Here is a 72,089-nt window from a genome sequence, read left to right on the forward strand (position 1 = left end):
TCCTTATCTCTATTACACAATTGTGTTGTTGAGTACTAGGAATAGTCAATTTTCTAAGTACCCATCTCTCTTCACAGAGTTTTCTAAAAAATAACTCAAATAGATACTCGCCACCTTGGTCAAAACCAAAAGCATGAAAGCTGTTATCTAATTGATCTCAACCTCAGATGTGCAATGTCAAAAATCATCTCAAAACTTTTGACTTATGGGAGATCAAATAGTCTTGACTCAGATGCGTATTGTAATCTATAAATGTGTCGAGATTGAGGCTTAGCTATCATACCCTCACACATATCTAGTCACAAATATCATAGTGGACTAAATGCGCCAATACAAATGACCTTCTATGGCTTTCCTACTTACTTGTGCGCACCCATTGCAAACAAAGTTACACATTCACATGAGAGCAGGATGTCATAAGCGAGTGGGCCCGAGAAGGCCTTCTCAAACCATCGTGTCATCATCTCATTAATGTGATTAAGTATAATAAGCCACTGGTTCATGACCAATGTCATAAACTAATTCCAATCATCTTAATGTGTGAGTTCTCGAAGACAAGTTTTAAAGGTTTAGGCCCAACTAGGTAATGACTCATGACTAAGTCATATTCACTAGATCATAAAAAGGCTGTCATGGAGATATCAACTGCGCCTAAGTCGCAAATTTAACTAGTAAGTGCTAATCCCCTGCACCTTCAAGTCAATTTTATTCTCCATACACTTTAATACATCTAGTTAAAAGATGACGATACTCCTCTTGCCATCTCTATTTCTCGCTTCATAGTTACTTGCAATTAATTCTACTATCCACAAGAAGGAGAGAATAAGCTATCGACTATGACAGCTCCTGAAGTAACTTAAGCGCGAATTAGGCTAAAGAGTCTAATTCAACACAATGCTCTTACAAGCGATGCGTTAAATTCTTAGAGTCATAACAACCTTGTCAGCCTTAACCTTTTCATTACTATGCTGCAACGTTTGCGCTTAGTGGTAAATGTTATTAAAAAAACGTTGGCCTAGCTAAGGAATTATACAAAGAAGCCTCTCCTCATGTCTCACACTCAAGTGTGGAAACAGTAAGTGTCCAGACTTAGACAAGTTGGCAATGCTAATAGATTTTGCAGCTACTAAGCGCTAATCTTTTCACTTCACGTGATATTTCAACGCACACTATTATAGTGCATGAAATTTTGCTCCATCCAACTCCCAATAATTGGGTAGAGAGCAAAACACTGCTCATACTGGCTACTCGTCTTATACTTAATGACTAATTTATTTAAGCTCGCATTTCTAGGATGACGTGACTCTTGAATGTTACTTCATCCAATGATGTAACATTATTTACAAATCAAATTACAAAGTCAATCCGCGCAGCTCATTAGTCAAGATCATATACTGATCTATTGAGGGCTTACTAATTTCATAACTCCAAAACTCGCCAACAAAACTACGTAGTATGCCGCTAACCATAGCGCACACATTAGTTTTTATTGTGCCAAACAAGGCACCAAAACCACGGCGACTTTGAGTCATGTTTCCTTACTTTGGCTCAATTAAGGTTTGACCTAAAGTCTCCAAGACTTTTGCTCATCTAAAGAATGGGATTAGTTTGTTCACTTTTGAACATCTCTACTAAGTCTAGGTCAACCAAACTAACTTCCATAAGCTAAATCAATTTAGAGAGAAATTCGCATTGGGATTAATTTGATTAGCATAATATAATTTTGCCGCAAAAATCTAAATTAAATAGTGACAATATTACACAAGTCGCAAGATCGAAAATCCGCTATGCTCGTAATCATCTCTTGCGCCACAGGTGACAATTATCCAAAATTTAATTTAATTTATGCGCAAAATATTAGTTTTCGGGAGTTAATCTACAAAAATTTCTCTCAACCGAATAACCTCCCACTGACTATGGCATATACAAAGCATGATAAATTCCATACAATAGCATCTTAATGTAAATCTACAAATAACTCATGCTATATCATTTAATAATGGAATTCTAATAAATAAATAAATAAATAATCATGCTCCTCTAATTACAACATATTACAAACCTAAAAAAAATGCTGTATTCAATATTCAGATTATGCCATAATTAAAGTACATCATCCTGAAATTTTCTGGAATTTTTCTGAAATATTCTGGAATTTTAAATAACTAATAAACACACATAAAATTAGAAATAAAAAATTCAGAAACTGATAAACTGAGACAATATTACCAGTAGATAGTAAAACATTTCAGAAGTCCACAATAAAAATTTCAACCCCAGAAAATTAATCATGCAACACCAGATGCATTTTAAAGCAAAAAAAATGCATTATTAACACAGGAAAAATATTACATATTTTCGTAAAATTTTCAAAATTTTACAGAATGTAGAAAAATTGATTCTGAGTCTAAGGGTACCAACCATGATTAAAACAAAGCTATAACGAATAAATTATGGCCAATTAACGCAATTCAGAATTAAAAAACAAACAAACAGAACCTTAGAGCCAAGCCAGGCGGGAAAAACGGCTCGGCGCCGCTCAGCGCAACTCGGCGCGAGTCGGCTTAAAGAGCGGCTCGGCGCGCGGCTCAGCCGCGGCTCGGCGCTCGGCTCCAGCCCTCGGCTCGGTGCTCGGCTCCAGCACGGGGCGCGCGTGCGGGCGAGGACGGCGCGCGTGCGTGGACAGCGCCGCCGACGCGCGCGTGATGGCGCGTGCAGACGCGTCAGCAGGGCATCCGGCGCGTGGTGGCGCGTGGCTGCGCGTGGTGGCGCGTGGCACCGCTGGGAGGCGTCATACAGCGCGTGTATCACACGCGCCGCCTTCCTGGGTGTTTTCTGGTCCGGTTTTTATACTGCCGGACTCCTTTTTTCAAAATAAAACCGTTTATGGTCTTAACAAAGACATTAATGAACATAAAAAAATATTTATGCTCTTAATCTAATCAAAGTAGATTATTTTTTTTTTTTACAAACATTCATGTATATATTGTAAACATACACATGTAAAAATAAACACATGATTAAAGGAAACACGAAAATATCCATCAATGGCTCTGATGCCAATGTAAATCATAGATCACAAAACTTGCAGCGGAATAAAATGTTTAGATCATACCTGATTCGATCTAAAACCTCATGGATAAATCACGTGCTTCCAGAATCTAATCAATCAATCCCAGCAGTGGGGTGATATTACAATGGTGAATATCACCCACACAAACCACAGTGCAAATGACTTGATCGTTGTTTCTTGGGAGAGAGTAAGTTTATGGGTTGAAACAAAACCTACGTTGTTTCTCTTTTTGTTTACCCATAACCATATATCAGATATATATTATATTATTATTATTTATCCATATCAGTTAAAACTGATAATATCTATATCCTGAGTGGTTATCCTAAATAGGTTTGAATTTAATTCAAAACCTATTTGGATAAGATCCAAATTATGTTCAAATGGTCATGCACATGGGCGCCCATTACTAACATCAAAGATTAGTATTGGGCCGGACAAGCCCAATCCAACCTCACACCACGCACCCGTGCCTAGGCCCAACCCGCCCGGACGGCAAGGCGTGCGCGTGTGGTGATTTTTGGGTCCAATGGGTCTAGTCCATTTTGCCCATAACCTCTCCCTCTAAAACACTTGGGTAGGGGCACCTTTTGCTTTTCCACGTTTGAACTGAGAAGTCCTACGTGAACTTGACTCAACCACCATAGCAGAACCATCAGACTTAGCCGCCTCAAGGCGCTCAGCCTCTAGCTCCAAATGACGCGATATGTCTTCGAATGTTTTCACACTCTCATTATGCATCATGTTCTGCTTCATCTGCTCCCAAGAATTTGGCGGAGAGCGTATCACAGCCTGTACTTGCTGCTCTTGAGTCAAATTATGCCCAGCAGCCGCAAGCTCACATATCATAGCTGACATGACTCTCAAATGCTGCTTCATTGAGTGATGCGCCCTTTTCTGATATGAGTCAAACTTCATAGTCAGCCCACGTAGCTTTGCCAAAGAGGTAATACCAAACTTTTGCTTGAGAGCTTCCCACATCTCAAATGCAGTCGGGCAATGCTCAAACTCACTAATCAAGTCGTTGTGCATGCTGCTTAACATAGTAAAGCGCGCACACCGATCTTTGTTACGCCAAGTCTGAAAGGCTTCAAGATCACGACGATGTTGAGCTGTATTGCCCTGCTCTGGCTCAACCATCACTTGTTCAAGTGTGGTCAACACTTCTTGCTCATTGAGGAGGTATTGGATCTTACGGCGCCATATGTGATAATTGTTGCCATCCAATTTCTCTCCCTTAGTTAAGTTTGCCACCATTGTCTTAGCAGCCATTTCTACATACAGAGTAAATAAATGCGCAGGGGATATTAATGATAGCAACACAAAACAAAATATTTTGCAGCAAAAAAGAATCTAAATTAAATAATGATAATTTTACACATGTCTCAAGATCGAAAATTTGCTATGCTCGTAATCATCTCTTGCGCCTCTAGTGATAATTATCAAAATTTAATTTCATTCCATGCGCAAAAAAATAATCAAACAATCTCCCACTATTTATGGCATATACAAAGCATGATAAATTCCATACAATAGCATCTCAATATAAATTTACAAACAACTCATGCTATATTTATTTAATGATGGAATTCAAATAAATAATTAATCATGCTTCTTTAATTGCAACATATTAAAAAACCAAAAAAAATTGTATTTAATATGCAGATTATGCCATAATTAAAGTGTACATCATTTTTGAAATTTTTTGGAATTTTCTGAAATTTTCTGGAATTTTAAATAACTAATTAAACACACATAAAATTAGAAATAAAAAATCTAGAAACTAGTAAACAGAAACAATATTCAGATTATGCCATAATTAAAATGTACATTGTTCTCTACATTTGAAATGAAGGACATGGGTGAGGCGAGCTATGTGCTCGGTGTTAAGATCCTCAGGGATCGCTCTAGGAGACTTCTTGGTTTGTCTCAAGAGGCTTACATTAAGACTATTCTAGAGCGGTTCCAGATGCAGAGCTGCAAACCCATTGACACTCCTGTTGCAAAAGGCGAGAGCCTAAGCCTTGATATGGGTCCTAAGACTCAAGAAGAAAATGAAAAGATGGCCCGTGTTCCCTATGCAAATGCTGTTGGAAGCTTGATGTATGCTATGATGTGTACACGTCCTGACATTTGTTATGCAGTCGGATTGGTGAGTCGTTACCAATCCAACCCAGGACCAGCTCATTGGAAAGCAGTTAAGAGGATATTACGATATCTTAGAGGAACTGCAGATTACACACTTTGCTACCAGAGTTCAGATCTACATCTAGTTGGCTATTGTGATGCTGACTGGGGAGGAGACCTAGATGAGCGTAAGTCTACTTCAGGATATGCTTTCATACTTAGCGATGGTGCTATTTCTTGGAGCAGTAAGAAGCAATCCTGCATCGCCTTATCGACCATGGAGGCTGAGTTTGTGGCTTGTTCATCTGCCGTTCAGGAAGCCGTGTGGTTGAGGAGATTCCTTCAGCATTTGGATGTTGTCACACACACTTCAGACCCTGTGACTATCCATTGTGACAGGATGGCTGCACTCGCTTACGCTAAGGATCCTAAATACCATGGCAGAACCAAACACATTGATGTGAGGTTCAATTTTATCAGAGATATTTTGGCGCAGAAAGAAGTGATCCTGGAGCACATCCCTACGAGTCGCATGGTTGCGGACCCTTTGACTAAGCCCATTGCTAGAGATGTTTATCTTACTCATGTTAGGGCTTTAGGACTACATAGGTGGTGATATTTTTTTATGTGTATTCAGTTGAACTCATTTTTTGGGGATATTTATGCCATTAGTATTCATACTTGTTTCTATCACACATTTATGTTTACTACTTTTAGTAATGGTTTGTGAATTAGCATACACAAAACAATTAAATTGATGTTAGCAGGCAAGATTGGCTCACTCACACGAGCAATCGCCCTTAGCGCTGGGTAGCGAGTAAGGATGAGACTAGAAGCTAAAATTATCCACTAGCTATGTCGCCTTGGTTGGAGCCAAGATGAGGTCTTGTTAGAGACCGACCATGGATATGAGAGTACCCACTTTTCCATGATATGTCTGTTATGGATAGCCAGATGCGAGATCTCATTTGATGCCTGAGAGGCGAGCAAATAGAGAATTCGAGTTAGACGCTAGGAAGCGACTCGTGCGCTTAAGAGCGACTAGACTAAGATCTGTATGGTGTGTGAGTTTAACATCACTCTTTGGAAGAGTAACTCCACTATAACATGCATTGATACTGCATGTGCTTATCGACCCGTTAGCGAGGTGAAAGAATGGATCCCTGCTTCTTCACCGTGTGAGTCCTAAAAGTCATTTTTTCCTAAATGACTTTACTTTGTGCCTTTTGTGACCTTTGACTATGTCATAAGATGAGGAGTTGATGTTCAGCTACTTTGGTATGTTGCCTGCGGTCATGTATGATTCGGCTTTAAGGGACATTACTGGGAAAGCGGTCAATTTCAAATTGAATGATATGAGGGTGAAGGGAAGATCATCTAGTTCTACATCTCTGCTCTATATTCACTGTCGACAACTCACATCTCTCTTTATAGGATGCTGATTGGGTGTGAATATAATGCGGGACCTAGGAGAGTCAAACATGCTCTTTGAGGGATTAGAGATGTTTTTTGGACTGATGTAGCTAGATGGGTCTGGGTACATGAGACAATATTTCTGTTCTTTTTGGGTTGATGTCTCTATGCTGACTCATATTGAGTTTCTAGTATAGAGCTCCCACTTGCAGGTGTTCTCAGCGGTCGCACGGTGCATTGGCTAGTATGAGAGCGTTCTTTTTGGGGAGATTGAGATAGAGATGTGGCAGTGTCATGCCAACTCATGTGCGAGTGGGAGATGTTAGTAATGGGCGCCCATGTGGCATGACCATTTAAATTTAAATTTGATCATTATCCAAATAGGTTTTGAATTTGAATTCAAACCTATTTAGGATAACCACTCAAGATACAGATGTTATCAGTTTTAACTGATATGGATAGATATTATAATATATTATATATCTGATATATGGTTATGGGTAATCCAAGTGAGAAACAACGTATAGTCTGTTTCTACCCATATACTGACTCTCTCCCAAAAACACAACGATCAAGTCTTTGACACTGTGGTTTGTGTGGGTGATATTCAATCTGTGATATCACTCCACTGCTGGGTTGGTTCATCAAGAAGTTTCCTGGAAGCACGTGATTTATCCAAGAAGGTTCTATCATCAAGAAGGTATGATCTGATTATTTTATCCGCTACACATTCTGTGTTTTTTAGTTTACACAAACTGTTAGTAATGGGCGCCCATGTGGCATGACCATTTGAACATAATTTGGATCTTATCCAAATAGGTTTTGAATTAAATTCAAACCTATTTAGGATAACCACTCAGGATATAGATATTATCAGTTTTAACTGATATGGATAAATAATAATAATATAATATATATCTGATATATGGTTATGGGTAAACAAAAAGAGAAATAACGTAGGTTTTGTTTCAACCCATAAACTTACTCTCTCCTAAGAAACAACGATCAAGTCATTTGCACTGTGGTTTGTGTGGGTGATATTCACCATTGTAATATCACCCCACTGCTGGGATTGATTGATTAGATTCTGGAAGCACGTGATTTATCCATGAGGTTTTAGATCGAATCAGGTATGATCTAAACATTTTATTCCGCTGCAAGTTTTGTGATCTATGATTTACATTGGTATCAGAGCCATTGATGGATATTTTTGTGCTTTCTTTTATCATGTGTATATTTATAAAAGATGTGGAGATCCAAAATATTTCATTTTTATGATCATTAATGTCATTTTTAAGAGCATAAATGATTTTATTTTGGAAAATGGAGTCTGGCAGTACAAAAATGGGACCAGAAAACACCCTGGAAGGCGGCGCGTGGTATGCACGCGCCACCTGACGCCGTGAGCTGCAGCCACGCGCTCCCACGCGCTGTCACGTGCCCGCACGCGCTGTCACGAGCCCGCATGCGCCTGCACGCGCCATCACGCGCGCGTCGGCGGCGCTGTCCACGCACGCGCGCCGTCCTCGCCCGCACGCGCGCCGCGTGCTGGAGCCGAGCGCCGAGCCGCGCGCCGAGCTGCTCCTTGAGCCGACTCGCGCCGAGTTCCGCTGAGCGGAGCCGAGCCGAGCAGAGCCGAGCCGTTTTTCCCGCCTGGCTTGGCTCTAAGGCTCTGTTTGTTTGTTTTTTAATTCTGAATTGCGTTAATTGGCCATAATTTATTCGTTATAGCTTTGTTTTAAGCATGGTTGGTACCCTTAGACTCAGAATTAATTTTTCTACATTCTGTAAAATTTTGAAAATTTTACAAAAATATGTAATATTTTTCCTGTGTTAATAATGCATTTTTTTTTGCTTTAAAATGCATCTGGTGTTGCATGATTAATTTTCTGGGGTTGAAATTTTTATTGTGGACTTCTGAAATGTTTTACTATCTACTGGTAATATTGTCTCAGTTTATCAGTTTCTGAATTTTTTATTTCTAATTTTATGTGTGTTTATTAGTTATTTAAAATTCCAGAATATTTCAGAAAAATTCCAGAAAATTTCAGGATGATGTACTTTAATTATGGCATAATCTGAATATTGAATACAACATTTTTTTTTAGGTTTGTAATATATTGTAATTAGAGGAGCATGATTATTTATTTATTTATTTATTAGAATTCTATTATTAAATGATATAGCATGAGTTATTTGTAAATTTACATTAAGATGCTATTGTATGGAATTTATCATGCTTTGTATATGCCATAGTCAGTGGGAGGTTATTCGGTTGAGAGAAATCTTTGTAGATTAGCTCCCGAAAAACAATATTTTGCGCATAAATTAAACTAAATTTTGGATAATTGTCACTTGTGGCGCAAGAGATGATTACGAGCATAGCGGATTTTCGATCTTGCGACTTGTGTAATATTGTCACTATTTAATTTAGATTTTTGCGGCAAAATTATATTATGCTAATCAAATTAATCCCAATGCGAATTTCTCTCTAAATTGATTTAGCTTATGGAAGTTAATTTGGTTGACCTAGACTTAGTAGAGATGTTCAAATGTGAACAAACTAATCCCATTCTTTAGATGAGCAAAAGTCTTGGAGACTTTAGGTCAAACCTTAATTGAGCCAAAGTAAGGAAACATGACTCAAAGTCGCCGTGGTTTTGTTGCCTTGTTTGGCACAATAAAAACTAATGTGTGCGCTATAGTTAGCGGCACGCTACATAGTTTTGGTTGGCGAGTTTTGGAGTTATGAAATTAGTAAGCCCTCAATAGATCTGTATATGATCTTGACTAATGAGCTGCGCGGATTGACTTTGTAATTTGACTTGTAAATAATGTTACATCATTGGATGAAGTAACATTCAAGAGTCACGTCATCCAAGAAATGCGAGCTTAAATAAATTAGTCATTAAGTGTAAGACGAGTAGCCAGTACGAGCAGTGTTTTGCTCTCTACCCAATTATTGGGAGTGGATTGAGCGAAATTTCATGCACTATAATAGTGTGCGTTGAAATATCACGTAAAGTTAAAAGATTAGTGCTTAGAAGCTGCAAAATCTATTAACACTGAGTGAAAAGATTAGCGCTTAGTGGCTGCAAAATCTATTAACATTGCTAACTTGTATAAGTGTGGACACTTACTGTTTCCACACTTGAGTGTGAAACATGGATGAGGTGCTTCTTTGTGTGATTCCTTTACTAGGCTAACGTTTTGAATAACATTTACCACTAAGCGCAAACGTTGCAGCAAAGTAATGAAAAGGTTAAGGCTGACAAGGTTGTTATGACTCTAAGAATTTAACGCATCACTTGTAAGAGCATTGTGTTGAATTAGACTCTTTAGCCTAATTCGCGCTTAAGTTACTTCAGGAGCTATCATAGTTGATAGCTTATTCTCTCCTTCTTGTGGATAGTAGAATTAATTGCAAGTAACTATGAAGCGAGAAATAGAGATGGCAACAGGAGTATCGTCATCTTTCAACTAGATGTATTAAAGTGTATGGAGAATAAAATTGACTTGAAGGTGCAGGGGATTAGCACTTACTAGTTAAATTTGCGACTTAGGCGCAGTTGATATCTCCATGACATCCTTTTTATGATCTAGTGAATATGACTTAGTCGTGAGTCATTACCTAGTTTGGCCTAAACCTTTAAAACTTGTCTTCGAGAACTCACACATTAAGATGATTGGAATTAGTTTATGACATTGGTCATGAACCAGTGGCTTATTATACTTAATTACATTAATGAGATGATGACACAATGGTTTGAGTAGGCCTTCTCGGGCCCACTCGCTTATGACATCCTGCTCTCATGTGAATGTGTAACTTTGTTCGCAATGGGTGCGCACAAGTAAGTAGGAAAGCCGCAGAAGGTCATTTGTTTTGGCGCATTTAGTCCACTATGATATTTTGTGACTAGATATGTGTGAGGGTAAGATAGCTAAGCCTCAATCTCGACACATTTATAGATTACGATACGCATCTGAGTCAAGACTATTTGATCTCCCATAAGTCAAAAGTTTTGAGATGATTTTTGACATTGCACATATGAGGTCGAAATCAATTAGATAAGAGTTTTTTGTGCTTTTAGTTTTGACCAAGGTGGCGAGTATCTATTTGAGTTATTTTTCAGAAAAACTCTATGAAGAGAGATGGATGCTTAGAAAATTGATTATTCCTAGTACTCAACAACACACTGGTGTAGTAGAGATAAGGAATTAAATATTGTTAATGTTAGGTGGATAATGGCACAAAATGTTTCCCAATTGGGAATTGCACTAGTTTGTTGCCTATATCCCTAACTAAGTGCCCTCCATATCAGATTTTACACTCCATTTCGAGTAATGGGTTAGCGGAGAGCCATCTATGGGCGATCTGTAACCATTAAGCAGCTTATCTTTATTCTACTTCTCATAAGATTGCGAAGTTAAGACCTAGGGTTCTATAGCGCATTATTGTATGCTGTCTTGTAAACACAAAGGGTCGTGTGGCGCATTATTGTATGCGGTCATTGTGAAAACCCATCTTTTAATTATTCTTTAAAGAAAATTTATTAATTAATTTTGTCTACAGTCTATCTGAATTATACATTAGTGTAAAAGTTAGTTTTAAATTGACTCAAATCAATCACTAACAAGACATTATTAAGAATAATAATTTTGTGGGTGTTCAATATTTGTTGTTTATAAATTATTTTAATTATAATTCAATATAATAACTATTCTTACTAAATACCTTAGTTAAAAATCTTAGTGCGTCAATTTTCAGAAACCCACACAAAAAAAAAAAAAAAAAAATACAAACAAACAAACCATGGGCAAACAACCCATAGTTCCTACCAAACCCACCATCCTTTATAAAATTTAGGGAAGAACTTATAAAAATTAGAGAAAGTTTGCTCTTAGAAATTGGAGAAAGGGAATGGAATGTTTTTGAGGAAATAAAATAATGGAAAGAATGAGAGGGAGAGAGAGATGTCTTCAATATTTATATGCATGCAAGCCTTCCTTGTGCATGCAAGCATCCGGTGAGAAAGAAAAAGAAAAAAAAAAAAAAAAAAAAAAGAAGAGAGAAATCCCCAAAGCCACCAAGCTTGGTGTTAGGAGAGGAAGAAGAGTAGGAGATTAAAGAAGCCAAAATTCTCAACCATTTTGTCACTCTATTACTAAGTAAGAAAACCCTCTCAACCCTCTCATTTTGTTTTTATATAATTGAAATTTTTCAGATTACGTACATTTGATATATTATCTGAAACTGTGTTGAGAATAATCTGTCTTGAATCTGCCAGCATGTTACCCGAATTTTTAGACAATTTTATGCTCAGAATTTCGAGATGATTTCTTCTATAAAGTTGTTGATAATGATGTCTAGTTTATCTAGAAATTTTTGGAAACAATTTTTGAGCTTTCTACGAATTTATACAAAATTTTAACTAAATCTGAAACTGTGTTGAGAATAATCTGTCTTGAATCTGCCAGCATGTTACCCGAATTTTTAGACAATTTTATACTCAGAATTTCGAGATGATTTCTTCTATAAAGTTGTTTATAATGATGTCTAGTTTATCTAGAAATTTTTGGAAATACTTTTTGAGCTTTCTACGAATTTATACAAATTTTTAACTAAATCTGAAACTGTGTTGAGAATAATCTGTCTTGAATCTGCCAGCATGTTACCCGAATTTTTAGACAATTTTATACTCAGAATTTCGAGATGATTTCTTCTACAAAGTCGTTTATAATGATGTCTAGTTTATTCAGAAATTTTTGGAAACAATTTTTGAGCTTTCTACAAATTTATACAAATTTCTAACTGAATTTGAAACTGTGAGACAGATTTTACCATGTATTTGAAAATTTATTTAAAATTCTATACTAAGCCAAATCTGGTAATTTCTGACTAGAAGATGAAATTTGAGAAGTCTAGTTTCATAATAAATCCTTAGATTATGGGTTTGATCTATAAATTTAAGCATGGAATTAAAATAAGGAAATGTGACAAATCTGTGTCATAAACACCCTTGGAATTTGTTTAGAATTATTTATAAGTTATTTTTGGGAAAAGCTTTCTGAAAAATAACCATAACATGTTTATTGAGTATCCTGTAGATTGATATGAATTTTAGAGTTGTATAAGTAATGTATTTATAATTTTATTTGCAAGATATATACTCTGAAAATTTTCTAGACAGAATAAAATCACCACTTTAATATTATGCTAGTCTAATTTTGTAAATCAAAAATTTGTGCATGTGTGTGTTTAGGGTTTAATTCTTGTATCTAAGTTATTATTTCATACCATGGTTTAAATAAATTGTTTATTTAAATTCTGTACTTTTATTTAGTATTGTGTGACACATGCAATATTTTATGATTGGGAATTTTAATGAGTTGTATAACATTACTTGTGATTAAAAATTTGGAGTTATTTGTGATTAATATCAAAATTAACTGAAATGATTAACGACATATACAAAGTTAACAATTGACGGTTAATACCAGTTGTTCGGGGTGAGTCTTGGTTTAAAGACTGTACGGAATTAAGAGTTGACGGTTAACACCGGTTGTTCAGGGTGAGCCCTGGTTTTGAGAATTCTCACGTAAATTGTGTTGCGAAACTCTAAGATGGCACGGGACTTATTTGAACCATTTTCGGTATTCGGTTTTGGAATAAGGGTGGATGTGCAGGTGGCACACAGGGAGGTTGCTTACCCCTGGCAGACCGTTTCCTTGGGGCAGACCACGGATGCCACTACTTGGGTATATAACTCCGGACGTGGGCATCCCTGGTAGTTACGATTGGTAACACTTAAATATTTGACCAAGGGAGGGTTTCAAATTAACCGTTGCCATGCTTAGTGGTTGGTGAGTTAAATCTCTTTGGTGAGATTTCGAGTGTCACCTAAATTATTAAAATTATTGAAACTATTCTAATGGTTGTAATTTCTGTGTATAATTATATTGTTATCTCATGTTTAGAATATTATTATTTGTCTCTTAAAAGGAATGGTAGGTTGGTTACGTTTTCTTACTGTGTTGCAAAACTCATGGCATATATTTTGTTACCCTGGCGTTTCATGCCAGATTATGTTGAAGAAGGGACTGAGGCTGAAATTGGAGCTGCTGCCAATATCGAACCTTGGCTGACTTAGAGTTAATATTTTGTCAGAATAAAATCCTGTTATCCCTTGTATTAGGATTTAACTATGTTGTGACGTTGTGTGTGAACTTGTAGTTTTATTTTGTCGTTGAACTTTGGCTTTGTAAGAACTTAAAAGTTCCTAATTAGTAGTTAAAACTTTATCTAGCAAGTTATTGTTATTTAAATCTTATGATGTAAAAAAAAAAAAAAAAAAATTTGGGGCGTCACAGTCATGCAAACCCTCCGGGTCATGTGTATATAGGTAAGCAGCTTTGTGGTAGTGTAACTAAGTCACATAAAGTTTTATTTGTAAAGGTGACGTTAATAGAGTTTTTGGAACTCTATAAGATGGAGAATTCCAAGCATAGCGCTCTATGTAGCCTAGTTACTAGTTAAATTTGCGACTTAGGCGCACTTGATATCTCCATGACATCCTTTTTATGATCTAGTGAATATGACTTAGTCGTGAGTCATTACCTAGTTGGGCCTAAGCCTTTAAAACTTGTCTTCGAGAACTCACACATTAAGATGATTGGAATTAGTTTATGACATTGGTCATGAACCAGTGGCTTATTATACTTAATCACATTAATGAGATGATGACACGATGGTTTGAGTAGGCCTTCTCGGGCCCATTCGCTTATGACATCCTGCTCTCATGTAATGTGTAACTTTGTTCGTAATGGGTGCGCATAAGTAAGTAGGAAAGCCGTAGAAGGTCATTTGTATTTGCGCGTTTAGTCCGCTATGTTATTTGTGACTAGATATGTGTGAGGGTATGATAGCTAAGCCTCAATCTCGACACATTTATAGATTACGATACGCATCTGAGTCAAGACTATTTGATCTCCCATAAGTCAAAAATTTTGAGACGATTTTTGACATTGCACATATGAGGTCGAGATCAATTAGATAACAGCTTTCATGTTTTTAGTTTTGACCAAGGTGGCGAGTATCTATTTGAGTTATTTTTTTTTTAGAAAACTCTGTGAAGAGAGATGGATGCTTAGAAAATTGATTATTCCTAGTACTCAACAACACAATTGTGTAGTAGAGATAAGGAATTAAATATTGTTAATGTTAGGTGGATAATGGCGCAAAATATTTCCCAATTGAAAATTGCACTAGTTTGTTGCCTATATCCCTAACTAAGAGCCCTCCATATCAGATTTTACACTCCATTTTTGAGTAATAGGTTAGTGGAGAGCCATCTATGGGCGATCTATAACTGTTAAGCAGCTTATCTTTATGTTATTTCTCATAAGATTGTGAAGTTAAGACCTAGGGTTCTATAGCGCATTATTGTATGCTGTCTTGTAAACACAAAGGGTCGTGTGGCGCATTATTGTATGCGGTCATGCAAACTCTCCGGGTCATGTGCATATAGGTAAGCAGCTTTGTGGTAGTGTAACTAAGTCACATAAAGTTTTATTAGTAAAGGTGACGTGAATAGAGTTTTTGGAACTCTATAAGATGGAGAATTCCAAGCATAGCGCTCTATGTAGCCTAGTTGAGAATGGAAAGAAATTTCTAATATCCTAGGGACAGTGAGAGCGATGTGCCTACTAATGGATTACTCCATTAGAGCAGAATACTCTACATTCTTAGTTGCGTGGTAACAAATGTGAAAATTTTCCCCGTCATCACTGGGTGATTGAGAGGGAAACATTCATGATTGCTCCGCAAGATGATAAAGAGCCTAGGATAATGCCAAAGGCTCTAGTCCCCTGTTTTTAGAAAGTGGATCAATGTTGCGCAGTTTAAGACAAAGTCTTTGAGGATTAACCATTTTTATAATTTGGTTGACTTTCCATTATGACGCAAAACTGTTATAAAGTTATGCGTAATTTGGATAGTATTTGTTGAGGCATAAGGCTCGCTAGATACCGAATGGTCGCACCATTGAGGAAAGTGTAGACCATGAGAAGACTTCCTCCTGGGGAGTGAGGTTATTTTGACTTAGGCTATAATTGACATAAGTTCGGAACATTGATTTGTGGACATTGTGACCTGATTTCTCATTAGAGAATTGGATAAGTAGATCCGTAGGGATTTACCTTCTGCTTTTATGGTGAAAAGTTATGAGCGCAAAAAGGTTGCTGGTTCCAATAAATCTTTTACAACTTAAAGCAGTTATCCAAACAGTGGTTCTTAGATTTCGTCAAGCCATGATAGGCCAACGATGATCAATGAAGACCACTGAGGCATGATCAATGGTCAAAAAGAAGTTTTTCCTTACTTAGTCATTATGAGCCAGGAATTTATAAGGTTGTCGCCACCTAGGGTGGGCAGTCCTCTATTTTAGATATGATGGACATGGGTGATGTAATTTATATGCTCGGATGTACGATCCTTAGGGATTGTTTTAGGAAAATTCTCGGTCTGTCTTCGATGACTTACATAGAGAATATCTTAGAATGATTCTAGATGCAAAATTGCAAATCCATTGACTTACCTATCGGTAAAAGCCAGAGCCTTAGCTATTGAGTGAATCCTCAGATTGTCTTTGGGAGAAACAGATGACCTATATTCCTTGATCTTTTCTTTGTTGTGGGAGCCTAAAGTACGCTATGTGGGCGTATTCGGCATGATAAGTGTTATCTTTGATAAATGGTTAACTGAGTTGTTCAGACTTTGACCTTGCTCATTAGACTGTGGATAAAATGCTTTATTAGAAGCATATTAATTTGCTCCTTGTAAAATTTAATGCGCTGGTTGGGCGCATCTGCGCTAGTTGGGCGCATTAAGAATGAACGCAAATTGGTCACCAAAAATATCTTTAGAGAGGATATTGCGCAAGAGGTAGTGATCTTAAATCATTTCATGTGAGGCGCACATGGTGGATTCCGTTGTATATACTTATCGCAAGAGGTGCTGATAAGGCTTATGTTTGGAATCTATAATTGCGCAAGTTGTGGTCAATTTTTTTTAAAATCGATCACTTATTTTGAGATGATGGGATGTTGACACTATTACGGTTTGTGTCATAATGATTAACAAATGATGATGTCAGCAGGCAAGATTGGCTCACTCACACGAGCAATCGCCCTTGACGCTTGGGAGCGAGCAAGGATGAGACTGGTGGTTTATTTTATTTGGAGCCAAGAGAGGCTTAAATCATCCACTATGTATGTCGCCTTGGTTATAACCAAGATGAGGTCGTGTTAAGGACCAAACATGGATGTTAGTACCCACTTTCCATGTTGTGCCTGTTATGATTAGCCAGATACGAGATCTCATTTGGCGCCTAGAAGGCGAGCAAATAGAGAATTCGGGTTAGGCGCTAGAAAGCGACTAGACTAATATCTGTACGGTATATCGAGTATGACATCACTCTTTATGGAAGAGTTACTCCACCGTAACATGTATTCATACTATATGTGCTTGGCGACCGAGTAATAAGGTGAGAGAATGGATCCCTGCTTCCTCACCGTGTGAGTCTTACGTGTCATTATTGATATGACTTTCATTTATGTACCCTTTTGTGACTTTTGACTATGTCATAAGGTAAGGGGTTGATGTTCTGCTACTTTGGTATGTTGCCTGCGGTCATGCATGATTCGGCCTTAAGGGACATCACTGGGAAAGCGGTCAATCCTAAACTAAATGGCATGAGTGCAAAGGGAAGATCATCTAGTATTACACTACTGTTGTATATTCACTGCCGGCAACTCACATCGCTCTGTATGAGAGGCGAATTGAGTGTGAATATATTGCAAGAATTGAGAGGGTCAAACATGCTCTTTTTTGAGGGATTAGAGATGTTTTTTGGACCGGTGTAATTAGATGGGTCTGGGGTATATGAGACACTATTTCTGTTCTTTTTGGGTTGATGTCTCTATGCTGGCTCATTTTGAGTTTCTAGTATAGAGCTCCCACATGCAGGTGTTCTCACCAGTCGCACGGTGCAGTGGCTAGTATGAGATTGTTTATTTTTGGGAGATTGAGACAGAGATGTGGCAGTGTCATGCCAACTCATGTGCGAGTGGGAGATGTTAGTAATGGGCGCCCATGTGGCATGACCATTTGAACATAATTTGGATCTTATCCAAATAGGTTTTGAATTAAATTCAAACCTATTTAGGATAACCACTCAGGATATAGATATTATCAGTTTTAACTGATATGGATAAATAATAATAATATAATATATATCTGATATATGGTTATGGGTAACCAAGAGAGAAACAACGTAGGTTTTGTTTCAACCCATAAACTTACTCTCTCCCAAGAAACAACGATCAAGTCATTTGCACTGTGGTTTGTGTGGGTAATATTCACCATTGTAATATCACCCCACTGCTGGGATTGATTGATTAGATTCTGGAAGCACGTGATTTATCCATGAGGTTTTAGATCGAATCAGGTATGATCTAAACATTTTATTCCGCTGCAAGTTTTGTGATCTATGATTTACATATATATATAGCCTTGCACTTTGAATAAAATGAGCAATCAGTCCCCAATGACTTCAATGGTTGCCAAGTCTGGTAGATGCGCTTGGCTCCTAACTAGGGTTGTTCAATTATTTAGGCCTCAATATCGTCAATCAAACTTCATCAATCTTTAACTTATAGAAGACAGAAAGAAACTAAATATAGAAAGGAATACAAAATAAACATAAATGAATTAGATTTTACAAAATTTGTCAAATCTTGTCCATCTGCATACATTTTGTGTTCGATTCCATGATCGGTTTCTGTGTTTGTACCTGTCACTTTAATTGTTCAATTTTCTCCTTCTCCACCACCATGAACAGGAGTAGGAGTAGGAGGAACAGAACCAGGAGAGTTAGAAGAGAGTGAAAGTCTTTCCAAGCGGCGAAGAGCAACTTCCAAGATTAAGGCGGTGACAGTGAGGATGAGGCGAAAAACTACATTGTCATCGGTGCACATAGAGGAAGAGGAGTTAACCTCTTCAAGAAATGATCCAAGTTTATTTCTCAGTGCTTCAGCAATTTTCAATAGCATTGGTCTTATGCTTATGCTTATGTTTATCCCACACCCACAGGTTGGAGTTCTTCCTGTATTCCTCCTCATTATTTCTCTTCTTGGAGATGTCCTCCGGCAGCTCCCTTTGTTTAAAATAAATAAATAAATAATGAGATAAGTATAATTATATATATATTTTTGGTTCTCGTGATTTTAATTTAAACAATTTAAATCCTATGCTTTTAATCTTGTTATAATGTAGTTTTACCATCATGCGCTATTGATATTTTGAATGAAAAAGTATCACTTATAAAAAACTAAATAGATCAAAGTAAAATTTAAAAGATCTTATAGGAGTCACAAGTGTAATTTATTTGATTTAAATTCTACTTGAGTCCTTTGAGTGAGGGGAGAATCACATTGTAATAAAATTAAGAGTGTAAAAGTCAAATTATTCATACCGAAACTATTTACCCATAAAAAATTAAGAAATCGAAAATAAATAATAAAAAAACCTGGGTTGAACTCCTGCAGAAAATTCTGTACTTCTTTCATCCTCAGTACTTCACGCCACACAGCTTCGTTACTTGCTATTGCACTGACCACGCTCTACAAAAATATATATATATATATATATTAGTGATAAACTTTATATAAAAAAAATTAATTAAAATTTTAATTTTTTTATTATAAATATGTAATTATTTTTTGAAAATTTCATTGGGGCCTAATTTGTCCCTTAAAAGAAGGCTAAATTACATTTTATACTTCTACATTTTTACTAAAATCTCACTTTGCTCTTTTCATTTTCAATTGTAAGTCAACTTTCTACATTTTCCGTAGTTGCAATATCTAGGGTGAGCATGGTTAGGTTTTGAAGTAAATTAAGACCAAATTACTACTTATGATTTCATGAAATTTGAAATCAAATCAAATCATGAAAATCTTAAATACGAACCAAATTGAGCCATGAAAATGCGATTCGGTTCGGTTTGGAACCACGGCTGCTATAAACTTTGTTATCATTCACAATATGATCATAACATGCTCAAATATTAAATAATATGCCATTATTTTACAAAAGATAAATTAAGCTATTAGTTTCTATAATTTAAGTGAAATGTCATTTTAATTGCCTTAGTTTCAATTTAAACAATTTAACTCTTACACTTTTAATTTTGTTGTAATGTGATTTGTTCAAAATGTTAATCACATATAATGGATAAATCACATTATAACAAAATTCAAAATATAAAGTTCAAATTGAAATTACGGAACCAAACAAATGGAATGTTATCAAAAAGTGGGAAATGAACCTTTGACCGAGTAAAAACCATAATAAAATTTTCAATAAGTTCTTCTACATGTAAAAATAGAATTGGACATAAAAAATAAAGGGTAAATTTTACCAATGGTCTCTCTATATTTTGCTTAATGTATCATTTTGATATTTATAGTTTCAATTGGTTCAATTTTGACTTTAAGTTTATGATTTTGTCTTAATTTGATCTAATTAATTACAATTATAAGTAATTTTTTTTAATGAAAATGTGCATATGACGTCATGTGTTATATTTTTATAGGAAAAATTATGAATATGTTCAATTGAATGAGTTAATGCCAATTAATTCAGCGATCATTTTTCTTCAAAAACTCTAATTGGCATTATCAATCAAACAAAATTGACTAAAACTTAAAATTCAGGATTAAAATTTGAACTTAGGTATCAAAATAAAATAAGGGGGAAAATACAGAGACTATTGATGTAATTTGCCAAAAAATAACTAGGTGTTACTAAGGCTATGTTTGGCGCATAGATTTGGGGAAAGATTTCAAAAGAGAAATGGAAAATGTGAGTGAAACGTAATTATATTTTATTCATATTTCACTTACTTTTTCAAATTCTTTCTAAATTTTTACTTAATAGATTTTGTCAAATCTTGTCTATTTATATGAATTATGTCTGGAATTTGTATTTAATTTATGTGTGCATAGCATTTTTGTAAATTTAAAAAAAAAAGGAAAAAAAAAGAAAGTAGGTTAAATGAAGAGAGAAAGGGACCTTAAAGGCTTCGTTAGTGGACCTTCTTGGCCAATGAAAGGTTTCTTCATTGGCACTTGTTTGCCTACTAAGTTGCAGAGACGACACACTTGTTTGCCTACTAAGTTGCAGATTTCCTCCACTTTCAAATGTCATAAATCTGTGTATATATGAAATGCCAGACCCAAAATCATAAGAAAAAAACATTAATATGATTTGGAAACTCAATCACATCACATAATATTTGCTAGACAAATTTTACATAGAGCTCTCTAGGTGCAATATTTTGCAAGTTAAAAGTTAAAAATACTATTTCTCTTGCTTTTTAATAATTTTTTTTTAAAATTATTTTTATTTCATAAATTGTTAATAAAAAAGTTGATAATTAGAAAACAAAAGCCAAAAATAGCTATCTCTTAGTTTCCTAATAGGGCCTATTCAATTGAACATTTCTGAAATTAAAATATAATAATCAGAAGTATAAGCTAAAGCCATTCGCCACAAACTTCTTGATGATAATTATTTTAAAATTTATTTAAGCTATTTATAGCTCAGGCTCGCATAGACTTCCAAAAAATGAGCTTTTTATTTATTAATTTATTTATTATTTATAAGCAACCCTATTTTTTTTTTTTTTGATCGGCAAAAAATCTTTATTAATAGAAACATACAAGATATGATAACGAACATCAATAAAGAGGAGATCGGAGCTAAGACAAGCTCGAAGTTCCAGTTGATGAGCAACCAACGAGAAAGAAAAAGAACAGAAAAATAGACTAAAAAAGAACAGACCAGAAGACAGATCATCACCAGATCAGCCACAAAACTCTGAACCAGCAAGCTAAACTACTCTGCCTTGAATTCCATTCTACACTGTCTTGAACTACACACCCTTCAATCATTGCTTATATGTTGCACCAAATAGAGTTATAATCAATTTTTTTTAAAATTTATTTAAGTTATTTTTACTTACGAACTCCAAATATATATATATATATATATATATGTATAAATTATAAGCCGTTTAAATAAATTAAATAAAAAAAACTCCATAGTAATCACTGTCACACAAAATTCTAAAAAAAGAAAAAAAAAATCCTAATAATTTCAAATAAGTTGTACCAAACAAGGGGATAATAACCACTTACTCTTCAATTAAACCAGGCATGGACTCTTGGATTTCGAGATCGGAGGGAGCTTGGACGAGAACATCAGAAGCTGATTGATAGCGTGAGTGTGCTGCCGATGATGGCAACGGTGATGGCGATGACATTGGCGATCCTGATGGCGAGGTGACATAGTAGTATGCGCATGTGTGGCTCTCCATCTTCTGCACTATAATCTAATCAACAGTTACCGAATATTGAGTTATAAATAAAAATATATATATATCACAAGAGAATTAAGCTAAAAGAAGAAAGAATAACAAGCAAAAGAGAGAGAGAGAGAGAGAGAGAGAGCCACCTCAATTTTGTATCTAGTTGATGCAAGATATGATGAGGTATAAGGTATTTATATAGTAACAACAGTGCCAGATGAAGAGAAAAAGTACATAATAAGATACAAATGTGTCGCAAAAGGAAAAAAAAACATGTCCCATTTCGTGTGTTTTGCGTGTTTTAAGGGTGGGAAGGCTTGAACACGGATGATGCGACAAAGCTACTAGGCCAAGGCCAGTTTACATACTTATTTCAAACAATTGTTTTTTTAACCTCTTCCATTCCATTAATTTTTATATATCGGAAACACTCATCTTGTTAATAATGTGAATGATTAAAAAAGTTTCCATCACCATCAATCATCAATCATGATCATCTCTTCTTTAAAAGTGGCTCTCTCTCTCCCTCTCTCAAATTTGGATATCTGACATCCGTTCTAAACTCCGTCTCTTCTAAAAGTCGGACTCCCTATATATATAGAATAATAAATAAATATTGAGCCCAAGCTTCTCATTCACACATTTTATTTTGTGGATTCTTAAATATGAAGTATCTACTAAAAAATCATATTTGATTTGATAACCGTAAGTACAAGATTTTATTATATTTATCTATAAATAAATAAAAAAACAAAAAATATAGTCTACAAAATATATCATTTATTTTTTTAAAAAAGAAATATGATGAAATTATGTACAATTATAATATTAATCTTTTTCTTTTATTTTTTATGAATAATTTATACAGAGACCTACAAAAGTGTGAGTAGTGGTAATCTATAGGCCCGAACTTCTACTTTTATACATGTGTGATAGTCTATTATGGATTATGATTCTCTATATAATAATTTTTAGTGCAATAACGTTGTAACGGTTTTTTTTTTTTTTTTTGGATAAGTAAGTCATATTATAACCAAAAAAGGAAAAATATACAATGAAATTCAACACACAACACACAGCTTTTGATGGGAGCACAAAAATAAACAAAATAAACTACTCCATCAAAAAAACAAACTGAGCCTATAGAAAACAAGCACAACATTCCCAATAAAATAAGGATTCAGAATTTCCTTCTAGCATTCTTCAAGTCATGAAGTTTCGCTTTAAGTTTTCTTCTGTTATCCTCTTTTGAAGTCTCCCCATAACTAAGATAACTTGGAGATGGACTCCCTCTATTTCTCAACTCTTGACTTGAATCTCCATTTCCTAACTCGTCCATATCACATGATTCAAGGACTTCAAAGGCATTAGATGTTGAGGGAATAGAAGACTGCGTCTCTCTCTCTTTGTTGATCAATGGCGTTGAACCTTGCCCACCATCTCTCCCCTTTTTCTTCACCACTTCCCATTTAGTCGGAATTTGTATTTTAGTGTCCTTGACTCTCCACTCATGTTTGAAGAAGGGAGGGTTCAAAGACTTTGGCTTTTGAGGGCACAAATTAGTGGTATGGCCAAAAGTCTTACAACCATCACACCTTTGGGGCTTCCCTGGTACCTCAACTTGAATCTCATATGGGTCACCATAGCCAAGATTTATTTTGAAAGACTTAGGGATCTCTTTATTTGCTGGTACTTCAATACAAATTCTCGCAAACGTAAGTCTGCTTCTCTTGAAAGTTGGCTCATCCAAATAAAGAGGAGTTCCCAAGATGCTAGCTATGTAACCCAAACCCTCTTCACTCCAAAGTTCCAAAGGAACATTGTACAACTTCACCCATAATGGCATACTTGAAAATTCACACTTTGTTAGTTTTAGTGCAGGTTGCCATTTTTTAATAACAATGAATCTAGCCCCAACATAATAGGGGCCATCTTCCAAGATTGTGTCCATAGCCTCTTCACTTTTTACTTTAAAAATAAAAAAACCATTGTCAATGGAGACAACGTCCTCAAGCAAATTTCTCCAAAGTTTCTCCGCCCAAGTTTTCACATAATGGAAAGAGAATCTTTTATCAATGAAGTATCCAACCAAAGCATTTTTCCAATGAGAAAAGCCTTTTTTTGAGATCTCAATAGGGACATTGTAAATGCCATCTACTTGGTTCTCAATCTTATGGGCACCTATTTTATACTTCAATTTTGATACCTTGTTAATCTCTTCTTTAATTAAAGAGCTCCCAACTTGTAGAGGTTTACCTGATATAGCAAGTGTATCCAGACCTTCACTACCATCTTCCATATGTAGATCAACCGAATCCTCATTTCGACAAGCTCGCACGGGCTTATCACTCTCTCGTTGCTTGGAACCCATTACTTCTTTCCTTTGATCAGCACTAAGTGAGCCAAATTTATTTGACAACATCATTTCGTTTGCCACCAATGGGGACACAGTGGTCAATTTTGGCCACTGCTCAACATCAGTTAGCACTCTAGTTGGTGTGTTCCATGCATTAGGTGTTTGACGCTGCTTTGGTGATTGCTCAGGTGAGGCTTGCATTTCCATAGTCCAGCGAAACTGTGTTGTACCAAGATCACAATCACACTCAATTGAGCTATCCTCCGAATCTACGTCCCTCAATCCCCTCTTGTTTACATTTGAGGGCCCTTGCCATGGTCTCACAAAATCTCAAAGTGAAAGAGATTTGGGGGGGCCTCGAATGCGTATAGACCGGCGGGGAAGTACATTAGGCATATCATCAGTAGATAGTTGATCCACCTGATTTACAAACTCCTTCAAAGATACCTTAGTCGAAGATTTGCTTTTTGATTTACTCTTGGCTAGTTTGCCCTTCTTCAATGATAGCTTACTACCCTCTCTGTCCCTCTTATTGTCCTTCTCTTTCTCTTTCTCCTTAATCATCTTATCATCTTATTGTCACAAATGACCTCTTAAATCATCCAATTGAATATGTTTTGGAGTTTGTCACTCTTAAACCACTCTATTGTTATTGCACCAAAAATTATTACAGAGAATCTTAAAATGTTATTTAGTTATGTTAACAGATTCACTAATCACTAGTTCATTTAGTGGTTTATTAATTTGTTTTTGGCTATCTGTTGTTTGGTCCCCGACCAACTTTGTCTTTCTCTAATGTTTTGTTAAGTTACTTTAACACGAGAATTTAAACAAATAAAACACTATTAAGTTAACTTTTTTTTTTTTTTTGGCTGTCTTGTTCCCCCTGTTCCCCGCGTTGCTTGTGTTGGTTTCTTATCGATTGTGAGGTGTGTGCTAGCAAATGATTGGGTATGCTATTCGGTGTTAACCTAGTTGTGATCGAGTAGTTATCCTGTGATATTTTTTGCACTCTCTCCTCTTTATTGATATAATCGTCATATGTATATAAGCTTTTTTTTTTAATCAATAAAGTTTCCCTTCTTTTGTAGATAAAAACAAATAAATAAATAAATAAATAAACAAACAAAAACTTAAATATATATAACTGAGAGCCATTGCAAAAGATTTTTTTTATTACTTTAAAGTGAGATACTATATAATATATATATATATATATATATATTAACCATAGTAGGCTAATGCAACTCCATTAACAAGAACTTGCTCAAGAAGATGGGTGCACCAATAAGTCCTCTTTACTTTTTGGTGCATTAAAAAAAAGTGTCACTAATGGTTAGTTTTTAGCAACAATTTATAATTCATCACAGAAAAACTTTACTAATTATCATTTTTTAGCGACAGATTTAGAATAACGTCACTAATTATCAATTTAAAGATTTGTTTATCTATACAAACACTTGTAAGATTTAATGGTATACAAGTGCTTGTAACAACACTGGTGAGTAGTTAACTATTTTTTTATAACTCAAAATCCGGCCTATTTTTTTATAACTCAAAATCCGGCCCAACAGACTAATATTTTGGGGGTATAAATATATACTTAGGAAACACATAAAGAAAATTCTTATATAAAATTTTTACCTAGAAAAAGAGATATGCAATTAACAGCCATAAATTAAGGTGAAGAGCAAAATAAAATGAATAATACTATATGCATCAATTGGTATATCAATTAGTGTACTAATAAATGATGTGATACAATATTAGAAGTTCTGGATATTTTTAATTTATATAATGGGTGAGATCATAATTTTGAAACAATAATGTTATAACATATATTGGTATACTAATTGACATATCAATTAATGCGTGTAGTATTACCGAAATAAAGCAAAGCAGAGCAATTATGACCCTCACCTTATTACAGTCCAATAATAAATAGTAAATAAATAAACACACACACACATATATATATATATATATATTGATTTCAGTCCAATAATAATAACTATGGATAGTCATTTTCAGTTGAACACTTGGCCGGTCATTAGCTCCACTAAACAAGCTTATTAACGGAAACATTTGAAGAAAAAAAAATTTACAAATAAAATTTGTATACATAAAATACGTTTGGAATGATGTGGTATTGATATATTTATAATTAAAAACTATAATGATGAGTATTTTGATTGGAAATAAAAAATTATAAAATGCTGTGTCATTCTATAAAGAGTATCACTAGTCTAAACTAAATTGGTCAGTAATGGGTTGTCAACCAACATCATTTTTCTTTAAAAATTTAGTAAAGAGGATTACTGTGTATATATATTTTTTTCACATAATAATAGATTATTTATTTTTATTAATTCCTTAATAATTATCACCTAATAGAAAAAATTAATCAAAAATATCCATGTAAAAGGTACTAATATAAAATAGTAACAAGAAATCAATGACATATAACGTTTGGAAAATTCTATTTACACTGTTTCTTCTCACTACGCAACATTAGAACAATCTCAAGTAAAATTACTATTAAGAACAATAGTTGTGTGTCTTCTATCAATTCAAAGAATATAATCTCAAAATACAAAAAATTCTTTACACACCATTACATATAAACATATATCATACATCATCATCGTCTTCCAATACTTATTATCTTCGCCATTATAATCTAATACACTATACTCATATCCTTCATTATCAACAAGTTCACTTCATTCTATTCTCGAATTATCCTTCTCCTTAACTCAAAACATTGTTATCTTCGAATATTTAGGGTTTTGGAACATTTAAATTAATTTAATCATTTTTTAAGATTTGACACCATGAATGGAAATCAAATTGTTGATTTGAAACAATGCAACAACGAAAAGTTTATAGCTTATAGCGTTTTTATTTTTTCCATTTGTATTGTTGCTAGGACGTTTCTGTTCAGCACGCGGTTGGATAACCAGAGTTGAAATTTTCACAATGTTAGAATATTTACATTTGAAGAAAAATATTTTGTTCAAATTATTAATGCCAAACAACTGTAAATTGTTCATAAATAAATAAAAAAAAATTAAAAAAATGAACATAATGAGTCCGAACGAGTTTAATTTGTTAAGCATAAAATGTCTGAACTTATTAACTTTGTTCAACATAAACAGTTTAGACATATTTAATTTGTTCAATTTTATTTTGTTATACAATAATATTATGTTCAAACAACCAATGCTGAAGCAAATTCGAAATCAAAATTGCTATGGAAATATGAAAATAGATAACCAAATCGAAATCAAATCGGGAAATCTGAATTAAGTGAGATTTAAAGGTGAGATCACAGATTTTTAGAGAAGAGAATTAAAGATCTTCTCCCAATTTCAATGCGATGTTGATCTTTTCGAGGGTCGATGTATTGTTACAATGTTGCCGGCTAGTGTAATTTCTTTAGTCTAATTCGCGAGGGTTGTATCTTCGGTGCCGCCAATGATGTGTCATGTTATCAGTCACCGTCGATATAGCTTTTTACTCTGGACGTGAAAGTGAACATGTTGTGTGTGATGTGCATGGTGGTGTGTACTAAAACCTATTTTTGTGTGCGTGTTAGGGTAAAAAAGAAAGATTGTGGTGTGTTTTGAGTAAAAAAATCAACAATTAAAAATATCAAATGTCAGAACTAAATAATGGTGTGTACTGAAATAATTTGTAATGTATAAATAGAATTTCCCATAACATGTAAATTACACTTATTTTATTTATTTATTTATTTTTGATCGGCAAAACAAATCTTTATTGATGGGATCATACAAATTATGAATGAGTACATCAATAAAGAGGAGCTTGGAGCTAGCAAAAGTTCCAAGCTCCAGTTGGTGAGAGACCAACAACAAACATAGGAAGAAGAAACCAGAAAAAACAAAGGCCTTCCACATGAACCAGCAGCAGCAGAGCAAAAGTGACTGTGGAACCATGAACCGATAGATAACAGAGATAAACCATGAACTGCACTGCAGCCCTTCAATTCATTCTACACAACCATTACCTCCCAACAATAGAGTAAACAGAGCCAGGGCAGAGGTAAACCAAATAGAAACAGATAGCAGAGAAGAACCATGACCTACACTGCAACCCTTCAATTCATTCTACACAGCCATGAACTCCCAACAAACACACCCAGTTCCTGCATTTCTACAGCTGATGGATCTGCATGATTTTTGGATATGCACATCATCAATCAGAAATAGGTATTCAACCAACCAGGAAATCACCAAAAAATATTGCGGCAGCATACTACCAGGTATTCACCCCTTTTGAATCTGCACATCATCAACCAAGAATAAAAGTGGCTTCTTCACAAGCTAGCAAAAACAGAGATGTCCTGACTAAACCCATCAAAACTCCACCCAGCTCAGTATAACAAAGCACATCCAAAGCACGTTCTGATCTGCCCTAAATTACAGATGAAATCATTGGTTGAGAAATAGAACTCTTTCAGATATGGAATCAACCACAGAGCAATCCTATTTTTAACCAATTCACACAACTCCATCAAATTTGGGTTAGCTGCCTTAAACACACATTCATTTCTAAGATTCCAAATAGACCACAGCACAACCAGTGGGATAGCACTCCAAATATTTCTTTCTAGCCTCTTCATCCTTCCTCCAGGCCACCATAGCAGCAGCTGATCCACCAAGCCTGGTAATGCCCCTTGAGTCCCCCACCAATTCAATATATCAGTCTAGACCCTCCACACAAATGGACAACAGATCAAAACATGGTTCACTGACTCACAATCAGCCTTGCAAAACACACACAGATCAGCCCCATTCCCAGACAAAACACCAATTCTTTGTAAAAACTCCATAGTCTTGATTCTATTTTTCCAAGCTAACCACCCAAATACTTGAACTTTAGACACCAACTTAGTAATTAGAAGATTTGGGCTACTATTACAGGCAGCAGAACTATACAAAAAGGCTACAGAAAACTGACCTGAAGATGATGCTGTCCAGACAGGTCTATCCACTTGATCAGCCCTCACTGCAGGTCCTGCTTCCAATTTATTCAAGAGATTTTGAAGCCCCACCTCCTCCCACTCATACAACACTCTTCTGAATGAAAGATTCCAACCTCCTAGAGACTTTTTCCTATCATAGATAACCCTCAGAGTAACACTTTTCTCTGGGGGCAGTCTATATAGATTTGGGAACTCATCTTTCAAACAAAGATGCTGACACCATCTGTCAGTCTAAAAGCTAATCCTTCTGCCATCCCCAACTATCAACTGAAAATTGTTCACAAAAACTTCTTGAAGATTGTTTCTATGTTCACCAAAAACTGTAATGCCTTTCCACACATTTGACTGATTATTCCCAGGCATAGAGGGAGGCAGCCAGCTTGCATTCTTTAACTTGTACCTGTTGCATATAACTCTCTTCCATAAAGCTTCACTCTCACACCCAAACCTCCACCACCACTTTAGTAATAAGCAAAGGTTGACCTCTCTCACCCTCCTAATGCCTAACCCCTCATTGTTTCACACTTTTGCACAGCTCCCCCCATCTAACCATATGGATTTTCTTGTTAATTTCTGATCCTTCCCACAGAAATGTAGCTTGGAGCCTCTCAACTTCTTTAGCAACCCCTTCAGACATTCTAAAAAGTGGCAAGTAGTACACTGGTAGTGAAGATAGGACAGCTTTAACAAGTGTTAATCTCCCAGCAAAAGATAGCAACTTCCTTTTCCACCTAGCCAGCCTACATCTAATTTTATCCAAGATGGGCTTCCATGTAGATTTCTTCTTTGGATTAGCCCCTAGAGGTAACCCAAGGTAGCTGATTGGTAGTGCCTTCACTTTGCAGTTCAAGATTGAGACAAAAACATCCATGTTTTCATCTGAAACCCCCACACCACACACAACACTCTTATGGTAGTTAATTCGCAGCCCAGATAGAACCTCAAAGCATCTAAGCACCCTTTTCAAGTTCCTCACATCATCAACCTCTGCTACACAGAATAGCAAAGAGTCATCCGCAAACTGAAGATGAGATAAGATAACACCATTTGTTCCAACCTTTACTCCTTGGACCAGGCCAAGAGCTTGAGCTCTGGACAATAAAATATGTAGCCCTTCTACAACTAAATTAAACAGGAAAGGGGACAAAGGGTCACCTTGTCTTAAACCCTTTTCCGGACTGAATTCTTCAGTTGGAGACCCATTAACAAGCACTGATATTCTAGCAGATGTTACACATTCCTTGATCCAACTGATCCATTTATTTCCAAACCCAAATTGAGACATCATATGGAATAAGAACCCCCAATTAATGGAATCATATGCCTTCTCAAAGTCCAGCTTAATAATTAGACCCTTCTTCTTTGCCTTCTTCCACCCATCTACCATCTCATTTGCAATTAACACACCATCTAAAATGTTCCTTCCACTTAGAAATGTTGTCTGAGTTTCACTAATTATGTGTGGCATCACTTCTTTCAATCTATGAGATAGCAGCTTTGCTAAGATCTTATATATTGACCCCACCAAGCTTATAGGCCTAAAATCAGTTAGCCTTTTAGGATTCTCTTTCTTTGGTATAAGAGTTATAAAGGAGCTATAGATACTCTTAACCAACCTTCCATTCTTATGGAATTCATTTAAAAAGTTTATCACATCACACCTCATCACTTTCCAATTTTTTTGAAAACATCCCATATTAAAACCATCTGGCCCTGGTGCTTTGTTCCCATCACAAGGCATCACTGCATCTTTAATCTCAGCCTCTGAAAACATTGCTTCAAGTTTGTCAAAACCACAACTTCCTTGTACTGAGTTGAAACTCCCTCCTAACTGTGGTCTTCCTCCACAGTCTTCATTAAAATGACGCTTGAAATATTCAAACACTTTTCTCTTCACTTGAGTAGGTTCCTCATATACCACCTCACCCTCTAAAATAGAATATATCTTAGTCCTTACTTGCCTACACTTAGTCATCACATGAAAGAATCTAGTGTTCTTGTCACCCTGCAAAGCCCAACTCATCCTTGATTTTTGGATCCATATTCTCTCCACTATCTTGCTCAACCTTCACACCTCTTCCCTAACCTCCTTTCTTTTTGCTTTTTCTGCATTATCAAGCTTTCTAACCTTAGCAACAAGATCTAACTTATGCAGGTCAGCTTCTGCTGCTTCTAGGTTAGTGATTATATTCCCAAACACCTCTACATTCCATTTTTTAAGACCAACTTTCAAAGTTCTTAGCCTTTGTAGGAGAATAAAGCCAGCCCAACCCACTATATTAGCCTCCTTCCAGCAGCTCTCCCAGAAAGCTTTGAAGGCTTTATGAAGGAACCAAACATTTTGTACCCTAAAAGGTTTGCGCCCCCAGTCCCGACCATCCTCCTTCACTAGGAGAGGACTATGATCAGAGAGTAGCCTAGGCAAACCCCACAACTTCAAGTTAAATACCTCAAGCCACTTTGGATCTACTAATACTCTATCAATTCGACTCCACTTTTCACCTTCTCTTGAGTTACACCATGTAAACTTTTTACCACTCAATGGCATGTCAGACACTTCACAACTTTCAATGAACTCATTAAACTCCCTCATCCCCTTGTCTCTTCTAGAGCACCCTTTCCTTTCACCAATGTTCCTTATTTCATTAAAATCCCCACCCAAGCACCAAAGTTTAGGAAAATCCTTCTTTAATTTGACAAAGCTATTCCAGAGCTTGTTTCTTAACCTCATTTCATTAGGTGCATAAACATTTACAATTGCACACTCAAAAGAATTAAAAAAGGTACCTGAGAGCAATATGAACCTCCTTCTGCTACAACACTGTGCTATCTGAAACACCCCTGGGTCCCACACACAAAGTAATCCCCCAGTTGCACCCTAAGAATCCACAGTCATAAATTCCATGTTATCCTTAGGCCATAATAACCTTACTTCAGCCTCCAAGATCTTAGTTTTCTTGGTTTCTGGTAATAGTTCCATGTCTACCTTTCTTTCCTATCTTTTCCTTCTTGCCCAACCCTCTTACATTCCATGTTAATAACTGCATAATAAAATGATGATACTCTTTTATTTCTCCCTAATTAGTAGGTGCTTTATGCCTCACCTGTTTCCCCCCTTTCAATTCTTTGCTTATCCTCAAGCTCAAGCTCCACAATCTGGTGAAGCACTTCATTCTCCTTTCCATTGTAATTTACTCCCAACACTTTTCCCATTTTCAGAGTTGCTTGGGCTTCAGTCAATATATGCCTCCCTTTATCTGACCTATTCTCACCTGAAGCTAATAGAGAGATGGCTGCTGCTGCTGCTGCTGCTCTCCACACTGCAGCTTTTGGCACTACTTTGCTTGTCGAGGCCCCTTTACGCTCATATCTTCGAAGTAGACTAAGGGGACCCTTTTTGGGGTGTAAGTACCCATGTTTAGCTGAAAAACTAACATTCTTCTTCCCCTTTTTGTTTTGTGCAGGCCGACAACTGGGCTCCAGCTCCTGAGCTTCAGATATACTAGGGCTATTTTCAACTGTCCCAGTTGCACCCCCACCCTCCTTACTATTGCTTGTCTGATCCTTATTAACCCTGCACTTTCAATTGTAACTCTCAATCTTTTGCACTTTTTTTTTTTTGACTAACAAAAAGAAAACTTTATTGATGAAAAATATATAAAGTATGATAACGTACATCAATAAAGAGAGTGAAAAAAGCATCACAGTGAATCATCAAGATCCCAACTAGGTTGGCACTAAGATGAACACCAAATCATCTGCTAGCACAACCAGGTCAATCTTTTACACTTTAAGTCATATTGTAATCCGACCTTTCCGTCCATTTGTCGTTAACAAAGTTGACAGAATTTGTCATTTGAAACATATGTTATATTTTTGTTGTCTCATTAGCACCTTTACACTTTTGCTAAAATCTCACTTTAATCCTCACGCTTTCACCAAAGGTCACTTTAGTTCATTTATTTTCAATTTTCATTAGCTTTATTAATTGTAGATGAACGGAAGGATGACATTGGAAGGATAACTTGATTTAAAATATTAAGGGTTGACAATTACAATTGAAAGTAAAAAGATCAAACTAAGACTCCGTTTGGTTTACTTTTCAAAACGCATTTGACATCCCAAAACCCAAAAACCTATTTGGTTTTGGATTTTGAAACATATATTCAACTCAACCATTTAAAAACTCTTTTCAAAACTCATAATCAAATAAGTTTTAAATTTTTAAAACTTTTTTCAAAACTCATAAACAAATAAGTTCTAAATTTTTAAACTCTTTTCAAAACTCATAATAAAAAAAAAAAAATTAAATTTGGCCTTTTTGGTTTATGTTTTGAGATATTATTTCCAAAATAATTTTCTAGAGAAAGTTTAGAAAATTAGAAATTTGTTTGATTGTATATTTTGAAAATAATTTTAGAGTTTTGGAGTTTAGGATGATTTGATATTTTATTGTAGTTAAGTAAATGTGTGTGAGAGAATATGTGATTGAGAAAGAGAGAGGAAAGAGAAAACATGATTGATTGATGTGTAGTAGAAAGAAAAGTGATTTTGAAATTTTTTTCTAAGTAATGTTCAAATAATTTGTTATGCTTTAGATATATATAGGCAATCCAAAAAATATACGTAAACAGCAAACAAAATGTGAAGAAATGAAAAACAAATATAATAAATATGAAACGTTTTAAATGTATGTATATTGAGTAAATATAAATAAAAAAAGCAGTTTTAAAATTTTAAAAATGTTCTTACAAACTAGTATAGACATATGAAACTCTATCATATAGACTATATTAGATCTATTTACAAAGTACATTTAGATTACCTATGTAAAAGAAGTAAACAAAAAAAAAAAAAATATATATATATATATATAACAATAAGAAAATAAAAATAAAATTGACTATAATATTGTAAAAAGTTTTGATTACGCATGTAAACAAAAGTAAACAATATTGACTATAATATGGTAAAAAGTTTCGACTATACGACAAAAAAAAATACAAGACCCAAAAAAACTCTAATTAAAAACTAGTTTTGAAAACTCCTAACTAAAGAAGTTTTTAATTTGTAAATTTTTAAAAACTACTTTCAAAATATACAACTCAAAAACTAATTTCAAAACTCATAACCAAACAAGCTTTATAATTTTAAAACTCTTTTTAATAATTTATCTTCTAAAATGAATTTCAAAATTAAACCAAGTGGAAGTTTTGATAAACATGCAAGGTTACTAAGTGTAATTTACCCAACATATGGCATTTCTCTTTAGTGAATAACAGAAGAATATTGTACCCAAAAAAATTTGTAAAAGAACATATGTTGTATGGGAAGAAAACAAAGGGGAGGGAATAAGGGAGTCAATTAACTTGCTTGAGAAGGCTAATCTGTAAACGTTTTATTTTGTGTTGTTTTTTGTTTTATCAGCAAACAAAAGAGAATACATGAATGTGTTTTTTTAATATTAAAGTTAATTTCAATCACTTGGATCAAAACAATTAGAAAAGACAAAAACAAAAAGCAAAAGTAATGAATAGTAAAATTATTAACGTTGTGTTTTGCTGGAGAATTTGATGAGGAAAATGAAAACAGAAAAGAAAATAGAAATAAAAGAAGAAATAATTGATAGGATTCAAATTTTAAGATACATTTGGTTGAATTGGGAAATGGAAAAAGAAAAGAGCTTAGACTGTGCTTGGTTGGAGGATTTGATAAAAGAAATGAAAAGGAAAAAAGAAAATGTAATATCACTTTTTGTTTAGTTATAATGAAAAACACAATAGAAAAGAAAATAAGAGGGAAATACAATCCACTTTTTGTGTTTTGGATTTAGTTAGGCTCTTTATTTTTTTCAATTCCCAACTTAACCAAATGTAGCTTGGAATTCAAATTCTATCAATTCTTTCTTTTTTTCTTTCTATTTCTCTTTTCCTTTCTATTTCTCTCATCAAATCATTTAACCAAACACAACCTTCTCTTGAGTTACACCATGTAAACTTTTTACCACTCAATGGCAAGTTAGACACTTCACAACTTTCAATGAACTCATTAAACTCCCTTATCCCCTTGTCTCTTCTAGAGCACCCTTTCCTTTCACCAATGTTCCTTATTTCATTAAAATCCCCACCCAAGCGCCAAGGTTTAGGAAAATCCTTCTTTAATTTTACTAAGCTATTCTAGAGCTTGTTTCTTAACCTCACTTCATTAGGTGCATAAACATTTACAATTGCATACTCAAAAGAATTAAAAAAGGTACCTGAGAGCAATATGAACCTCCTTCTACTACAACACTGTGCTATCTGAAACATCCCTGGGTCCCACACACAAAGTAATCCCCCAGCTGCACCCTCAGAATCGACAGTCATAAATTCCATGTTATCCTTAGGCCATAATAACCTTACTTTAGCCTCCAAGATCTCAGTTTTCTTGGTTTCCTGTAATAGTTCCATGTCTACCTTTCTTTCCTTTGTTTTCCTTCTGGCCCAACCCTCTTGCATTCCATGTTAATAACTGCATAATAAAATGATGACACTCTTTTATTTCTCCCCAATTAGTAGGTGCTTTATGCCTCACCTGTTTCCCCCCTTTCAATTCTTTGCTTATCCTCAAGCTCAAGCTCCATAATCTGGTGAAGCACTTCATCCTCCTTCCCATTGTAATTTACTCCCAACACTTTTCCCATTTTCAGAGTTGCTTGGGCTTCAGTCAATATATGCCTCCCTTTATCTGACCCATTGTCACACCCTCAAAATAAACCCATTATATATATATCATTGACATGCCATATTTAAAGAAAACAATTCATTATCTCATTCATCAGAGTATTACTAAATAAAAGCATTACATGTAACATCAAATTAAATGCCCTACGGGCTTACATCTTTCCAAACCAACACTTGGACACAAAAGTATGAGTTCTAACTCAAATACAAGTATAGCCCTAGGCTTGAATGTTTACACGTACTATCAAATAAAAACAACTAACTAAAGATAGTCTTCAAAATCCAAAAAGTCCAACCCTTCCAAGCTAAGTCCTTGGAGGTAGCTTATCACCTGAACCTGAAAATGATGTTCCCATAAAGGGTGAGCCACAGCCCAGTAGAAAAATACTAAACCAAATATAAGCATTGAATAAAGCTATAGCATTCAATAGATGGTTAACCAAGATAATCAATTGTATCATTATACAGTCTCATGACACTAATGTCTAAGACACAATTCACTTTCCATTATTATCAACATGGCTCAGAACCTGGCCAAACTTACAACAGTGAACTATATATCATATTCACATTACTTTCAATATCAACAAAACAAATGAGACTCAGGCTCATATCAAAACACTTCATACTTCCCGTTTGATACACATTGTAGTGCTGTATCAATAACATGTAAAAACACTTCAATATAATAAGCACACATAATAGTGATGCTAATGGAGTCCATCCCCTATCTCCTCCCAAACAAAATCCGGTTTAGAGGTCTATCCCCTATCTTCCCCTAAACCGTGGAGTACATCCCCTATCTCCTCCCAAACAATATGCATATGCAATGCTCAATCAACACATGTATTTTCTGTATTAATTCAATAGTCTAAACTTATGACCAAAACAAATTGATTAGTTTCAATTTTCCCTAATTCACATGCAATGTCTACAACAAACACGACTATCCTCCACCGATAGCCCAAAATAGTTTATTTCTAGACTGGAAATAAATATAACAACAATTCAACAAGTGAGTGATTTAAATTATCCAACTACACCATTTAATCAATGAATTCCTCAATTTCATGAATTTAACCATATTCCCCAATTTCCTCAAACAAATTATACAAATTAATTTATTAATACAACTAGGGTTTTTCCCAAAATTACCAAAGTACTCCCAACATATCAAAATACCAAAACTTAGAACAAAACTTATAAGACGGAGTAGGAAATCCCAACCTCGAAGAAAATAACCCGAATGGAGAAGACGGAGATGAAGACCCAAATTCCAATGTGCTCCAAACCACCAAACGTTCAGATTAAATGGAAGCCCTCGACTCACTCTATCTTTTTAACAAAGAACTTAGGGTAGAAATACACTCTAAGTAGATCAAACCTAAGAGAGAAGGTGTGTAGGGAGAGGGAGAAGACGGTTCTAGGGTTTTAGAATCAAATGGGAGATGAAAAATGACCCAGAAAGTCGGGTCTCGGATTTATGTAGTCGACTCCCTGCTCGAGCGTGAAAATCCCCGCTCGAGCGTCAGACACAGACTCACGCTCGATCGTGAAAAGAGCCGCTCGAGCGTCGATTGCACACTTCCAGAAGTTTTACAGGCGATGGTACCCGCTCGAGCGCCAAACTCTCCACACGAGCGGAGGGACTGCAGAGTAAAGTACTGGGAGGTGGAAAAGCACGCTCGAGCATCAAAACTCCCGCTCGAGCGTATAAGCAACAACGAAGAGCCCGCTCGAGCGTTAAAACTTCCGCTCGAGCGTGAAGGCCAAAATCTGGGCATCACCTTTTGGTTTCAAAGTGCAACCAACCTGTTTCAAACCTGCCCATCACAACCTAAGACCCTAATACAAAGAGTAAAGGCTAGAAGTGATAATGATACAAAAACAAGTCCACGGAACCAAGTCCAGAATACTGTATACAAAGGAAGGAAAAACCGGGATCGCTATAACCCATTCTCACCTGAAGCTAACAGAGAGATGGCTGCTGCTGCTGCTGCTCTCCACACTGCAGCTTTTGGCACTACTTTGCTTGTCGAGGCCCCTTTACGCTCATATCTTCGAAGTAGACTAAGGGGACCCTTTTTGGGGTGTAAGTACCCATGTTTAGCTGAAAAACTAACATTCTTCTTCCCCTTTTTGTTTTGTGCAGGTTGACAACTGGGCTCCAGCTCCTGAGCTTCAGATATACTAGGGCTATTTTCAACTGTCCCAGTTGCACCCGCACCCTCCTTACTATTGCTTGTCTGATCCTTATTAACCCTGCACTTTCAATTGTAACTCTCAATCTTTTGCACTTTTTTTTTTTGACTAACAAAACGAAAACTTTATTGATGAAAAATATACAAAGTATGATAACGTACATCAATAAAGAGAGTGAAAAAAGCATCACAGTGAATCATCAAGATCCCAACTAGGTTGGCACTAAGATGAACACCAAATCATCTGCTAGCACAACCAGGTCAATCTTTTACACTTTAAGTCATATTGTAATCCAACCTTTCCGTCCATTTGTCGTTAACAAAGTTGACAGAATTTGTCATTTGAAACATATGTTATATTTTTGTTGTCTCATTAGCACCTTTACACTTTTGCTAAAATCTCACTTTAATAATCCTCACGCTTTCACCAAAGGTCACTTTAGTTCATTTATTTTCAATTTTCATTAGCTTTATTAATTGTAGATGAACGGAAGGATGACATTGGAAGGATGAGATTGGAACTTGATTTAAAATATTAAGGGTTGACAATTACAATTGAAAGTAAAAAGATCAAACTAAGACTCCGTTTGGTTTACTTTTCAAAACGCATTTGACAGCCCAAAACCCAAAAACCTATTTGGTTTTGGATTTTGAAACATATATTCAACTCAACCATTTAAAAACTCTTTTCAAAACTCATAATCAAATAAGTTTTAAATTTTTAAAACTTTTTTCAAAACTCATAAACAAATAAGTTCTAAATTTTTACACTCTTTTCAAAACTCATAATAAAAAAAAAAAATTAAATTTTGGCTTTTTTGGTTTATGTTTTGAGATATTATTTCCAAAATAATTTTCTAGAGAAAGTTTAGAAAATTAGAAATTTGTTTGATTGTATATTTTGAAAATAATTTTAGAGTTTTGAAGTATAGGATGATTTGATATTTTATTGTAGTTAAGTAAATGTGTGTGAGAGAATATGTGATTGAGAAAGAGAGAGGAAGGAAAAAACATGATTGATTGATGTGTAGTAGAAAGAAAAGTGATTTTGAAATTTTTTTCTAAGTAATGTCCAAATAATTTGTTATGCTTTAGATATATATAGGCAATCCAAAAAATATACGTAAACAGCAAACAAAATGTGAAGAAATGAAAAACAAATATAATAAATATGAAACGTTTTAAATGTATGTATATTGAGTAAATATAAATAAAAAAAGCAGTTTTAAAATTTTAAAAATGTTCTTACAAACTAGTATAGACATATGAAACTCTATCATATAGACTATATTAGATCTATTTACAAAGTACATTTAGATTACCTATGTAAAAGAAGTAAACAAAAAAAAAAATATATATATATATATAACAATAAAAAAATAAAAATAAAATTGACTATAATATTGTAAAAAGTTTTGATTACGCATGTAAACAAAAGTAAACAATATTGACTATAATATTGTAAAACGTTTCGACTATACGACAAAAAAAAATACAAGACCCAAAAAAACTCTAATTAAAAACTAGTTTTGAAAACTCCTAACTAAAGAAGTTTTTAATTTGTAAATTTTTAAAAACTACTTTCAAAATATACAACTCAAAAACTAATTTCAAAACTCATAACCAAACAAGCTTTATAATTTTAAAACTCTTTTTAATAATTTATCTTCTAAAATGAATTTCAAAATTAAACCAAGTGGAAGTTTTGATAAACATGCAAGGTTACTAAGTGTAATTTACCCAACATATGGCATTTCTCTTTAGTGAATAACAGAAGAATATTGTACCCAAAAAAAATTGTAAAAGAACATATGTTGTATGGGAAGAAAACAAAGGGGAGGGAATAAGGGAGTCAATTAATTTGCTTGAGAAGGCTAATCTGTAAACGTTTTATTTTGTTTTGTTTTTTGTTTTATCAGCAAACAAAAGAGAATACATGAATGTGTTTTTTTAATATTAAAGTTAATTTCAATCACTTGGATCAAAACAATTAGAAAAGACAAAAACAAAAAGCAAAAGTAATGAATAGTAAAATTATTAACGTTGTGTTTTGCTGGAGAATTTGATGAGGAAAATGAAAATAGAAATAAAAGAAGAAATAATTGATAGGATTCAAATTTTAAGATACATTTGGTTGAATTGGGAAATGGAAAAAGAAAAGAGCTTAGACTGTGTTTGGTTAGAGGATTTGATAAAAGAAATGAAAAGGAAAAAAGAAAATGTAATATCACTTTTTGTTTAGTTATAATGAAAAACACAATAGAAAAGAAAATAAGAGGGAAATACAATCCACTTTTTGTGTTTTGGATTTAGTTAGGCCCTTTATTTTTTTCAATTCCCAACTTAACCAAATGTAGCTTGGAATTCAAATTCTATCAATTCTTTCTTTTTTTCTTTCTATTTCTCTTTTCCTTTCTATTACTCTCATCAAATCATTTAACCAAACACAACCTTTTCTTGAGTTACACCATGTAAACTTTTTACCGCTCAATGGCAAGTCAGACACTTCACAACTTTCAATGAACTCATTAAACTCCCTCATCCCCTTGTCTCTTCTAGAGCACCCTTTCCTTTCACCAATGTTCCTTATTTCATTAAAATCCCCACGCAAGCACCAAGGTTTAGGAAAATCCTTCTTTAATTTTACTAAGCTATTCCAGAGCTTGTTTCTTAACCTCGCTTCATTAGGTGCATAAACATTTACAATTGCACACTTAAAAGAATTAAAAAAAGGTACCTGAGAGCAATATGAACCTCCTTCTGCTACAACACTATGCTATCTGAAACATCCCTGGGTCCCACACACAAAGTAATCCCCCAGCTGCACCCTCAGAATCCATAGTCATAAATTCCATGTTATCCTTAGGCCATAATAACCTTACTTCAGCCTCCAAGATCTCAGTTTTCTTGGTTTCCAGTAATAGTTCCATGTCTACCTTTCTTTCCTTTCTTTTCCTTCTGGCCCAACCCTCTTGCATTCCATGTTAATAACTGCATAATAAAATGATGATACTCTTTTATTTCTCCCCAATTAGTAGGTGCTTTATGCCTCACCTGTTTCCCCCCTTTCAATTCTTTGCTTATCCTCAAGCTCAACCTCCACAATCTGGTGAAGCACTTCATCCTCCTTCCCATTGTAATTCACTCCCAACACTTTTCCCATTTTCAGAGTTGCTTGGGCTTCAGTCAATATATGCCTCCCTTTATCTGACCCATTCTCACCTGAAGCTAATAGAGAGATGGCTGTTGCTGCTGCTGCTCTCCACACTGCAGCTTTTGGCACTACTTTGCTTGTCGAGGCCCCTTTACGCTCATATCTTCGAAGTAGACTAAGGGGACCCTTTTTGGGGTGTAAGTACCCATGTTTAGCTGAAAAACTAACATTCTTCTTCCCCTTTTTGTTTTGTGCAGGTCGACAACTGGGCTCCAGCTCCTGAGCTTCAGATATACTAGGGCTATTTTCAACTGTCCCAGTTGCACCCCCACACTCCTTACTATTGCTTGTCTGATCCTTATTAACCCTGCACTTTCAATTGTAACTCTCAATCTTTTGCACTTTTTTTTTTTGACTAACAAAAAGAAAACTTTATTGATGAAAAATATACAAAGTATGATAACGTACATCAATAAAGAGAGTGAAAAAAGCATCACAGTGAATCATCAAGATCCCAACTAGGTTGGCACTAAGATGAACACCAAATCATCTGCTAGCACAACCAGGTCAATCTTTTACACTTTAAGTCATATTGTAATCCGACCTTTCCGTCCATTTGTCGTTAACAAAGTTGACAGAATTTGTCATTTGAAACATATGTTATATTTTTGTTGTCTCATTTGCACCTTTACACTTTTGCTAAAATCTCACTTTAATAATCCTCATGCTTTCACCAAAGGTCACGTTAGTTCATTTATTTTCAATTTTCATTAGCTTTATTAATTGTAGATGAACGGAAGGATGACATCGGAAGGATCAGATTGGAACTTGATTTAAAATATTAAGGGTTGACAATTACAATTGAAAGTAAAAAGATCAAACTAAGATTCCGTTTGGTTTACTTTTCAAAACGCATTTGACATCCCAAAACCCAAAAACCTATTTGGTTTTGGATTTTGAAACATATATTCAACTCAACCATTTAAAAACTCTTTTCAAAACTCATAATCAAATAAGTTTTAAATTTTTAAAACTTTTTTCAAAACTCATAAACAAATAAGTTCTAAATTTTTAAACTCTTTTCAAAACTCATAATAAAAAAAAAAAAAAAATTAAATTTGGCCTTTTTGGTTTATGTTTTGAGATATTATTTCCAAAATAATTTTCTAGAAAAAGTTTAGAAAATTAGAAATTTGTTTGATTGTATATTTTGAAAATAATTTTAGAGTTTTGAAGTATAGGATGATTTGATATTTTATTGTAGTTAAGTAAATGTGTGTGAGAGAATATGTGATTGAGAAAGAGAGAGGAAGGAGAAAACATGATTGATTGATGTGCAGTAGAAAGAAAAGTGATTTTGAAATTTTTTTCTAAGTAATGTCCAAATAATTTGTTATGTTTTCACTACAAGAAAACTGGGTATATGAGACGGAACTATTTGCGACGGCACACTTGCCGTCTCAAAAAGTCACTTTTTGTGACGGCAGAAAATGCCGTCTCAAAAAAGCAGAGTATTTGCGACGGCATCATTTGCCGTCTCAAAAAAGCAGAGCATTTGCGACGGCACTAAATACCATCGCAAATACTCTCATTTTTTGAGACGGCAAATGGTGCCGTCGCAAATGCTCTGTTTTTTGAGACGGTAAATGGTGCCGTCGCAAATACTCTGCTTTTTTGAGACGGCATTTTCTGCCGTCGCAAAAAGTGACTTTCGTGTTTTTTTTTTAGTGAATATTTTTAAAATTTTAAATATTTTTTTTAGATGTACCTTACTTAGATGCATCTACAAAATAAAAAAATTATGAAAAAATATTTTTAAAAATTAATAAATACAAAAAAATGTATTGAATTATTGTATTTTTGGTATTTAGTGAATTTTTAAAAGATTTTTTTTACAATTTTTTAAATTTTTAGGTGTATTTATGTTAGGTGTGTCTAAAAATTTTAAAAAATACTTAAAATATTTAAAAAATTCAGTAAAAACAATATAACACGGAAAACAAGAAAGTTTAATTTTCTCAAAAGAGATTTTGGAAAACTCTAACCTAGCATAGTGATTGTGGTTTTGAGATAGCTTCATATATGTACAGTCACAAAATGGTTTGAATAAATTCAACGGTATTTTTCTATCACAAAAAAAATTAAAAAAAATAATGTCGTCTTACTCTTTTGATATACCATTTCTCTTTTCATTCATTTTTTCATCTTCCCGTCTCTCTGTCTCTATCTCTCTCTCTTTTCTCTTTATCTCTTTCACTTATCACTCTTCTTTCTATGTCTACCTGTTTCTCTCTCTCATTCTCTCTGTGTCTCTCGCCTATCTCTCTTCTCTCTATCTCTCTCATTTCTTTTTTTTCTCTCTCTCTCTTATCTTTCTATCTCTCTCTATCTCTCTCGCTCATTTCTCTTCTCTTTCTGTGTCTCTCTCTCGCTCATCTCTTTTCGCTCTATTTCTCTTTCTTTTTGTCTATCTCTCGCTTATCTCTTGTTTCTCTCTCTTTTTCTATCTTTCCATCTCTCTCTCTCTATCTCTTTTTCTGTCTATCTCTCTCTTCCTGTCTCTCTCTCACTCATCACTCTTCTCTCACTCTCTCTCTGTCTACTTGTCTATTTGTCTATTTCTCCCTCACTATGTTCGCCTTGTTCACTCTCTTACTCCCATCTTCTCTATTTATCGAGCTCCTTCTCGATTTATCGATCCACTATAAAAAAAATACACTTTTAGCAACCACTTTGTCTATCTCTCTCTCTCTCTCGCTCATCACTCTATCTCTGTCTCTCTCTCTCTCTATCTCTCTTCTTTATCTGTCTCTCACAAAATTAAAATATTTTTAAAATATTTAAAAAATTGATTTGAATTAAGTTTTGAAAAGAGTTTTGAATTATCTGTCTTCTTTATTTATTGAGCTCCCTTTCGATTTATCGATCCACTACAAGAAAATGCATTTTTAGCGACCACTTTGTCTCTTTCTCGCTCATCATTCTGTCTCTTTCTCTGTCTCTTTATCTCTTTTCTCTATTCGTCTCTCACTCATCTCTCTTTCTCACCACCCATCTTCTCTACCACATTTACCACTACTGCAAATGCCATTTAACTACCACCACTCTTCTCTTTCTCTCTTTCACTCATCACTCTTCTTTCTCTGTCTGTCTGTCTATCTGTCTGTTTGTCTATCTGTCTGTGTGTCTTTCGTTCATCTTTCTTCTTTCTATCTCTCTCATTTGTCTTCTCTCTATGTCTCTCTCGCTCATCCCTCTTCTCTCTATCTCTTTCATCTCTTTTCTCTCTCTGTTTCTCTTGCTCATCTCTTTTTTCTCTCTCTGTTTCTCTCGCTCATCTCTCTTCTCTCTATCTCTCTATTTTTCTATTCCCTCTCTCGTTCATCTCTTTTCGCTTTCTTTCTATATGTCTCTCTCATCTCTTGTTTCTCTCTATTTTTCTATATGTCTCTCTCTATCTCTTTCTCTCTTTGTCTCTCTGTCTCTCTATATCTCTTTCTCTCTTTATCTCTCTCTCACTTATCACTTTTTTCTCTTTCTTGCTCTCTCTGTGTCTGTTTGTTTGTCTCTCACTCTTTTGTTTCTCTCTCTTTCTCTCTATGTGTTTGTCTGTCTGTTTGTCTATCTCCCCCATTGTGTTCACATTACTCACTCTCTCCCTCATCGCTTCTCTATTTACTGAGCTCTCCACTACAAGAAAATGCACTTTTAGCGACCACTTTGTCTCTCTCTCGCTCATCACTCTGTTTCTGTCTCTCTCTCTCGCTTTCTCTCCTCTATCTGTCTCTCACTCATCTCTCTCTCTCTCTCACTACTCATCTCTTTTACCAACTTCACCTCTACGACTACCATTACTACTACTATTGCCACCACTCCACTACCACCACTACCATTACTGCCACTACTACTACCATTACCTCTCTTTCACCCCTGCCACTCCATTTACACTACCACTACCACAACTTCACCATTAATTTCTTTCGCTATCACCACCACCACCACCACCACCATCTCTCTTTCACCTTTTTTTCATTAAAATATTGCCCCTACTTCTACCAAATAAAAAATAATAATATATTTTTTTTCATTAAAATAAAAATGAAACAAATAAATTTTCAATCTTCGTAACTAAAAAAAAAAGAATTTTTTTTAAAAAAATTCATTAACTAGAAAAAATATATATTTTAACAAAAAATAAAATTTTTTGACGATAGCAACCCCAGTCTCAAAAAAAAAAATAAAAAATAAAAAATTAGACGACGTTATTTTATTATTTAAATTTCATTTTTGACCCTTAAAATATATATATATATATATATATTTTTTTTTTGTTCCCGCCCCTCTTTTTTTAGCTTTCCCGCTCCCTCGCCCCCAAAAGCAAAAAAATCCCCAATCTCTCAAACCCAAAAATCCCTAATCTGTTCTTAGACCCGTCTCCTCTCCTCCTGCTCGCTCTCTCTCTCTCTCTTTCTCTCCATCTAGGGTTTCGCCTTCCTCTCTCTCTCTTTCACACAACGACGGCGCCGATCATCCGTCACCGCCGATCCTCCCTCACTCCCGATCCTCCCTCACCGTCGCTCGTACCTCACTGTCGATCCTCCTCCCTTACCGCCGCTGCTGCCTCCCTCTCTCTCTCTCTCACAAACGACGTTGACGGTTGCTCGCCCCTCACCGCCACTCCTCCGTCACCGGCGATCTTCCCTCACCGCCGATTTCAAAGGGTATCTCTCTCTCTCTCTCTCTGTGTCGGGATTTCGGATATAGGGGGTTTTCATACACACACACACACACATATATATATATATATATATACATTTGTGAGTGTATATAGGGGGGTTTTTGATCTGTTACATATATATATATATATATATATGATCTGTTTTTTTTTTCTTGATCTGTTTTTTTATGTTCTTTGGTGATAGATTTTATTTAATTAGTTGGGTGTGCATGCTGACTTGTGTTTTTATGTTCTTTAAATTTCAGTTACTTTCTTTCCTTTTTTTTGTGTTTAATGTTGTTATCATTGCATAGCTAATCTAGTAGTTTAATCACTGCTAGTTGATATTGTTAACAAATTTTCCTAATAGAAAAGTCCATGAAATCAAGAACTTCACAAACCTTCAGTAACTTTTTTAGCGTTAGAGTAGTTAGGAAAGACTGTAAAATTGGCTTAGTTGAGGCCCAAAATTCAAATTTGAGAGTTTGCTTTCAAATAACATTTGAAGAGGAATAGTTTATATGTTTTCTGCTGTAAATTTAGCATTTTACAAATTAATTCAGGTGTTTCAACTTCATCTATTTAGATGTAGGGGAAGCAGCACTTGGTACATCTTTTGGTTGTGATTGATGACTACCTTTATGTATCATCTAAATTCCAAGGAAATGTTTTTACTTTACGTTTTGTCACCATTTGGTTTTCCATTTGATATATGATCACTATAAATGGAAATGTAAGAGGAATAGACTAAACTGATATGCAATGTTGTAGTGAAATAAGATTTCAATTTATTTAATTTAACTGTATATATAGCTCTTGACAGAGCGGAAAGGCAAAAAATGAAAACCAACACAAGACTTAGTTTGGTTTGATTTTCTTTTTAACAAGTTTTCACTTTTTATATTTTTCCAAGAAGGGATAAAGGAGTTAATCCTACTTGTACTGTCAAGCATGTAATCCAGTATGAATATCACAAATTTGAGTTGATGGTGGTTATTTTTTGAAGTTTGTGATCACAATACAGTTTAGTTTCACCCCCTAATTATATATATATGTGTGTGTGTGTGTGTGTGTGTGTGTGCATATCTATACACATACATACATGTATATGTTTGATTTTCTAAACAAAAGGTTTGTTATTTTCAATTGGGGTGGCTAATTTTGTTAGACTAGAATTATTGAGTTGTTTATAGCCATTTGTGGAAACCATTGATTCATCATCGTCATCCTTATTCCTTCGTACATTATCTGATCAATGGTTATATATAATTCCAAATGGCAACTATTGACAATTGGGATTACTAGGTGGTTCAGTTTTCTGATGAACTTTAGGTATGATTTGCAAGAGAATATAAAAATGGCTGACTATATTAGTCTGTGCGTGGTGTGTGTTTTTGGACTTTTTTATCAAATCATGATCATCCTCTTTTACTTTTATGTAACAGATAATCAATATTAAATTTGTAATGAAGGAAAGATTTACTTCCCTCCCACTTACAAGTACTCAAATAATTCAGACAGATATGCGGGGGATGATATGCACCCTAAAGAGAAGAGAAGAACACCTGCATGGTAATCTGTTTTATTCATTTAATTGATAAATTAAAAAGAGCGAGGAACTTGAATCCACACAAGTGGCTCAAAAACTGATTTGAGTACTAATTAGCTATTTTTTTATGTGAAGGTGTGATCGGATATTGTGGTATGGTAGAGGCCTTTATCAAACATCTTATGTTCGTGGAGAGTCAAGATTCTCGGATCACAGACCAGTCTATAGCATATTTTTGGCTGAGGTTGAGTCTATTAATCGTAGTCAAACCAAGAAAGGTATCGGTTGTTCTAGTTCTAGGATTGAGGTTGAGGAATTATTGCCACAGTCGCTTGGATACAATGGCCTTAATTTCTATTAAGGAATGAATCCACATTTTAAGGTAAGATCTCACTCTCTCTCCCTATCTTCGCTCCGTACCTGGTTTTTTGATGATTTCACTTTTAAGATTATTCTCTTTTGTTTTGTAGGGCAAGGAACGATCTGTTTTTTGTTCACCAAGATACAAAAGCAGTTTTAGTGCTTCAGAATGGTACTACTGAATTTCTTTTTGATTGAATAAAGTTCCTTTTGATTCCTTCCTCCTTTCAATTGAAATAGGTTCTTGTGGACTATTAACAGGATTTGAGGCAAATTCTGAAACCCATGAGAGAAATTCAATTTTTCCCATCAATTCAACCTGATCTTGACACCTCTTTCAATAAGGTGATCACTTAACTTCTCTGAATTCTTCATTTTTTCAACCAAAAAAAAAAAGAAAAAAAGTTTTTTTTTATCGAATTGGTGACAATGACCGATCAATAAGTTGCATATTTTGCGGTCCATGGCCATGGGATCTACCATTTGCACAAAACAGAACGCTTGACTCTTTTTTTCCGGGCATTTAATAAAACTGAGGGCTATTTTGAATTCAACTTTTACAATAAAAGAGCAGTACTCTTGCCATATTTTTCTGAAAGTGTTGTTGTAAATCAAGCCTTTCTCTATTAAAGATCTGTTGCTTGGTCTTACTGGTTACCTTTGTTAATCCAATAATGTGTGTTCAACCAGACCAGAGTCTAATGTCTATGGTCAAGCAGCATCAAATTTGGTTGCTGGAAGTAACCTTGACAGAGCGGTCCGGCAAATTCTTGATATGGGTGGAGGGACTTTGGATAGGGATATTGTTGTTCGAGCTCTTCGTGCTGCTTACAACCCAAAGAGAGCTCTTGAATATTTATATTCTGTCAGCATCTTTACTTGTATTTGATCTCTTTTGTGAATTTATTTTTCAAATGGGAAGTGCAGAAGCATGACGAAAATTTTTGTTTTTGATTTACGTTATTTAGATTTGTGAACAACATTATGTATTGGATAATTTTGTTGATGTATTGTTATGAATGGAAGAACATTTTAATTATGGATGAATTATTATTTTTATACTGGACTTTTTATATTATTATGTAATTATTGATTTTTTTTATAGTTATTTTTCATTTAATACAGGTTATTTTTATATATTTATTTATTTATTTTTTGAGAGGTAATCCACTCAACTTCTCAAATAGGGGTTTTTTGCGACGGCAGTAATGCGTCGCAAAAGATAGGGCATTTGGTTGAAAATGAGGACTTTTAGCGACGGTGAAATTTGCTGTCGCCAATAGTGCTTTAGCGACGGCACCAAGTGCTGTCTCAAATAACCCTTTAGCGACGGTACTTGTGCCGTTGCAAATATCCCTTTTAGCGACGGCAAAACATTGCCGTCTCAAAAAAATTTCAAATTTTGACACGTTAATGGCGACGGCATTTTTCCATCACAAAAGGCTTTTTTGCCGTCGCAAACCAAAGGCGACAGCGTCATACCGTCGCTAAAGCCCTTTTGCAACCCCCTCTGTTGCGACCCCCCACTTGCCGTCGCAAAAGTCCACTTACCGTCGCAAAAAAACTTTTGAGACGGCGTTTTGGGTATTTGCGACGGCATTTTACCGTCGCAAAAAATCAATTTTTTTGTAGTGTTTAGATATATATAGGCAATCCAAAAAATATACGTAAACAGCAAACAAAATGTGAAGAAATGAAAAACAAATATAATAAATAAGAAACGTTTTAAATGTATGTATATTGAGTAAATATAAATCAAAAAAGCAGTTTTAAAATTTTAAAAATGTTCTTACAAACTAGTATAGACATATGAAACTCTATCATATAGACTATATTAGATCTATTTACAAAGTACATTTAGATTACCTATGTAAAAGAAGTAAACAAAATATATATATATATATATATATGACAATAAAAAAATAAAAATAAAATTGACTATAATATTGTAAAAAGTTTTGATTACGCATGTAAACAAAAGTAAACAATATTGACTATAATATTGTAAAAAGTTTCGACTATACGACAAAAAAAAAAAAATACAAGACCCAAAAACACTCTAATTAAAAACTAGTTTTGAAAACTCCTAACTAAAGAAGTTTTTAATTTGTAAATTTTTAAAAATTACTTTCAAAATATACAACTCAAAAACTAATTTCAAAACTCATAACCAAACAAGCTTTATAATTTTAAAACTCTTTTTAATAATTTATCTTCTAAAATGAATTTCAAAATTAAACCAAGTGGAAGTTTTGATAAACATGCAAGGTTACTAAGTGTAATTTACCCAACATATGGCATTTCTCTTTAGTGAATAACAGAAGAATATTGTACCCAAAAAAAATTGTAAAAGAACATATGTTGTATGGGAAGAAAACAAAGGGGAGGGAATAAGGGAGTCAATTAACTTGCTTGAGAAGGCTAATCTGTAAACGTTTTATTTTGTTTTGTTTTTTGTTTTATCAGCAAACAAAAGAGAATACATGAATGTGTTTTTTTAATATTAAAGTTAATTTCAATCACTTGGATCAAAACAATTAGAAAAGACAAAAACAAAAAGCAAAAGTAATGAATAGTAAAATTATTAACGTTGTGTTTTGCTGGAGAATTTGATGAGGAAAATGAAAACAGAAAAGAAAATAGAAATAAAAGAAGAAATAATTGATAGGATTCAAATTTTAAGATACATTTGGTTGAATTGGGAAATGGAAAAAGAAAAGAACTTAGACTGTGTTTGGTTGGAGGATTTGATAAAAGAAATGAAAAGGAAAAAAGAAAATGTAATATCACTTTTTGTTTAGTTATAATGAAAAACACAATAGAAAAGAAAATAAGAGGGAAATACAATCCACTTTTTGTGTTTTGGATTTAGTTAGGCTCTTTATTTTTTTCAATTCCCAACTTAACCAAATGTAGCTTGGAATTCAAATTCTATCAATTCTTTCTTTTTTTCTTTCTATTTCTCTTTTCCTTTCTATTTCTCTCATCAAATCATTTAACCAAACACAACCTTCTCTTGAGTTACACCATGTAAACATTTTACCACTCAATGGCAAGTCAGACACTTCACAACTTTCAATGAACTCATTAAACTCCCTCATCCCCTTGTCTCTTCTAGAGCACCCTTTCCTTTCACCAATGTTCCTTGTTTCATTAAAATCCCCACCCAAGCACCAAGGTTTAGGAAAATCCTTCTTTAATTTTACTAAGCTATTCCAGAGCTTGTTTCTTAACCTCACTTCATTAGGTGCATAAACATTTACAATTGCACACTCAAAAGAATTAAAAAAGGTACCTGAGAGCAATATGAACCTCCTTCTGCTACAACACTGTGCTATCTGAAACATCCCTGGGTCCCACACACAAAGTAATCCCCCAGCTGCACCCTCAGAATCCACAGTCATAAATTCCATGTTATCCTTAGGCCATAATAACCTTACTTCAGCCTCCAAGATCTCAGTTTTCTTGGTTTCCTGTAATAGTTCCATGTCTACCTTTCTTTCCTTTCTTTTCCTTCTGGCCCAATCCTCTTGCATTCCATGTTAATAACTGCATAATAAAATGATGATACTATTTTATTTCTCCCCAATTAGTAGGTGCTTTATGCCTCACCTGTTTCCCCCCTTTCAATTCTTTGCTTATCCTCAAGCTCAACCTCCACAATCTGGTGAAGCACTTCATCCTCCTTCCCATTGTAATTTACTCCCAACACTTTTCCCATTTTCAGAGTTGCTTGGGCTTCAGTCAATATATGCCTCCCTTTATCTGACCCATTCTCACCTGAAGCTAATAGAGAGATGGCTGCTGCTGCTGCTGCTCTCCACACTGCAGCTTTTGGCACTACTTTGCTTGTCGAGGCCCCTTTACGCTCATATCTTCGAAGTAGACTAAGGGGGCCCTTTTTGGGGTGTAAGTACCCATGTTTAGCTGAAAAACTAACATTCTTCTTTCCCTTTTTGTTTTGTGCAGGTCGACAACTGGGCTCCAGCTCCTGAGCTTCAGATATACTAGGGCTATTTTCAACTGTCCCAGTTGCACCCCCACCCTCCTTACTATTGCTTGTCTGATCCTTATTAACCCTGCACTTTCAATTGTAACTCTCAATCTTTTGCACTTTTTTTTTTTTTGACTAACAAAAAGAAAACTTTATTGATGAAAAATATACAAAGTATGATAACGTACATCAATAAAGAGAGTGAAAAAAGCATCACAGTGAATCATCAAGATCCCAACTAGGTTGGCACTAAGATGAACACCAAATCATCTGCTAGCACAACCAGGTCAATCTTTTACACTTTAAGTCATATTGTAATCCGACCTTTCCGTCCATTTGTCGTTAACAAAGTTGACAGAATTTGTCATTTGAAACATATGTTATATTTTTGTTGTCTCATTAGCACCTTTACACTTTTGCTAAAATCTCACTTTAATAATCCTCATGCTTTCACCAAAGGTCACGTTAGTTCATTTATTTTCAATTTTCATTAGCTTTATTAATTGTAGATGAACGGAAGGATGACATCGGAAGGATCAGATTGGAACTTGATTTAAAATATTAAGGGTTGACAATTACAATTGAAAGTAAAAAGATCAAACTAAGATTCCGTTTGGTTTACTTTTCAAAACGCATTTGACATCCCAAAACCCAAAAACCTATTTGGTTTTGGATTTTGAAACATATATTCAACTCAACCATTTAAAAACTCTTTTCAAAACTCATAATCAAATAAGTTTTAAATTTTTAAAACTTTTTTCAAAACTCATAAACAAATAAGTTCTAAATTTTTAAACTCTTTTCAAAACTCATAATAAAAAAAAAAAATTAAATTTGGCCTTTTTGGTTTATGTTTTGAGATATTATTTCCAAAATAATTTTCTAGAGAAAGTTTAGAAAATTAGAAATTTGTTTGATTGTATATTTTGAAAATAATTTTAGAGTTTTGAAGTATAGGATGATTTGATATTTTATTGTAGTTAAGTTAATGTGTGTGAGAGAATATGTGATTGAGAAAGAGAGAGGAAGGAGAAAACATGATTGATTGATGTGTAGTAGAAAGAAAAGTGATTTTGAAATTTTTTTCTAAGTAATGTCCAAATAATTTGTTATGCTTTAGATATATATAGGCAATCCAAAAAATATACGTAAACAGCAAACAAAATGTGAAGAAATGAAAAACAAATATAATAAATATGAAACATTTTAAATGTATGTATATTGAGTAAATATAAATCAAAAAAGCAGTTTTAAAATTTTAAAAATGTTCTTACAAACTAGTATAGACATATGAAACTCTATCATATAAACTATATTAGATCTATTTACAAAGTACATTTAGATTACCTATGTAAAAGAAGTAAACAATATATATATATATATATAACAATAAAAAAATAAAAATAAAATTGACTATAATATTGTAAAAAGTTTTGATTACGCATGTAAACAAAAGTAAACAATATTGACTATAATATTGTAAAAAGTTTCGACTATACGACAAAAAAAAAAAAATACAAGACCCAAAAACACTCTAATTAAAAACTAGTTTTGAAAACTCCTAACTAAAGAAGTTTTTAATTTGTAAATTTTTAAAAACTACTTTCAAAATATACAACTCAAAAACTAATTTCAAAACTCATAACCAAACAAGCTTTATAATTTTAAAACTCTTTTTAATAATTTATCTTCTAAAATGAATTTCAAAATTAAACCAAGTGGAAGTTTTGATAAACATGCAAGGTTACTAAGTGTAATTTACCCAACATATGGCATTTCTCTTTAGTGAATAACAGAAGAATATTGTACCCAAAAAAAATTGTAAAAGAACATATGTTGTTTGGGAAGAAAACAAAGGGGAGGGAATAAGGGAGTCAATTAACTTGCTTGAGAAGGCTAATCTGTAAACGTTTTATTTTCTTTTGTTTTTTGTTTTATCAGCAAATGTAAGGCCCTCAAACAAATAACATTAAACCCATTAAATAAGATTCATTAGCATATGAAGTAACCACATTCTTCCATTTATCAGAATTCCATTACATACGTATTACATGTTAACAACAAAAGCAAAATGCCCTACGGGCTTACAGCTTTCCAAGTTAACACTTGGTTACAACAAAAGAGTACTAACTCATACACATTTAGCCCTTGGCTTGAATTTACATGTAATACATCAAAAAGTAAAACAACAAAAGTATGTCCGCCTCTAGCCTCCCAAGCTATGTCCTTGGAGGTGGCATGCTACCTGTACCTGAAAATGATATTCCCATATAGGGTGAGCCACAGCCCAGTAGAAATACACTAAACCAACCATGAAAATGACTAAAAGATTAGCAATTGATAGATGGCCAACACTGAAACTTTCACATAAATCACATATTTATGTCATACGACTTATGAGTCCAAGTTACCTTTCATTTTCCCTTTTTCAACAGATAGACATATAAGCTCTATCCACATTATCAACAGATATGTATAAAAAAAATATCCCATATTCACAGATAAGCATATAAGCTATATCCACACTTCACAAAGATAAGCATATAAGCTCTATCTTCACTTCTTTAGACAAGCATATGAGCTGTATCTACGGAGTTCATCCCCTATCTTCTCCCAACACTATCCGGTTTAGAGGTACATCCCCCATCTTCCCCTAAACCGCAGAGTACATCCCCCATCTCCTCCTCTACACATAACGTATACAAACACATTGGTTCTATATACAATCACTCAATACATACAGTTAATGTATTCTATCAACCGTCAAATTCCATGACACATTTCATTGATTAGTTTCCGTTTGCCTAATCATCATGCATTGTCTACAACAATCACGACTATCCTCCACCGATAGCCCAAAGCAATTATTTCTAAACAGAAAATAAATGCACAAATGGATATTCAATCAACATTTCAATTTCCTCATTTCTCACAATTAATTATCCCAATTAATCAAACAATGTAATTAGGTCATTATCCATAATTACCATTTCCACCCTTAGGTCCCATTTTCATCAATGATTCAACATTTATTCCATTTCTCTATGCCAAACATGCATTTAGGTTTATTACAAATAAAACCCCAACTTTTGTAAAATTACACAAAAGTCCCAAACTTTCACAAAATTACCAAACCAACCCCAACATCTCAAAATACTAAAATTTAAAGACAAAATCCATAGAGAGGAGTAGGATATCCCTACCTCAAATCCGGAGCCCCAAAGAAGAAGATGACAAAACCCAACGTGCTCCAAAACCCGAAATTTTCAGATTAAAATGTAGCCCTCGATGATCAACAACTTTTTTGTAATGGCCAAAGATGAGCAAATCACTCCTACTAGATCAAAACCTAGAGAGAAGGTAGAGTTCTAGAGTGAGAGGCTCAACAATGGTGTTTTTGGAAAAGTAGGAGAGAGAAGAGAAAGTGAAAAAGTGATTTGAAAAGTCACAACTCGGGACTTAAACCCAGTCGCCCCGCTCGAGCGTCAAACACTCTGCTCGAGCGTCACTCACAGACCCCCGCTCGAGCGGCCAAACTCCCGCTCGAGCGCCGGATGCACTCTCCCAGCACTTTTACAGAGCCAGGTCTCCGCTCGAGCTTCCAACTTCCCGCTCGAGCGGAACTCACACAACCCCGCTCGAGCGGATAATCCCACGCTCGAGCGTCCAACACTGCACAGGAAATACTGGATGGGTGTATTCCCCGCTCAAGCGCCCAAACCCCCGCTCGAGCGGACAGGCCAAAATCTGGGCAACTAGTTTTGGTTTCTAAACTCAACCAACCTGTAACAAATCTGCCCAACACATCCTATAACTCAAAATACAAAGTAAAGAGGATGCAAACAAGATGATAAACAACTACCAACATCCACGGACACATGTCCGGATCATTGTACAACAAGGGTAAACCCGGGATCGCTATAACCTCCCCCCCTTAAAGAATTTCGTCCCCGAAATTAAGCACAAGTTTTCAAAAAAACAAGTTTTCCTTCATTTTAAACAATGTTACACTTTAACATTCAACAATCCGACCCATTACCAGTCACCCCCTCCCTTTAACAAGAGGCATTTCACAATATGTAAACAACATATGTACTTTCAACTTGCATTAACATTACGCATTATCTTTCCAATTTCAACAATACATTCAACACATATAGTGTCACATTCAACTTCCATATGAGGCAAGTTCCAAAACATACTTCCAATAAACCAAAACATTTTCAATGTTTCACAACTTAAGACATATATAAAAGCTCTTAAGTTCAACAATAGTTCAAAATTTAAATACAAGCTTACATATCAACAAACAAGTCCGGATATTTCTCACGGACTTCCAACTCACGTTCCCAAGTGGCTCCCTCCACTCCGTGATGTTTCCACAAGACTTTCACCAAAGGAATGGTCTTGCCACGCAGGACCTGATCCCGCCTATCCAAGACCTGAACCGGTCTCTCCTCATACGAGGCATCCTTACCTACCTCTAAATCGGTCCAATCCAACACATGTGATGGATCTGGCTCATACTTCCGAAGCATACTCGCATGAAACACGTCATGCACTCCGGACAACCGCGGCGGTAAAGCTAACCGATAAGCAACCTCGCCAATCCTCTCAAGGATCTCAAAAGGACCAATAAACCGAGGGGATAACTTCCCACTCTTCCCAAACCTCATCAAGCCTCGCTTAGGTGATATCTTCAGAAAGACATGATCACCTACCTCAAACGCCAAAGGCCTCCTCCTACGGTCGGCATAACTCTTCGACTCTGGGCTGTAACAAGCCTCCTACGGATAAGCTCAATTTTCTCCGTCGTCTCCCTAACCAACTCCGGACCCAACAAAGGTGCATCACCCACCTCGGCCCAACAAACTGGAGACCTACACGGTCGGCCATACAAGGCCTCAAACGGTGCCATACCGATGCTAGACTGAAAACTGTTGTTGTAGGCAAACTCTACCAATGGCAAGTGCCTCTCCCACGTCCCACTGAAATCTAGGACACAACCCCGAAGCATATCCTCGAGGATCTGAATAGTATGCTCGGACTGCCCGTCAGTCTGAGGATGATAGGCCGTACTAAAGGTCAACTTAGTGCCCAAGGCACTCTGCAAGCTTTGCCACAACCTAGCAGTAAAACGAGGATCTCTATCTGAGACGATCGTCACTGGGACCCCGTGCAATCTCACTACGTCCCGAATATACAAGTCGGCAAGATGATCTACCGAATCTCTCACGCGCATAGGAATAAAGTGCGCCGACTTAGTCAACCGGTCTACAACCACCCAAATAGCATCACTACCCCGCTGAGTCCTCGGAAGACCTACAACGAAGTCCGTAGTGACATGCTCCCACTTCCACTCGGCAATAGGCAAGGGTTGCAACAAACCCGCTGGCCTCTGATGCTCGGCCTTCACTTGCTAGCAAGTAAGGCACTTCGATACGAAAACAGCCACATCTCTCTTCATACCCCGCCACCAAAACTGGCGACCCAAATCCTGATACATCTTAGTACCTCCCGGATGCACCGCAAGGCGCGAATGATGAAACTCTTGGAGTACTTCCTCACGGCAAGACTCCGGTACAAACAAACGGTCTCGGTATCTCACACTCAGGTCGGGATACACCGTCAAACCCTTTTCAACTTTCCCACTGGAGATCTTCTCTCGGAGGGATTCTACCTCAAGGTCACCTCTCTATGCCTCTAACACTCTAGTCACAAGTGTAGGCTGCGCAACAACAGAAAACAAGGCCGCAGCCTCAACAGATTCGCCCAGTAGCAAATCAAACTCGCCAAGTGCTCCCAACATCTCCCATTCCCGGATGGCTATACAAGCTACATCACTAATGGATTTCCTACTAAGGGCGTCGGCCACAACATTGGCCTTTCCCGGATGATAATGCAACTCAAAATCATAATCCTCGATGAACTCCATCCATCTTCTCTGCCTCAGATTCAAGTCTTTCTGTGTAAACAGATACTTCAAACTCTTGTGGTCCGAGAACACCTCGAACTTCTCACCATAAAGGTAGTGCCTCCAGATTTTCAAGGCAAAGATCACTGCTGCTAACTCTAGGTCGTGTGTGGGGTAATTCTTCTCGTGTATTTTCAACTGACGTGAGCCATAAGCTACCACTTTCCCTTCTTGCATCAACACACAACCCAAACCCTTTCGTGAGGCATCACAATAAACCGCATAACCCAACCCTCTCTCCAGAATAATCAACACCGGAGCGGTGGTCAATCTAACTTTCAGCTCTTGAAACGACTTTTCACAAGTCTCACTCCACACAAACTTGACTCCCTTCCGAGTCAGTCTAGTCAACGGTGACGCTAACCTGGAGAAATCTTTCACAAACCGACGGTAATACCCAGCTAATCCCAGAAAACTGCGGATCTCAAACACACTCTTAGGCTGTGCCCAATCTTGCACTGCCTCAACCTTGGATGTATCAACAGACACCCCTTCCCCAGATACCACGTGGCCTAAGAATTTGACTTCCCTCAGCCAGAACTCACACTTCCCAAACTTGGCATACAGCCTATGGGCTCTAAGTAACTCAAGCACCACTCTCAAGTGTGCCTCGTGCTCCTCCTCAGAAGGCGAATAGATAAGGATGTCGTCCACAAAAACGACTACAAACCGATCCAAGAATTCCCGGAAGATCCGGTTCATCAAGTCCATAAAGACTGCCGATGCATTGGTAAGCCCAAATGGCATCACCAAAAACTCATAATGGCCATACCGCGTACGGAATGCCGTCTTAGGAACATCCTCCTCCCTGACTCTCAACTGGTGGTAACCCGATCTCAAGTCTATCTTAGAGAAACAACGGGAACCCTTCAACTGGTCAAACAGGTCATCTATACGGGGCATAGGATACTTATTCTTAACCGTAGCCCGATTCAACTTCCGGTAGTCAATACACAATCTCAAGGCACCATCTTTCTTTTTAACAAAGAGGGCCGGTGCTCCCCACGGTGAAACACTAGGGCGAACAAAGCCCTTATCTAGCAATTCCTGGAGCTAAACTTTCAACTCAACCAACTCTGCTGGAGCAAAACGGTAAGGTGCCATAGAAATCGGCGCCGTGCCGGGCACTAAATCAATAGAGAACTCTATCTCTCGGTGAGGTGGCAAACTAACAAGATCTTCGGGAAAGACATCCGAATACTCACAAACCACCCTCGGCAATACAATCTGGGTCTCACCACTCTCACCACTCTCAAAGCTGGCAAGTAGACTACTAAGCTCACTTCGCCCTCGCGAATCATACCCCGGTGGCAAAACACTACCAACCCGATCTCCCAAGAAATGGAACCACTCCCCGCTCAAGGTACATAACGTGACCCTCTGGCGGTAGCAATCGATAACAGCCCGGTATGACGATAGCCAGTCCATACCCAAAATAACATCAAAACCCTTCATGGGCATGACAACAAACGGAAAAGGAAGCCTATAGTCGGCGACCTCTATATCACATCCTCTAACACCCTGTTTCAAGATCAACTCACCACCCAAAGGCGATACCACACAAATAGGAGATGCTAACTGTGCTAACTCCAATTCCAAAACAGATGCAAATGCAGCAGATACAAAAGAATGAGATGCACCCGTGTCTATCAACACATTAGCAACCGAGTTGCAAAACAGAAAAGTACCTCTCACTACCGATGGAGCTGGTACTAAATCCTGCGCGGTAACAGCATACACGCGCCCCGTAGGCCCCTGGTCTACCTGCTCACCTCTCGGAGCAAAAGACTGCTGCACAGTCTGGGATGACGAAGCTCCCGGATTGGCCCTCGAGGCCTGCACAGACTGAGCTGGCTGAAAACCCTGCGTCTGTCTAGAGCCAGATGCTCCAGAAGTGGCACTCAACTGTGGGCAAAACCTCTTCAGGTGCCCAGGCTGTCCACACTGATAACAAGACAAGGGCTGCCCCCTGCCCAAACTCTGACTCTACGGTCTAGCTGAAGAAGAAACAGCTCTCTGACCCCCACCCTTCTGCGGGCAAACTGAAACCTTGTGACCTAGCTGGCCACACTTGTAACAAGCAAACTCCCCCTGATTGCCTCTCCCCGAGCCTGCACTCGGCACTGGAAAGGTCGATCTAGAAACTGCACCCTAAGACTGTTGAGGGTTATAACCCCTCTGCCTCCTGCCATCACCCTGACCATCTTGGCTCCTCTTGGAGCCCCTCTGTTCTTCCTCCTCTTCCTGCATCATAATTTCCATATGAGCAGCAGCATCTACCAGGTGTCTATACTCTCGGATATAAGACCCACCAACTCTCAACTTGAGGCCCCGCCTCAACATCCGCTCAAACTCATAGCAACGGCGTTCCTCAGACGCCACTAGTTCCGGTGCAAACCTGGACAGACTAGTAAAAGTAGCCTCAAACTCGGCCACTGACAAGCCCTGCTGTTTAAGCCGGCTGAACTGATCCCTCAGCTTCTCCCTAGCTGCTGCAGACAAAAACCTCTCCTGAAAAGCATTCACAAACGCCTCCCAAGTACCACCAACACGAGCCTTCTCATACTTCCACCATTGACCCGCATCTCCCTTCAGTTGGAAGGATGCCAAGGTCACTTTCAGTGCTCCGTCCTCGATGCCAAGCATCTCGAACGTCTTACTCATTTGCTCTAGCCACTCATCAGCCTTCAGTGGCTCCTTCGGATCCCCGATAAACTCATCTAGATTAGAACGGAAAAACTCTCTCTTCAAGAAAGAAGGCCCTGCCTCAGCTGCCTGATTCCCAGCTCTAAGAATACCCAAAGCTCCTGCTATCTCTCTGGCCACGGCACCCATGGCCTGCTGACCCACTGGCTCGGCCACATTGGCCTGGCCAACTCCCTCCTGCACTGCCGGAACCTCCTCCGGTAACGGTACTTCCTGCCTCGCAGGTCTACCACGCCTAGCACCTCTTCCTCGCCCTGACATCCTAATAAAGGTAACACAGAACATTAGCACATTCATAAATGTGCCGAAACTAAACACCCGCGTCCTAATGCATGGACAACTGTAATTCACTCCACGTAAGCACATAAACACATAAGCACTTACGAATTTCATTTCCGGATAATGATAGTCCCGAGGCGTTACTAGAGTTCCGGTTAGAAACAGCATTGATCAAGTGCTTTTCCAACAAGACTCCCAGAAACCCAAGGATCCAATCAACATCCTAGAAATTAAATCCCATACCCACATAGTCACATAAACATGTTATCAATTAAGCACATAGCATATGATACTACAGCTAAGTCTCTATCAAGCGAGACAAACCCATTGTGATACTAATCACTTCCCACGTACCCAAAGTATTCGAACCCGGTACGCTCTGATACCAAGTTGTAACGCCCTCAAACAAATAACATTAAACCCATTAAATAAGATTCATTAACATATGAAGTAACCACATTCTTCCATTTATCAGAATTCCATTACATAAGTATTACATGTTAACAACAAAAGCAAAATGCCCTACGGGCTTACAGCTTTCCAAGTTAACACTTGGTTACAACAAAAGAGTACTAACTCATACACATTAAGCCCTTGGCTTGAATTTACATGTAATACATCAAAAAGTAAAACAACAAAAGTATGTCCGCCTCTAGCCTCCCAAGCTATGTCCTTGGAGGTGGCATGCTACCTGTACCTGAAAATGATATTCCCATATAGGGTGAGCTACAGCCCAGTAGAAATACACTAAACCAACCATGAAAATGACTAAAAGATTAGCAATTGATAGATGGCCAACACTGAAACTTTCACATAAATCACATATTTATGTCATACGACTTATGAGTCCAAGTTACCTTTCATTTTCCCTTTTTCAACAGATAGACATATAAGCTCTATCCACATTCTCAACAGATATGTATAAAAACAATATCCCATATTCACAGATAAGCATATGAGCTATATCCACACTTCACAAAGATAAGCATATAAGCTCTATCTTCACTTCTTTAGACAAGCATATGAGATGTATCTACGGAGTTCATCCCCTATCTTCTCCCAACACTATCCGGTTTAGAGGTACATCCCCCATCTTCCCCTAAACCGAGGAGTACATCCCCCATCTCCTCCTCTACACATAACGTATACAAACACATTGGTTCTATATACAATCACTCAATACATACAGTTAATGTATTCTATCAACCGTCAAATTCCATGACACATTTCATTGATTAGTTTCCGTTTGCCTAATCATCATGCATTGTCTACAACAATCACGACTATCCTCCACCGATAGCCCAAAGCAATTATTTCTAAACAGAAAATAAATGCACAAATGGATATTCAATCAACATTCAATTTCCTCATTTCTCACAATTAATTATCCCAATTAATCAAACAATGTAATTAGGTCATTATCCATAATTACCATTTCCACCCTTAGGTCCCATTTTCATCAATGATTCAACATTTATTCCATTTCTCTATGCCAAACATGCATTTAGGTTTATTACAAATAAAACCCCAACTTTTGTAAAATTACACAAAAGTCCCAAACTTTCACAAAATTACCAAACCAACCCCAACATCTCAAAATACTAAAATTTAAAGACAAAATCCATAGAGAGGAGTAGGATATCCCTACCTCAAATCCGGAGCCCCAAAGAAGAAGATGACAAAACCCAACGTGCTCCAAAACTCAAAATTTTCAGATTAAAATGTAGCCCTCGATGATCAACAACTTTTTTGTAAAGGCCAAAGATGAGCAAATCACTCCTACTAGATCAAAACCTAGAGAGAAGGTAGAGTTCTGGAGTGAGAGGCTCAACAATGGTGTTTTTGGAAAAGTAGGAGAGAGAAGAGAAAGTGAAAAAGTGATTTGAAAAGTCACAACTCGGGACTTAAACCCAGTCGCCCCGCTCGAGCGTCAAACACTCCGCTCGAGCGTCACTCACAGACCCCCGCTCGAGCGGCCAAACTCCCGCTCGAGCGCCGGATGCACTCTCCCAGCACTTTTACAGAGCCAGGTCTCCGCTCGAGCTTCCAACTTCCCGCTCGAGCGGAACTCACACAACCCCGCTCGAGCGGCTAATCCCACACTCGAGCGTCCAACACTGCACAGGAAATACTGGATGGGTGTATTCCCCGCTCAAGCGCCCAAACCCCCGCTCGAGCGGACAGGCCAAAATCTGGACAACTAGTTTTGGTTTCTAAACTCAACCAACCTGTAACAAATCTGCCCAACACATCCTATAACTCAAAATACAAAGTAAAGAGGATGCAAACAAGATGATAAACAACTACCAACATCCAAGGACACATGTCCGGATCACTGTACAACAAGGGTAAACCCGGGATCGCTATAGCAAACAAAAGAGAATACATGAATGTGTTTTTTTAATATTAAAGTTAATTTCAATCACTTGGATCAAAACAATTAGAAAAGACAAAAACAAAAAGCAAAAGTAATGAATAGTAAAATTATTAACGTTGTGTTTTGCTGGAGAATTTGATGAGGAAAATGAAAACAGAAAAGAAAATAGAAATAAAAGAAGAAATAATTGATAGGATTCAAATTTTAAGATACATTTGGTTGAATTGGGAAATGGAAAAAGAAAAGAGCTTAGACTGTGTTTGGTTGGAGGATTTGATAAAAGAAATGAAAAGGAGAAAAGAAAATGTAATATCACTTGTTGTTTAGTTATAATGAAAAACACAATAGAAAAGAAAATAAGAGGGAAATACAATCCACTTTTTGTGTTTTGGATTTAGTTAGGCTCTTTATTTTTTTCAATTCCCAACTTAACCAAATGTAGCTTGGAATTCAAATTCTATCAATTCTTTCTTTTTTTTCTTTCTATTTCTCTTTTCCTTTCTATTTCTCTCATCAAATCATTTAACCAAACACAACCTTCTCTTGAGTTACACCATGTAAACGTTTTACCACTCAATGGCAAGTCAGACACATCACAACTTTCAATGAACTCATTAAACTCCCTCATCCCCTTGTCTCTTCTAGAGCACCCTTTCTTTTCACCAATGTTCCTTGTTTCATTAAAATCGCCACCCAAGCACCAAGGTTTAGGAAAATCCTTCTTTAATTTTACTACGCTATTCCAGAGCTTGTTTCTTAACCTCACTTCATTAGGTGCATAAACATTTACAATTGCACACTCAAAAGAATTAAAAAAGGTACCTGAGAGCAATATGAACCTCCTTCTGCTACAACACTGTGCTATCTGAAACATCCCTGGGTCCCACACACAAAGTAATCCCCCAGCTGCACCCTCAGAATCCACAGTCATAAATTCCATGTTATCCTTAGGCCATAATAACCTTACTTCAGCCTCCAAGATCTCAGTTTTCTTGGTTTCCTGTAATAGTTCCATGTCTACCTTTCTTTCCTTTCTTTTCCTTCTGGCCCAACCCTCTTGCATTCCATGTTAATAACTGCATAATAAAATGATGATACTCTTTTATTTCTCCCCAATTAGTAGGTGCTTTATGCCTCACCTGTTTCCCCCCTTTTAATTCTTTGCTTATCCTCAATGTAACAAGCCCGCGGGGGGACCTCGCTACAGCTCGGACTCGACTTTTCGTAGTCACGGTTCTAAGTCTGAACCAAAGAGTCCAAATCCGGCAAATCGTTTTAGGAAAACTGATTTTTGAAAGAAGTGCCAAACATGGACTGCTTTGCCAGATACAGAGTCGCCACCTAAATATTTTATTTTGGGAAATTTAGGAAACCCTGACTCGGTGCCAAAAGGCCACGTGTCCGTCATCACCAAAGTTGCCTCGGCTCGGGAACTTGGGTACGATTGGGGAAGGTCACTTCGTGAGCACCCCCGCTCGCCCGGTCATAGACCGGCCTCTACTAACCATGATATCAATTTTTGAAAACATTGTATGTTCTTATTCCGGTTATTAGCCTAGGTTACTATGTGATGCTCGCAGCATATAAATATAGACTGGGTCGTCCGAATTGGAACAAAACATTTCATGCTTGTTTATTTGAAAATGGTTTGATGATGCTACTCGCAAGTAGGCTAAGACGTGGATTTGCCACCCCCAGGTGGGCTTTTGGAAAAGATGGTTTTGCCACTATCTAGTGGGCTTAAAACAAACATTTGATGAATTGTCCCAATTCAAGTAACCCAACCTTCACCCACAGGCATTCAGGCAGTTATATCACATAAGCATATAGCCTCATGGTAAGCAAGCTATTCATTGCAGTCACTCACACGCATGCAAGGATGCTAAAGCATAAAACTTACCGTGTACTCCAAGCCAAAATGGAAATTACATTAGAAATCATGCATGATCCTAAGTATACAAAAATGCCTAATGCAACACATGCAAAATGCAACTATAGCAGGCTCGGCTATTCTAAACATGGCATATGAAATGCTACAGCTAACATATATTCAATTTGGAATTGAAAGTACAATGCAGTTAGTATGATGCGCCGAGCCCGGTGCATGCAATACATACGAATGATGCAGACATGCTGTCATACTGTATGCTAATTTAAACATGCCCTAATCTAACCATCAAAAGCGGATAAATAAAAGGGAGAAAGACGTGGGGTTGGAAGACATACAACACACTCACACACACTTATTACAACATTGCCCTCGCGCAGAGGGTCCGAATAAATAATACAGTCCAAATATTACAGTCCCCAAAATAAAAGAATATTACAGTCCAAAATATTACAGAATTCTAATTAATTAATGAATTAACTAGAAAGCAAATAAACTGGCGTGCAAGCCAGGGACTGCCTTGCTTCTGGTGGATGATGCATGTCCGGACTGTCTTGCGCGGAAATCCACCGGAATGCCCCAATTAGCCTCTGTTTACACCTGTTCTTGAAATGCGTGCCAAGCCCCAAAAGTTTGCTGATTCCTGGTTTTGCTGTAACAGAGAGCAGGAAAGGGGCATAGCAATGTATTTGCACAAATATATGCATGTCTCGATCCTCGTGCCACCAATCACGCATACCGAGGCATGATGGCAGAGGAGTCGAAATGCACAACTCAATATAGGATGAATGCACATGAAACTACAGCTAAAACCTAACTCCATCATGGATAATCCGGAGTGTCGGTGACTGGGGAATTGAGACACATTCCGTCACTCGGAGTACGAAATGTACCTCGTTTCCCGTGCCCGGGCTAACTCCTATTCCGGACATGATGCAATATGCATGATATGCATGAAATGCAACTAATATATAATCCTAACATACTCAATGCTATGAAAATGAGGTGCCTCGAAATATGTGCACGCGGGCACGCAAACCGAGAAAATGACGGAATGCTGAAAATGAGGTGCCTCGAAATGCGTGCACACGGGCACGCAAACCGAGGCGATGATATGTGCAATGAAAATGAGATGCCTCGAAATGCGTGCACGCGGGCACGCAAACCGAGAAAATGATGGAATGCTGAAAATGAGGTGCCTCGAAATGCGTGCACACGGGCACGCAAACCGAGAAAATGATGGAATGCTGAAAATGAGATGTCTCGAAATGCGTGCACGCGGGCACGCAAACCGAGGCGATGACAAATGCGATGAAAATGAGATGCCTCGAAGCACGTGCACGCGGGCACGCAAACCGAGGCGATGACAGATACAATGAAAATGAGATGCCTCGAAATGCGTGCACACGGGCACGCAAACCGAGGCGATGGCAGATACAATGAAAATGAGATGCCTCGAAATGCGTGCACACGGGCACGCAAACCGAGGCGATGGCAGATACAATGAAAATGAGATACCTCGAAATGCGTGCACACGGGCACGCAAACCGAGGCGATGACAGATACAATGAAAATGCGATGTCTCGAAATGCGTGCACACGGGCACGCAAACCGAGGCGATGACAGATACAATGAAAATGCGATGTCTCGAAATGCGTGCACACGGGCACGCAAACCGAGGCGATGGCAGATACAATGAAAATGAGATACCTCGAAATGCGTGCACACGGGCACGCAAACCGAGGCGATGACAGATACAATGAAAATGCGATGTCTCGAAATGCGTGTACGCGGGCACGTAAACCGAGGCGATGCTAAAATGACATGGCAATGACAAATGGGCTTATACCAACATGAGTGAGCCTCAGCCACACTCACATGGGATGCCAGCGGATAAAAATGGAGTGCCTCGAAATGTGTGCACACGGGCACGCAAACCGAGGCAATGATGAAATGACATGACAATGACAAATGGGCTTATACCAACATGAGTGAGCCTCAGCCACACTCACATAGGATGCCGGCGGATAAAAATGAGGTGCCTCGAAATGCGTGCACACGGGCACGCAAACTGAGGCAATGCATACGCAATGCAAATGACATGGAAAATGACAAATGGACTTATACTAACGTGAGAGAGCCTCAGCCGCACTCACATGAGATGCCGTTGGCAGAAAATGAGGTGCCTCGAAATGCGTGCACACGGGCACGCAAACCGAGGCAATGCATACGCAATGCAAATGACATGGAAAATGAAGTATGGACTTATACTAACATGAGAGAGCCTCAGCCCCACTCACATAAGATGCCGATGGCAGAAAATGAAGTGCCTCGAAATGCGTGCACACGGGCACGCAAACCGAGGCAATGCATACACAATGCAAATGACATACAGAATGCGATATGGACTTATACTAACATGAGAGAGCCTCAGCCGCACTCACATAAGATGCCGATGGCAGAAAATGAAGTGCCTCGAAATGCGTGCACACGGGCACGCAAACCGAGGCAATGCATACGCAATGCAAATGACATGGAAACTGACAAATGGACTTATACTAACATGAGAGAGCCTCAGCCGCACTCACATGAGATGCCGATGGATGAAAACGGAGTGCCTCGAAATGCGTGCACACGGGCACGCAAACCGAGGCGGTGCATACGCAATGCAAATGATATGAAAAATGACAAATGGACTTATACTAACATGAGAGAGCCTCAGCCGCACTCACATAAGATGCCGATGGCAGAAAATGAAGTGTCTCGAAATGCGTGCACACGGGCACGCAAACCGAGGCAATGCATACGCAATGCAAATGACATGGAAAATGAAGTATGGACTTATACTAACATGAGAGAGCTTCAGCCACACTCACATAAGATGCCGATGGCAGAAAATGAAGTGCCTCGAAATGCGTGCACACGGGCACGCAAACCGAGGCAATGCATACACAATGCAAATGACATACAGAATGCGATATGGACTTATACTAACATGAGAGAGCCTCAGCCGCACTCACATAAGATGCCGATGGCAGAAAATGAAGTGCCTCGAAATGCGTGCACACGGGCACGCAAACCGAGGCAATGCATACGCAATGCAAATGACATGGAAACTGACAAATGGACTTATACTAACATGAGAGAGCCTCAGCCGCACTCACATGAGATGCCGATGGATGAAAACGGAGTGCCTCAAAATGCGTGCACACGGGCACGCAAACCGAGGCGGTGCATACGCAATGCAAATGATATGAAAAATGACAAATGGACTTATACTAACATGAGAGAGCCTCAGCCGCACTCACATAAGATGCCGATGGCAGAAAATGAAGTGTCTCGAAATGCGTGCACACGGGCACGCAAACCGAGGCAATGCATACGCAATGCAAATGACATGGAAAATGAAGTATGGACTTATACTAACATGAGAGAGCCTCAGCCACACTCACATAAGATGCCGATGAATGAAAAACGAAGTGCCTCGAGATGCGTGCACACGGGCACGCAAACCGAGGCAATGGCAGAATGCGATGAAATGATATGGAAACATGATATGGGCTTATACCAACATGAGTGAGCCTCAGCCACACTCACATAGGATGCCGTCGGATAAAAATGAGGTGCCTCGAAATGCGTGCACACGGGCACGCAAACCGAGGCAATGATAAAATGCAATGAAACATGGCAAAAGTGATATGCAAGCATGCTAATGGAATTTCAGCAACAAAATATGGGGGAAAACAGTCCCGAAATGAAGCGAAATGACATGAAATGCAAGGAAATGACCCGAAATGCAACAGTAGGCATCCGAAATGGCCTATAGCCATACTAAACATGCACGACATGGACATGCAATGCAAAGACAGAAGCTAGACAGTCCCAAAATAAGCACTTTTGCAGTTATAAACATGGCCAAACAGCAAGTATAGGTATGGCGAAAATAGCATGCAAGAATAGGGGCTAAAAGAGGGGTAATGAAGCAAATGGTATAAGCAAAACTCAAACTGAAAAATTTCCTTCTACAACACTGAAGATGGACCAAAAATATGAACATTTACAGTATATGGCAGCCTCAAAATCAGTATACAAACATGCTAAAAATATGATGCAAAATAAGGCTCAAAAGGTGCTAAAACATGAAGTGTATAAAATAATCACCAAACAGAAAAAAAGTGTGAATGAAACATGAAGTATAGGCCAAAATAAGACCACTTTCAGTTCGGACCAAGGTCCAAAAACAGAAGCAAAGAGGGCTACCAATTTATGCAAAAATGGGGCCAAATAATGGATATAACTACAAGTGACACATGGAGGCACCAAATGGTGAGGGGCCCTTCAACAATGTTGAAGAAGGGACCAAAATAAGCACATTCACAGATTACAACATGCTCAAAAACAGATTACATATAGGCTAAAAATAGCATGCAAAATGTTGACATACAAGAGGGTCAATGAAGCAAGTGCATCATGGAGGGCTCAAACAGGGTTGAGCCCTTAATGAAAAGTGAAAATGAGCTCAAAAGAGGGCCACTTTCAGTTATGGCCGGAGCTCAACACAAAAAGCATGCATGGCTTACATATTGATCAAGAAAAAGGGTCAAAAGGGTCAAAGTATTACTTACCCTTGAAGATCAACACTTTTGTTGCTTCTTAGATGGATTTGCAGCTTCTTTAGCCTTCAAGAATCCTTCCTTGTTGCTGGAAATGAGATGGTGGTGGTAGAGCTTGGTGGTGTAGAAGGAATGATGGTTAGGGACTTAGGGTTTTTTCAAGAATTGAGAAGGAAGAAGATGGAGTTGGCTATGGAAGCTTGAAGATGAAAGTTTCTAACCTCTATGAAGAAGACCCTCAGCTGGTTTATATGGTCAAGAAAGGGGTGTAAAAGGGGGGTCAAATGGAGAGGAAAACTCTCTCCCAAAATATCCCCCGGATACAGAAAATATCTGGGGGATATTGCCCCACAGCTGGAAAGGGCACAGTGAGAAGAACACGGCCGGCCTCTCACTTTGGCTGGAGGTGGCCGGCCGGCCACACCCCCTAGCCGGCCGGCTAGGGGTCAAAAGGGTCAACCATCTTTTCTGGCCGGCCAGGTATTGGGGAGGTAGGCCTTTGTGTGTATAACACAACCATGTAATTGAAATTTCAAGAAAGTGGGCCCAAGGGGTTCAACAATGGCTCGGAAAGAGGGGGTCAAAAGGGTCAAGTTGACTTACTGGCCGGCCATGAACTTTTAGGGGCCTCTCATGTGTGTACATCACAGATATGTGGTTCAAAGTTCAAGAAAAAAGGTCCAAGGGGTTCAACATTAGCCCGGAAGAAAGGGGTCAAAAGGGTCAGGTGACCTTAATGGCCGGCCACCAACTTTTAGTGGCCTCCCAGATGTGTAGATCACAGATATGTGGTTGAAAGTTGGCAACACTACCCCTAAGGTATTCAACATTAGCCCGGAAGTTGCAAAAACGGGCGTCGGGAGGCCCCGGAGGAGAGATAACTGGTTGCTGCAACAATTGCTGGCCTCCCACCCTTCAGTGACCTTCCCTGTGATAAAACAGAGGTACCTGCCAAAAATGAGCGAAAACCGTTGCAAAACGAATGTTCCGGAGCCAAAACACGCAGTTCGGGGTCCCGGAAATGGGCCGTTAAGCACCGAAAATGGTATTCGACCTCGAAGTGGGTTTCTCAGACCCCAGTGTCCCTCAAAACGGATGAAATAAGATGTATGCCAAAAATCAGAGCAAACGGAGATGGTTAAGCGGTCCCGAACCGAGGCACACGGCCTGACGGCTCCGAAAACCGGGAACCGGACTCCGAAATGGGAAAAATGGCCTACGGCCACCAAATGTAGCCCACGGGCACTGAGAGATAGTCTACGGGACCTCTCCCTTCCCTCAGGAAAAGAAACAGAGAAAACCGAGTCTGGTTCGCAAACCGAGACAAGGCACAGAAGAGGGTTCGGAAATCCGGAGGTAGGGCTCATGGCCGCAACTCTGAAGCTTCTGAACAAGCACATTATGCAACATCACCAAGCGCTCAATCGGTGACGTCTGAGTCTTAAGGTCGGTCAAAAATGGGGTGTCTACACTCAAGCTCAACCTCCACAATCTGGTGAAGCACTTCATCCTCCTTCCCATTGTAATTTACTCCCAACACTTTTCCCATTTTCAGAGTTGCTTGGGCTTCAGTCAATATATGCCTCCCTTTATCTGACCCATTCTCACCTGAAGCTAATAGAGAGATGGCTGCTGCTGCTGCTGCTCTCCACACTGCAGCTTTTGGCACTACTTTTCTTGTCGAGGCCCCTTTACGCTCATATCTTCGAAGTAGACTAAGGGGACCCTTTTTGGGGTGTAAGTACCCATGTTTAGCTAAAAAACTAACATTCTTCTTCCCCTTTTTGTTTTGTGCAGGTTGACAACTGGGCTCCAGCTCCTGAGCTTCAGATATACTAGGGCTATTTTCAACTGTCCCAGTTGCACCCCCACCCTCCTTACTATTGCTTGTCTGATCCTTATTAACCCTGCACTTTCAATTGTAACTCTCAATCTTTTGCACGTTTTTTTTTTTTTTTTGACTAACAGAAAGAAAACTTTATTGATGAAAAATATACAAAGTATGATAACGTACATCAATAAAGAGAGTGAAAAAAGCATCACAGTGAATCATCAAGATCCCAACTAGGTTAGCACTAAGATGAACACCAAATCATCTGCTAGCACAACCAGGTCAATCTTTTACACTTTAAGTCATATTGTAA

At 37.0% G+C, this 72,089-nt stretch overlaps 2 protein-coding genes and 1 long non-coding RNA gene across 4 annotated transcripts; 1 reads left to right on the forward strand and 2 right to left on the reverse strand.

Annotated features, from left to right (window-relative positions):
- Positions 1–18,337: 18,337 nt before the first annotated feature.
- LOC114320766 (uncharacterized) lies at positions 18,338–22,174 on the reverse strand. The gene is made up of 4 exons (XM_028267832.2): positions 21,875–22,174; positions 20,748–20,886; positions 19,201–19,294; positions 18,338–18,828 (listed from the first exon to the last, which is right to left on the reverse strand). Exons 1-4 carry the CDS (start codon positions 22,051–22,053, stop codon positions 18,482–18,484), a joined length of 759 nt encoding a protein of 252 aa, XP_028123633.2. The 5' UTR covers positions 22,054–22,174; the 3' UTR covers positions 18,338–18,481.
- A 9,305-nt stretch (positions 22,175–31,479) lies between these two features.
- LOC114320750 (uncharacterized) lies at positions 31,480–32,391 on the reverse strand. The gene is made up of 2 exons (XM_082913325.1): positions 32,344–32,391; positions 31,480–32,289 (listed from the first exon to the last, which is right to left on the reverse strand). The coding sequence occupies exons 1-2, from the start codon at positions 32,389–32,391 to the stop codon at positions 31,480–31,482; spliced, it is 858 nt and encodes a 285-aa protein (XP_082769451.1).
- Positions 32,392–45,898: 13,507 nt separating this feature from the next.
- On the forward strand, positions 45,899–48,459 carry LOC114292935 (uncharacterized). 2 transcript variants are annotated; one of them, XR_014360550.1, is made up of 5 exons: positions 45,899–46,209; positions 47,651–47,777; positions 47,890–48,136; positions 48,225–48,286; positions 48,376–48,459. It is a non-coding gene; the product is annotated as an uncharacterized LOC114292935 (long non-coding RNA). The 2 variants fall into 2 exon arrangements; XR_014360551.1 differs by having other exon boundaries at positions 47,723–47,777.
- Positions 48,460–72,089: the final 23,630 nt, after the last annotated feature.

The sequence above is a fragment of the Camellia sinensis genome, chromosome 2 (genome assembly GCF_055761805.1).
Source record: "Camellia sinensis isolate YWXY chromosome 2, ASM5576180v1, whole genome shotgun sequence".
Taxonomy (NCBI): domain Eukaryota; kingdom Viridiplantae; phylum Streptophyta; class Magnoliopsida; order Ericales; family Theaceae; genus Camellia; species Camellia sinensis.

What these genes read in the sequence shown, in the direction of transcription:
- LOC114320766 (XM_028267832.2), bottom strand. Translation starts at nt 22,053, where the DNA reads ATGGAGAGCCACACATGCGCATACTACTATGTCACCTCGCCATCAGGA. An exon ending in ATGCCTGGTTTAATTGAAGA is followed by an intron (nt 20,887 to 21,874) that starts GTAAGTGGTTAT and finishes ATATATACACAG; the next exon opens with ATTTATGACATTTGAAAGTG. An exon ending in TCTGCAGGAGTTCAACCCAG is followed by an intron (nt 18,829 to 19,200) that starts GTTTTTTTATTA and finishes TTTTAAACAAAG; the next exon opens with GGAGCTGCCGGAGGACATCT.
- LOC114320750 (XM_082913325.1), bottom strand. Translation starts at nt 32,391, where the DNA reads ATGGAACTATTACCAGAAACCAAGAAAACTAAGATCTTGGAGGCTGAA. An exon ending in CTAAGATCTTGGAGGCTGAA is followed by an intron (nt 32,290 to 32,343) that starts GTAAGGTTATTA and finishes GTGGATTCTTAG; the next exon opens with GGTGCAACTGGGGGATTACT.